Raw genomic sequence first — 72,089 nt, forward strand, 5'->3', positions numbered from 1 at the left:
GCAAAGCAAGATTGTGAAGCATACAGCAGGCCACGATGATATGGCACACCTTCTTTGGTGAGTACATTAGGGATCCCCCTGTCATATGCAGGCACCTAAACCTGGCCTTCAGGACCCCGAAGGTCCTTTCTATGATCCTCCTAGTTTGCCCATGGGCCTCATTGTACCGTTCCTATCTGCCCTGGTCCGGGGATTCCTCACTGGGGTCAGTAGCCACGACAGGTTGGGGTAACCAGAGTCACCAATTAGCCACACACGTTGTCTCTGTAGCTGTTCCATCACATAAGGGATGCTGCTATTTCGCATGACATACGCGTCATGCACTGACCCAGGGAACTTGGCATTTACATGGGAGATGTACTGGTCAGCCAAACAGACCACCTGGACATTCATGGAATGATAACTTTTTCTGTTTCTGTACACCTGCTCACTTTCTTTGGGGGGAACCAAAGCCACATGGGCCCCATCAATGGCACCAATGATGTTGGGGATATGTCCAAGGGCATAGAAATTACCCTTCACTGTAGCCAATTCGCCCACCTCAGGGAAAATAATGTAGCTCCGCATGTATTTCATCAGGGCAGACAACACTCTGGACAAAACCTTAGAAAACATAGGCTGAGACATCCCAGATGATATGGCCACTGTTGTCTGAAAAGACCCACTTGCCAAAAAATGGAGTACTGACAGAACCTGCACCAGAGGGGGAATCCCTGTGGGTTGGCGGATGGGGGACATCAGGTCTGGCTCCAGCTGGGCACATAGTTCATGTATAGTTGCTCTGTCAAGCCTGTATGTAAGTATGATATGTCGTTCTACCATTGTCGACAGGTCCACCAGCGGTCGGTACACGGGAGGATTCATCCTTCTCCTCGCAAGTCCCAGTGGACGGTGCCTAGGAAGGACAACATGGAGCACAGAGTCAAGCAACCCACAGGTTCGTTCACACAGCTTGCACAGTACACGAATCGCTATGCATTGAAAGGCTTGTATGAGTGGCAATGCAAGGCCTAGGCCTGTGTGACGCAGTAGAAATCATGCCATGTGGGCCCTTGAAATGGCGGCTGCCTGACCTGTGAAGTGTGACAGTGGGATGTGAGGTCACTGCGCTGGCGTGGCACACCGTGGCGGTAGGCGGTCGAAGACCGCGGCGCAAAGCAGCATTGGTTAACATTGAACCCTATGGGTCTCAGGAGCCAATGACGATGTGCGCCGGCGGTCGCGGTACGCACCGCCCCGGGCGTGACCGCCATTTTCTATCTGATTAATCACTCGAGACCTGATCATCCACAGGAGAGGACCTATACTGCAAGTGCTGCTGTGACCTCGGTCTGGGAGATACAATGGCTGCTGCGACTGGGGAAAGGGCCCCTGCCTTCACTTCCGAAGAATTGGAGAGACTTGTTGATGGCGTCCTCCCCCAGTATGCGCTACTCTACGGTCCTCCAGACCAACAGGTTAGTACACAGGGTGCACGTTGAATGGGCTATGCCTGTGTTGAGTGGGGTGTATGTAAGATGGTGGGGAGGGGAGCAAATGAGGAGTGCAACGCACGAAAGATGAGAGCATGTGCCACATGGCAAGGTTGGGGAGGGGGGGCCACTCACATTGACCAGGCAGAAAACTGATGCGATTTCCTTTACCACCCTGTACATGTCACATAGGTCAGCGCCCATCAGAAGATCGACATTTGGCGTGCCATCGCCAAGGACGTCCGGGCTCTGGGGGTCCACAACAGACGGGGCACCCACTGCCGAAAGAGGTGGGAGGACATCCGCCGCGGGACCAGAAAGACCGCTGAGTCTCTGCTGGGGATGGCCTCCCAACGTAGGAGGGGTTCCAGCCGCCAATTGACCCCACTGATGTCCCGGATCCTGGCGGTGGCCTACCCCGATTTGGATGGGCGCGTGAGGACATCACAGCAGACACAAGGGGGTGAGTATCAGCACATTCTGCTATCTTTGCGCGCAGTAAAGGTGTCTGGGTGGGGGAGGAGGGCTGTGGCTATCTCCAGGCCAGGGCCCATTCTGTAGGCTAGGCCCCTCCGTTAGACACGGCCCTGTGCCCCCGCCCCTCACCTCTGTAGGGTGCCAAGTACATCTATCCATGGTCCGGCCTCACCCATGTGTGCATTTGTCGTCCATAGACCTGTAGGCCTAGTCACAATAACTGAGTAGTGTACCCCGATTGCGCGGCCTAGTTCAGGGGGCTTCTGTGTCTGTCCTCTCCAACAACGGTGTTGCCAATGCATGCACTCAACCCGTCTTCATTTCTCCCCCCCCATTTTCTTTGTCTTCCTGTTCATGTGTGCATTAGCATCATCAGGCGGAGGAGAAGTGGCATCGGCGCACGAGGGAGCTGCATCTCACATGGCCCCGGAGGGCCATACAACAGACTCCGAGTACACCAGTGAGACGGAGGGCGAGTGGAGATCCACAACGGGGACCCGTGGAGACGTCAGCGACACCGACACGTCCTCGGAAGGGAGCTCCCTAGCGGTGGCGGCAACATCCGTGCCCACCGCCACAACAGGTACAGCCGCCACCCAGCGCACCAGCCCCGCCCTCCCAGCAGCCCCTCAGCCTTCTCTCCGTGCCCGCTCGCCCAGGAAGGCGGGCATCTCCTTTGCCCCAGGCACCTCAGGCCCTGCCCCAGTTACCCCTGCTGCCCTCAGTGAGGAGGTCAGTGACCTCCTCAGGACACTCATTGTTGGGCAGTCTACCCTTTTGAATGCCATCCAGGGTGTAGAAAGGGAGGTGCATCGGAGCAATGCATACCTGGAGGGCATTCATTCGGGTCAGGCTGCCCATCAGCGATCGTTCAACGCTCTGGCCTCTGCACTGACGGCAGCCATTGTCCCTGTCTCCAGCCTCCCTCTTCTGACTCCCTCCACCCAGTCCCAGTCTCCTGTTCCTCTGCCTATCCCATCCACACCATCAGACCAGCCTGCACACACCTCTACACCCAAGGGCAGCTCATCCAGACATAAGCACCACAGATCCCACAAGCATTCACCCAAGCAACATCCAGATGCAGACATGCCAACAGTCACTACCACCTCTGTGTCCCCCACCTCCTCATCTCCCTCCTCCCTCCCTGTGACGTCTCCACTCACACCTGCATGCACACCACCATCAGTCAGTACTTCTATCACCAGCACACCCTCCATTACAGTCCGCACACGTGCAGTCACCACCCCCACTGCCATTTACACGTCCCCTGTGTCCTCTCCCAGTGTGTCTGTCACCCCCTCTTCCAAAGCACACAAACGCAGGCAGCCACCCACCCAACAGCCATCCACCTCACGACAGCCTCCGTCACAAGCACCTGCACCCAAAGACAGCACACTTGACTCTCCTACAACCACATCCTCTTCCTCCACTCCCATACCCACTACACCTACCCGTTACCTGTCCTTCCCAAGTCGATTTCCTTTCCAACCTTGAGCTCGTTCCAATCACTGACCCACCCCCTCCATCTGGTAAGAGTAAAAAAAGCACCTCAGCCACCACCAGCCCTGCATCTACTGTGACCATAGTGCAGGGCTATTGGAGTCCACCAGCTCCTAGGGCAGGAACATCGGCCAGCACTAAGGGGACAGCCAGCCCACCCCCTGGGATGAGGACAAAAAAAAAAAAGGCCCGGCGCGACAAGACTGAGACGGCTGCCACCAAGGACAGTAGCCTTGCCCCGTCACCTGCCACATCATCCAAGGGAGGCAAGGGCCACAGAGCTTCAGCGAAGGAGGGCAAGGGCAGCAGGGCGGAGAAGTCAGGCAGCAGGCGAGCTGCCCAGGAGGGCCCCACCAGCCCCATTCTGGTTGAGACGGACGACACCCACGGGCCCAGGACTCCATCACAAGAGGGCTCCGCGACCGCAAGGTCGGATGCCGACTGAGCGGGAAGTCTTGCCCAGGTCTGGCTCCCTAGACACACAGGACAAGCACCACTGAACAGGGCCCCCCCGGGAGGAGCACCGCTGAACAGGGGCCCGCCGGGAGGAGCACCGCTGAACAGGGCCCCGCCGAGAGGAGCACCGCTGAACAGGGCCCCGCCGGGAGGAGCACCGCTGAACAGGGGCCCGCCGGGACAAGAACCACTGAACAGGGGCCCGCCGGGACAAGAACCGCTGAACAGGGGCCCGCCGGGACAAGAACCGCTGAACAGGGGCCCTTCATCTCAAGCACCGCTCCGCTGGGCCCTTCCTGTCAAGCACCGCTCCGCTGGGCCCCGCCGTCTCAAGCACCGCTCCGCTGGGCCCCGCCGTCTCAAGCACCGCTCCGCTGGGCCCTTCCTATCAAGCACCGCTCTGCTGGGCCCCGCCGTCTCTGCACCACTCCGCTGGGCCCCGCCGTCTCAAGCACCGCTCCGCTGGGCCCTTCCTGTCAAGCACCGCTCCGCGGGGGCCCGCCGTCTCAAGCACCGCTCCGCTGGGCCCTTCCTGTCAAGCACCGCTCCGCTGGGCCCCGCCGTCTCAAGCACCGCTCCGCTGGGCCCTTCCTGTCAAGCACCGCTCTGCTGGGCCCCGCAGTCTCAAGCACCGCTCCGCTGGGCCCTTCCTATCAAGCACCGCTCCGCTGGGCCCCGCCATCTCTGCACCGCTCCGCTGGGCCCCACCGTCTCAAGCACCGCTCCGCTGGGCCCTTCCTGTCAAGCACCGCTCCGCTGGGCCCCGCCGTCTCAAGCACCGCTCCGCTGGGCCCTTCCTGTCAATCACCGCTCCGCTGGGCCCTTCCTGTCAAGCACAGCTCCGCTGGGCCCCGCCGTCTCAAGCACCGCTCCGCTGGGCCCTTCCTGTCAAGCACCGCTCCGCTGGGCCCCGCCGTCTCAAGCACCGCTCCTCTGGGCCCTTCCTGTCAAGCACCGCTCCGCTGGGCCCTTCCTGTCAAGTACCGCTCCGCTGGGCCCTTCCTGTCAAGCACCGCTCCGCTGGGCCCTTCCTGTCAAGCACCGCTCCGCTGGGCCCTTCCTGTCAAGCACCGCTCCGCCCCGCCATCTCAAGCACCGTTCCGCTGGGCCCTTCCTGTCAAGCACCGCTCTGCTGGGCCCCGCCGTCTCAAGCACCGCTCCGCTGGGCCCTTCCTGTCAAGCACCGCTCCGCTGGGCCCCGCCGTCTCTGCACCGCTCCGCTGGGCCCTTCCTGTCAAGCACCGCTCCGCTGGGCCCTTCCTGTCAAGCACCGCTCCGCTGGGCCCCGCCATCTCAAGCACCGCTCCGCTGGGCCCTTCCTGTCAAGCACCGCTCCGCTGGGCCCCGCCGTCTCTGCTCCGCTCCGCTGGGCCCTTCATCTCAAGCACCGCTCCGCTGGGGGCTTCATCTCAAGCACCGCTGGCCCATTGACAGTGCCGGTTCTGTGTCGAGCAGGGCTTCATGAAGCACTCTGAGCACCATGCCCCCTCCATTAACAGTGGAGTCGCTAATCCATCTGATGGACTGTGGCTTGGCACTTCCCAGGATGGCACAGTGGGCAAGCCACCCACTGTAGAGACTTGTGAGACTGTGGCTTTGCACTCCCCAGGATGTAACAGTGGGCAAGCCACCCACTGTAGAGACTTGTGAGACTGTGGCTTTGCACTCCCCAGGATGGGACAGTGGGCATTGAGGCCCCTCGTGGATCTGGCGTCAAGGACTCATGTGGCTGAGGTGCCCCCCCTTCACTTCCCCCTGAGGTGCCTGTAGTTTTATCATCTGATGCCCCAGCAGTGTTCTCTCCAATGGTATCTGGTCTCCTGTGTGGGCTTTGCCCATGTGTTTGTGCACATTGGCCCACGGACTATGGAACCTTGACGGAATGTGCAGGACTTATTGCCGATGTATGTATTGTTGACTATGTTCATTCCTTATTTTTGTATCTTTCATATAGCATATTTCCCATACCTTTAATGGAGCTATTTATACATATATTTTATAGATTATTTTAATTGTGTCTTTGCATTATTCCGGTGGGTTTGGGGGGTGTCACTCTGACTTGTTGCTCGGCATTGGGGTGTAGGTATTTGTGGTGGGGGGGTGCGTGTATGGCGCATGTGTGTGCCCGTAAGCTTTCCTCCTCCCCCCTCCCATGTGTCATAGGTGCAGTACTCACCGTTGTCGTCTGCGCCGGCGTTCGTACTCCTGGTAGATGAGCAGGTAGACAATAGCTGGTAGGATGTTTAATTCGGGTTCCATGCTGTCCTCCTTCCTCGTGGAGTGTGTATAGGTGAGCGTTTTCCCGTTCGTAGTCTGTTTCCGCCGTGTTTTTATCGGCGGGGCTCCCGCCCCGGAAAAGGTGGCGGATTGGTGAGTTGTGATAGGGTGGGCGGTACATTGTCTGCCGCCTGCCTGTTGGCGGTGACCGCTGCGCTGTTTGTCTGTCCCGCCGTGGCGGTCGGAGTGTTAAAGTAGCGGGCTGTGTTGGCGGTTCCCGCCAGGGTCAGAATTCCTTTTTTTGGACCGCCTGCCTGTTGGCGGGTTGGCCGCCGCTTTATCACCGCCCGCCAGGGTTGGAATGACCCCCATAGACTGCAAAAGCCAGTAATAAAGTTATATCATCATTTTGAAATACAATCTACATTTCATCATATTCTTTAATGGGGCAACTATAACTTACCTGACATCTTTTCACATGTCAAAAAAGCAGAATAATCAGCTATAAGAAGTCAGAACATTTATATTTTTAAAAACAAGTGCGAAAGTGAGGGAAACGTCCTTTTTCACAAAGTCTTTATCACGCAAACCCTTTAAAACAAAACCTGCGGATGTCAGATTTAGGGCTCAGGGGTGAGAAATGGACAGTTTTAGGGCTAAGGGCATACGGGGGTGTTGCTTTCTGATGTAGGACTTAGGACTCCGAGTAGTGTAGTGACCTGCTGGACCCATTCTAGTGTTTCCACCTGCCACTCTGCTGAGGGCTGGCTTCCACACTCACCCCACACTCATCGATCACAGGTGTCACCAGCAGTCGAGGTTCGCTGCTCTCTGAAGGGGCGGGGTGGGTGTGGCGCATGGGGTGGGACTTTTTTTAGTTTTTTTAAAAGGACCTCTTTTTTTGCCGCCACTCCTCTGTCCCTCGTCGCTCCAGGCTGTAGGCACTGGTTCTCAGCTTGCCTACGCCCAATCGTGACGCTGCTCAAAGCAGTGTTAGGATTGTCTGGGACTGCCCAGTCAGGGCGCTCCCAGGCAGACTAGGAGCCTGTGCAGGCTCTCTCCAGCCCAGCAACTGTGGTGCTGGGCTGGAGAGAGCCTACTGCTCATTCATGTTTGGCCAGCCTGAGACGGCCAACAAAACATACACGCACCCTGAGGGGAGTGCTCTGTGCACTCTCCTCATTGCTCGTCATCCCCAATTCCCCACCCCTCTAGAACAAAACAATAATAAGCACAGTTTATTATTGTTTTCTTGTAAAGGTTTTGCAACTGCTGCTGCTGGAGGGGAGTGCAATGCTCCTCCGCCCTAATGGAGGAGCCACCCCTGGTCACCAGTCCGGTGACCCTGCAAATAAAAGAGGCCAGTTATTTGAACCCTAACTATGTGTCTGGGTCATTAATATTAGTAGCATGAGGGCCTCAAACACTATAAGCAGGGGAAGGGACAGTTTTAGGGCCAGGGGTGTGGAGGGGGGGTTGTGTCCAGATATCAGATTTGACGTTCAAGGCTGGAGAAGGGACAGTTTTAGGGCTAAGGGTGTGGGTGGGGGTTTCACCTGGATGTCACATTTAGGGCTCGGAGATTGAGAAGGGGCAGCTTTAGGGCTTAGGGTGGGGAGGTTGTGCCCACATTTGGGGTTTAGATCCATTTTCAGTAAACGTTCACCTACTAGCACCTGCCTGAGGTAGTGCCACAACAGCCTCATGGGACCCAGTCAGAGTGCAGAAAGGGAGGTGCTGGTGTCCCCTCCTCTTTCAAAGGGCTACATAGCCAGGATTTGTCAGTGAAGGCTAGATACACCAGTCCTGTTGTAAAAGCGGACACCACAGTCCATGCACCGTGGAGTAACAGCAGCACAGCCACCGATTACAGCGCAACGCCGGACACAGCTGTCAGCTGTTGGTAGGAAAGAGAAGACAGCACCGTGTCAGAACCGGACATCAGGCACATTTATTTAAAGCTTTCCATTAGTGGCATAATAACATTGCCATTTTGGATTAGGGAATGTTGTAAATGATGAGTAAACAGTAAAGTAGGACTACACGTCCATTACCTCACTGCATTTGGGAACTGGCCAGAAACAAACCAGTACCATTGAAGAACTGTGCAATGCATTTCTGCAAAGCGGCTACGTAATTTGGCACATTACAAAAGATTTCCAAATGTGCAAAAGTAAGTGGAATGTTTTATTGCTAAATTATACGTTGTAAGTGGCCACGTGATTAAGGAATTCATTGTTTTGGTCTGTTTAATAGCACTTTACGTGCCGATCTGTTACAGTTCGTTCTATAAATTAGAGTTACAATGCCAGCTTCTTTCTAACACTTTATTGCAGTCGTTGTAGAGTCATACATCCAGAAAGTGAAGCAGTTAATTCATGAAAATGAGTTCTGCCAAAAACATTTAGATTTCTTGGACATTTGCAAGTAAGACTATTTTCTTTGAAGAAGCTTTTACTCGCTATGAAAAGAATAAATAGGGCATTACATGTGTTAATAAAAAGTGTGCATTGTTACTGGAAGTAGATGCGATAACTGTGCATACTTTTGATAAGGAGGTGTGTGAAAAAATATGGGTTGGGTTTTTGGGTCTGGGTAGATTTAAGGAGTTTGGTTATGGTTCATTTTGGGAATTGATAGGGCAGGGGCATTATGGGGACTAATAATCTGACGCTTCATTCTGCTTCAATTTGAGTAGGGCAGGGGGTGTTCTCTTGAAAGAAGGTGTCCTGTGATGTGGAAATGAACACAGCATAAAAGCTAAGCTTGGCCGTTCAATAAGTACTGGAAAGAAAATGTGCTAAGGAGAGTCTTGCGTGGGCTGTGAGAGGGCTGTCACGTGGTTGTGATGGGAAAGATTATTTGTCATCTCTTTTCATACAAAGGTTTACGTTTACATGTGTTTCTAAGCTCAATAGAATTATTTTGTAACGAGATCTTGTGGCTCAGCAAATTAAGTATTTACTAGTGATATCTGGTGTGGTTTGCAAACCACAATTTGAATCTCCACAGCGCCAACTAATCATTTTATTCTTCAGAAATAGATGCTGCCATGCACAGTCTTGTGATAAATTATGTCATTCCAGATATTGCATTGATAACATCAATGATGTCATAGAAAATGCCATGAGTGTTGCAACAAGTGGGTTAGTTAGTAATGCATGGTGAGGGCTCAAGTTATGGTTATTTGGGGCATGAGTTACAGTAACATGAGAGAACCAAAACTGGTGAATTTCAGTGGTTTTGTTAAGTTAAAATAGTATGTTTCAGATGACATTTGCATCTAACTATATATTTTTCAGGGGTGTCAGGGTATTCCTGCCTTGCCCCATATATTTTTGTTACTTATTACCAGGATAAAGGACTGAGGGGGTCTTTATGACCCTGGCGGAAGGCAGAGAAGCTGCGGTAAGACTGCCAACAGGCTGGCTGTCTTTTTTTTGGAATTATGACCATGGCGGTTTCCCCCATGGTCATCCGCCGGATCTCTGTTCCGCCCGCCAGGGTGGAGACGACCGCCGGGCTGGAGACCTGGGTCTCCAGCCCGGCGGCTGTCACTATACCGCCGGCGGTATTTGGACCCGGCTGACCGCCATGAATTTCATGCGGTTTGGAACCGCATGAAATCCATGGCGGTAAGCACTATCAGTGCCAGGGAATTCCTTCCCTGGAACTGATAGGGGTCTCCCCCACCCCGACTCCCTCCCCTACCCCCCCCACCACCCCTGCCACCCCCCAAAGGTGGCAGGACCCCCCCTCCCCACCCTGACCCCCAACATCAGACATCACTCACTCACACACGACACGCACGCAGGCACCACCAACACACATACACACACACACCGATATACATGCCAACATCCACACACACAGTCAGACACGCACACCCACATTCAAACATACATGCACACATCCATACAGACATTCCCCCCCATACACGCACTCATTCCCAAACACACAACACCCCGCAAGCATACTCACACTCACCCACCCCTTCTACATACACACACGCACACCCCCATGCATGCACACAACACACAACACCCCCCCCACCCCCCTCCCCTAACGGACGATCGACTTACCTGGTCCATCGATCCTCCGGGAGGGGGCGGGATCCATGGGGGCTGCTCTGCCGACACCACACCGCCAACAGAACACCGCCACGCCGAATCACAGGACGTGATTCAGTGGGCGGTGTTCTGTTGGCGTGGCGGTGGAGGTGAAGCAACCTCCACTTCCCCGCCGCCCGCCAGTATGGCTGTTGGCGGCTCTCCGTCCGAAAAAAGACGGAGAGCTGCCAACAGTCATGATACTCCGAGCGGAAAACCGCCACCACTGGCTGTCTTCAGCACGGCGGTCCCTCAGCGGTCTTTCAAACAGACCGCCGAGGTCAAAATGGCCCCCATAGTCTCCAATTCCTAAAATAGCTTCTGCTACATCTTTGGTGATGTTTTAGCAGTCAATCAACTCTTATCTTTAGTTCTCTTTGAAACACGAAGGATCTTTTTCCAGTATATGCATACATTTTTAACCTTAATTTCTCAAATACTACTGCATGGATTTGAAGCACATCACAAAAAAAGCACACTTTCTGGACTAAGATCCAGCTTTCTGCCAAATTTGGTGTTATTATTTTCAACCTTTTCTGCGATCCCCATTTCTCGGCACCCCTTGACAGATCACCCTGAAACTTTCCATGAAGAAGCTTAAATGGATGACATTTTGGGAGATTTGTCAAACAGAAAAAATCCAGTTACTATTACTTGCAGCCTAAGGTACCTATAACTCGTTCCCTCACCATGCACTGTTCATTATCCCACATATTGCAACACTCATGACATCTTTGATAACATCATTGATAACATCACTGAAATATTTGCAGTAAAATTGTTGAGGAAAAACTGTCCATGGCTGGGGAGCGAGTTATAGTTATCCTAGGCCACAAGTTATAGTTACTTGAAATAACTATAACTATAACTGCTGAATTTGGCAGGTTTTGTGCGAGTAAATTCAGAAAATAACTATAATGACCCTGTAACCTGTGATTTTTAAGTGAATTTCTATGAGTTTTTTTAAATTCTATTTCCTAACTAAAACGTCTCTGTAACCTTTTTTTTTAGTAAATACATATATTTAGATAGATAGATAGATAGATAGATAGATAGATAGATAGATAGATAGATAGATAGATAGATAGATATTACCTACTGGCAGTCACCAGTAGGTAGTTATAGTTAGGACCTAATTTCCCTAGACACAGCATTTTTTGTTTTGCTAATAACTTTGGCCCCGTTAGAAGAATCTTAAAAATTAGTGTACTGCTCGCTTCAGCTGCTGTCTGGAAATTTCATGGTGATTTGTCAAGCGGGGGCTGAGAAAAATAAGGGGTGCCCCAAATCACATTTTCCCTATGCAATTTCCCATAGGGATTTTAGTCACAACTACAACCCGAACTGCTGGACAGAATTACACAAAATTTAGCAGAAAGGAAAATCTTGGTCCAAAAAGAGCCATTTTTAGGTTGAGCATAGCAACGTGTAAGTGCTGCTATTCTGACGTCTTGGTATCCATGTGAGATTTAAACCCCACCCACCTCACGGCCATCACTTTCACTCGTTTGTGGACTTGCCTTTCAAAAGTCCTTTGTTATCACTGGTAAATGCTTCACGTTTGTTCCTCCTTGGGGCAGTTTTGTTTGCCGCCTTGGGTACCGACCCGTTACATGGATAATTGCACGTTTGCCGATATGTTTGACTATGAGTGAACTTCATTTTCCTTTTATGCCTCTCCTTTGTGCTCATGCTCATGGCTGCCAAGGCGCTGTGAATCTGCTTGCTTATGTCAACTGTTTTACTTTACATTTTTCCTTTTGTGTGTCTCTTTCTCGCTCACACTCATGGCAGCCGTGGTGCTGTGAATGGGCTGTTTTGTCATAACACACCCTTCTAAACGCTAGGTGGAATAGGTCTTTGTGTGTGTAACTAACACACAAGATGAGGCTTCATAGTGTCATTCCATACTTTCTTAATCTGTGCATCAGAAATACAACCCTTCTTTCCTCTGTTTCATTGTTTTTCAACAGTTATTAATGTTTACACGTAAATGTCACTTAGTTGTAAGTTTGTATCGGAACTGCATTTTTTGCATGAGCAATGCTTCGGCATTTTGAATGTTTACATATTTCACTTTCCTGTACCTCACTTTCTTTCAATTGCACGGATTAGTAAAGCAGTATGTGTGACTGCATGCATTTGTTTTCCTGGCAATTTTCATCTCAGCGTGTTTGTCAGATCTTCATTTTGTTCGATGTCACATTCTTGCATGGCCTGGACTATTTAAGCGGTTACAATGTAATCTTTTCAAAATGCTTTAAATCAGCAGCCAGCTGACACTATCGGTGGGATCGGAAAAAATTTTGTTTAACTTGTGTTCCTCTTTTACTGGCCCTATATTTGTGCCTCTGGGAACATTTTTGGGCCAAGAATGTTTAGCAACACTTTGTAGTGATCCAAATTTTTCACATCGCCATTGCTTTTCACATCTACATTGTATCACCATTTAGATTAATGCTTACACATACATTTCACATAGTTGTAAGTTTGTTTTGGATCGGCGATTTTTAGCATCGTCATTGCTGCGCCATTTCAAATCTTTCCATATTTCACTTTGTTGTACCTTAGTTTCTTTCAATTGCACGGATTAGGGAAGCAGCTTGTGTGACTGCATGCATTTGTTTTTTAGCTTTCTTCTTCTCAGCTTTTTTTTCAGAACACCATTTTGCTCTATGCGACTTTTTTAGGGTCAAGCCTGCGTCACATGCGCTTGCGCATGCATTTAGCTAGGGAGGCGCTTTAGGAATTAAAAAGGGCTCGGAGCCCCGTCCAAGTCACGTCAGTGTCTTTCATTGGTTCGTGGGCTTGCCTGTTAGAATCTGCTTGATTTCATTAGTGGAAGGCACACATATGTCATGCCTTTTCCAGTGGTTAGCCCTCCTCGAGCGCATCGACCAAGTGCAGAAAACATACGAGGCTCGCTGTTTTCCGTCCGTTTCCTGGACTACTTTTTCTCTATTTTCACAACGCGATCTCGCTTGGCTGAAGTCGAGCGCTTTGCATTTTTAAGATATCATCCATTTCGAAAAATGCCGAACGACAGTGATTACTCATACAAAAAGCAGAACTAAAGCTTGAGAACATGCCTCTCAAATCACAAAGTTCCCAGCATTAAAAAAAATGCAGATTGCATGACGTACGTGACTCTGTGAAGGAAAACCATGACTCATGTATACGTTGCTGAGGTTGACTTTTTCATAAACATCTCAACCCACTTTTTATCAATGTGCACATTGTACCGAGCAGAAGCTAAGGAAACAGATGAAGTGCAGAGTGTGCCTAATTCTGAAGAACCACTTCTTTAAGTCTTTATTTAGATATGTTAATATTGGAATTATTCTGAATCTTTCTTGTCTTTTTCAACAAATTACCAAATTTTAAAGATAATTTCAGTCAATTAAAATTAACTAAGCCCATTCTTTTAATTAGGTAGCTGTTCCCGAGGTCTCTTGCATCTTTACAAACAAAAACAACTATTATGATATTGTTACTGAATGCAATCATTAATTTTTTATTATGCGCCAGCAGGCCTCGGAAATCTGCATTGCACATTACATTCATGGACTAAAAAGCACACATTTAGAATTTTTGCATGTTGCATGGGCAACCAAATGACCTCACCATATCCCGGCTTGTAAGGAAGTGTACAAATGGTGTGCGACCCTCATCTGGTAGCAAAGCATGACATGGCCACTAAACTGCTAAGACCGGCTGGTTGGTAACAGTTCACAAAGTGTAACCTGTTAATTTTTGACAGTGTATATACTCTTAGGGTATGCAGGCTGCCGGCTTCAGGATAAGCAAACAGTGTCTACGAGTGCCCTCTTTTCTATCTTCCTGTCTCTTTTTTTCCCTCGTTCTCATTTATAACATCTCCTCTCTCCCATGTACTCTCTCCTGCATATTTTCATGTTCCATCCTACTTTCTCCTGCACTTACCCATGCATTCTATTCTTTCTCGCTCTTCTCATCGTTTCACCTTTTACCCTGTCTTGCCATCTTCATTCTTTTTCATTCTTTTACACTCTTGATCATTTCCTCCCACCTTCTTCCTCATCACCTACTCCAGCCCACTTCTGCCTTTTTCACTTGCTGTCACCATTCTCTCACTCTGTTTTCCTCCTCTCTCCTTTCCATCTCACTCCATGTTTCTCCTCTCTCCTTCCTTCTTATTCCTTACCTCGTTTTCTTTTTCGTGTCCCTTTTACACTGTTCTGTCTTATACCTCCTCTCATTTTTCTCTCACTTTCATCGTCTTATTCTCCATCAAATTCCTCTGTCTGTTATTTTTCTACTCTCTGCTGTCTGCTAAGTATTGTATTTTCCTCATTGCTGTGGTCTCTCAGTGGGCAGCTCCAGCTCTCTCTCAGACAGCATTCTAAGCAATACTCCATGGAGTTAGCCCTTGCTCAGCCGGAGTGCCTTGGCGTCTGTTTGGGGATTTGTCTCCTTCCACTGCTGACAAAATGGAACTACTTGCTTAAGCTTTTTTGTTGTTTAATTTAATTTTTGCACTCCATGACAGTCTTGCCTCTTTTCATTGTTCTTCATTTACTCTTCATGTGTCTTCTTACCCCCTCCTTCTTTTGTCATTCTCTATCCTCACCTCCCTGTTCACGTCTCCTCTCCTCTCTTCACTTTAGCTCTGCTCATTGCCCACGACTCAATGCTCACCCTCTCTCCATGCCTGCTCCCATGATTCAGTCACCTTACCTATGCTTGCTGATGTAAGTTTCCAGAAAACAGCACCTTTCAGTGAGTCTTCCGCTTGAAACAACGCAGGCGGTCGAGGCAGAGGCTGGGGGATGGGTAATGTTAGTTGGCCTAGTTCTATTCTCCGCTCCTTTACAATTCTGAGACTGGTAGGGCGTCTCAGTGAGATGAACAATGGTCTCTAAGTATGCAGCAGTTGCTCAATCGACCTCTTTGCCACTTACGTCTTACCATTCCCTCTACCCGTTAATTTAAAGGAAGTGAAATAGGGCACTATTGTCTTTTGTTGGCATCTGGATATGGCTCGGTAATTTGAATATTAGTTACTTGATTGTGAGTCCTAAAAAGGCTGGCTCAACCATTCATTTTCCTGGATATCCTTAGCGTGAGTGACACAACTTGGCTAAAAATACCTGTTCAATGATTCATTGAAGAGTTAACAAGGATCAACAAATATTTCAAATGTATCCTTGTGGAGATGATTGTGTATTGACACTTAACGTGTATTCATGGAAGTTCATGGATGTAAGTTCACCAATTGCCAGGGATAGTGACATCATTTTTAGGGTCGAGCTAGAGTGGCAAGCTCTTGCGCATGCGTGTCGCTTGCGAGACGCTGTAGTAGTTAGAAAAGGGCTCGGAGTCCCACCCATGTCACGTCAGTGTCTTTCATTGGTTTGTGTGCTTGCCTTTTAAAATCTGCTTACTTTCATTAGTGGAAGTCATGCATACGTCATGCCTTTTCCGGTGGTTAGCCCTCCTCGAGCTCAGTGACCAAGTACTGATAACATACGAGGTTTGCTATTTTCCGTCTGGTTTGTGGACTGCTTTTTCTCTTTTTTCGCAGCGCAATCTCGCTTGTTTAGCAGCGCGATTACGCTCAATTTTTTTCCATTTAATGAGGCAAGAAAAGTCCGGTTGGGAGTTTACAACTGCTAATAGCTCTAACTCGGAGAAATGCAAGACCCGTTGCATTGCAAATGCTTGGTTTACATTGCAAAGACTAATCAAATAGTTGCAACGTAGTCCATGCAAAGATCTTTAAAGCAGGAGCCAGTTGACACTATTTTCAGATCGGCAAAATGCTGTTCAGTGCTGTTTGGATTCAAATGCTCCTGTAGTGAAAAAAACACACTTGCAGTTCATTGTAAACTGCTTTCAGATGTACTCTTCCTCTGTGGCAATGCAATCCATGAAAAGCCTTTAAATCAGCATCCCAATGACAGTACCACTGCTACATATGCAATATATATATATATTTATTTTTATTAGACAAGGGTCATTTCAAGCGGCTTCTAGGTGCCTGGTGGCTTTCATAAAACTAATCCTCCATGCACGGTGCACTTTACTAACAGAATTAAAAACTGACTTCCATAAGTACTTTACAATAAATGTTGTCTTCATTACAATATGGTACATTTAAATCTACATGAATATTTAAAACATAATTATTTGCTACACTCCTAATCCATCCTTACATATGAGTTATAAACTTAATTAAGAAAAATAAAAACTATAATATTAGACAAGCAGGCCTTTCACCCCAATTGCCTCATGGGTAAAACAAAATTGCACTTGTGCAACTAGAAAAAAATCAAGTACATTTCAATCAATTAATCAATCAATGAAGGATTTGTAAAGTGCGGCTAATCACCCATAGGGTCTCAAGGCGCTTAGAGTTAAGGTTGCCATTAAAGGCAGACCCTTCATGACGCAGTCTCTGTGGCACATTACATTAACATATTTTCACACTACAGAACCATTCGCCCATTAACACTATTAACAAGTGAAACCACGTACTTTTAGGACCTGTGTTTTGATATGGAACCATCATTCTAACACATTCACACATATGTAGCAAATAACCAATTTAAAGTTATTTTAAAAGCTAGCAAGACTCCACTGTGTTTACCACTTTAATTCTTAGTCCATCTGTTTTTCTATGCAAAAGCAGTCCAGTTACATGCTTCAGGCCAGGCCTCAACTATTAAAGCACTTTATATAACTGGATATCTTTGTAGGCTGCATTTTTTTAAAGCTGATAAGTTGACTGACAGATAACTGGCTTGAAGTTAGTGGGGAGTCATTGTCCCTGGATTTTGAAAAAAAGCTATTAATCTCCATGTTCTTCGAAATCATATCATTATAATTAATGTAATAAAATATACTGATTATGGTCACTACATTTCTCTTTTTACACAAAGTTCTTTTGAAAATGCTGACCAGTGCTGTCTGGATAAAAATGCTCCTGTAGTGACTAAAATTCAATCGCTGTTCATTTTAGAGTGCTTTCAGATTGACTCTGCCTCTGTAAGATTATAATTCATGGGAAGCTCTTTAAATGCACCATCCAATTCCCAGCAGAAACATATTTACTTTTGTAAGGAGGCTCCAGTCACACAGTTACAAGCTATATAGTGCACTTTAATGAGGCAATAAACTACAGAGATTATTTATTGCTACATTGTAAAAGATGATTTATAGCACAGTCAGTAGATCACATAGCATGTGGTGATATTGTACTCCGAGTAGTGCCGTCTGGAAGAAAATCCTGCTAATCTACAGCCCAAAACTGGTTGCTGTTTCTCCTGCATTGCTTTCATATGCACTCTATTACAATATGATCCATGGAAACTGCTTGAAAGCAACATCCACGTTACAGCACCACTGCTGCGTACCAAGCATACTGACATCTGTAAAGAGGTTTGACTAACATGGATAATAACTGCCTGGTCCACTTTAATAAAGCTAATTTCACTAGCACGGCACACTTTAAAAAGACTCTGGCCCTCATTATGAACATGGCGGTCTGTTCCGCACCGCCGGCGGTGGCGGTAGAAACCGCCAACAGAGGAGCTGCCCAGACTGCCAAATAATGAACCAAACGAAACACACGTGCACCACCCACCGCCAGGAAAGGAGTCCCGCTGATGACGGCCGAGTACACCCACAGGCCGTCGGAAAGGCCCAACCCGCCCATCAAATTATGAACCACCATTCCGCCGCCAGCTCCGGGGCGGGAACCACCACCAAACGAAGCCAGGCGGAAAAGAAACAAAAAGAAGGAAACACTCACCGGAGGTCAACAAAAAGTGCAGCGGCAGCCATGGACAGAGAGCTGCATATCATGCCAGCCTTGCTCCTTGCCATATATCTACATGACCAAAACCGCCGACGAAGATGACAATGGTAAGGACGGCAACCTACGAAACAAGGGAGGAAAGGGCAAAGTTACATACCCACCCACTCCACCCACCCCGCAACACCCCCCCAACCCTTCCCAGCAGCACAAGTCAGACACCCCACACCAAGAGGGACGTACCCGACCGAAGGCCACTGCAACTTGGCCATAGTATATACAATAGCCCCATACCCATAAATAATTTAAATAAACACCAGGGTAGAACTGCGTGCAGCCCAAACACAGGCCACACCAAAACTTTATTATGTAGCTCAGTGAGTAAAATGGTGCCAACAGGGCCAGTGGCCAGTCCTTCAAAAGTCATTTGTCCTTGGCCACAACTGGCCACACCTGACTCCCACAAGTGCTGGGTACTCCACTGACCGGGGCACCATATGGGGATCCAGGCACTTCACAGAAGGGGGACAGGGGATATGGGGATTTACGGCGGGGGTGGGACTTTGACTTGCGTGAGGAGTTTGGGGGGGTGGGCTTCTCCTTTAAAGGGGGTGGGGGGTGCTTGGCTCGGGTGGAGCTGGATGGCTTAGGCTCTGAGCGGGCCTTCTTCTTCACCGGAGAAGGGGCACTGGAATGGGAAGGCTGGACCGGGGTGGGATGCGATGTGGAAGGAGCGGAAAGGGCAAAGAGGTGGGCACGTTTCGGGACAAGACGGGGTGGGCCAGTGGGTGCAAACAGGTCTGCACAGGATAGGAACAGTTTTTTTGGAGCAATTGGGGTGGGAGTGGAGGCAGAGGGAGTTGAAGTATGGGGTGTAGGTGTGTATGTAGTGGGTGCAGGTGACTGCTCAGTATGCTGTGGTGTGGTGGATGTCTGATGGGTGTGTTTCTTGGTGCGTTTGAACGTTTTGGGAGGTGGGTGGTGGACACAGTGGGAGAAGACAGACAGTCAGTGTGGATGTATGTTGGGTGGGTGTCTGCAAGTCGGGTGAGTGTGCTGCATGTGTCAACTACATTGGAGGTGGTGAGTGCAGGTGTGGTGTATGGGGTGCATGTATGGCTGTCTGCTATTGTGGTGAGTTCAGGAAGAGGAGCAATAACAGTGAGTGAAGGTGCAGTGCATGAGGGTGTGCATGTAGAGGGGACAGACAGGGAGGCGGAAGAGGCGGGCACACTGGGGGAAGTGGACGTTGTTGTGTGTGCAGGTGTCTGTTGGCTGTGTAAATGCTTGTGGTGGGAGGTGTGGTGCTTGTGTTTGGAAGTGTGCTTCTTGTGTGTTGATGTGCCTGTAAGCGGGTCTGATTGTGTGCTTTGGACGGGTGAAGGGAGTGGGGTGCTGGAAGGGGTAGAGGAAGTTGGTGGGGGGACAGAATGGCCAGGGAAACTGGCTGCCGTCCAAGAGGAGGCCAGAGCCTGAAAAGATCTCTGTAGGGCAGACACGGCACCGTGAATGCCATCCAGATAGGCATTGGTCTGCTGCACCTTGGAAGCCAGACCCTGGATGGAATTTACGATGGTTGTCTGCCCTACAGAGATGGTTCTTAGGAGGTCAATAGCCTCCTCTGTGAGGGCAGCAGGGCTGACTGGGGCAGGGGAGGAGGTGCCTGGGGCAAAAAAGATGCCCACCTTCCGGGGTGGGCGGGCACGGGCAACTCGGTGGGGAGCAGAAGGGAGGGCGCTGATGGTATGGGGGATGGCAGAAGATCTCACGGTTGTGGTTTGTCCACTAGTGTCTGCCACCGCCGGAGGACCCCCATCGGAGGAGGTCTCAGAGTCACTACCTCCTGTCGTAGTAGCCTCCCCCGTGGAAGTCCCCTCACCCTCCCACCCACTGGTCCCCTGGGCGTCCGTTGTCTCTGCCTCGGAGGATCCGTGGGCTGCTGCCTCCCCACTTGCCGGTGCCTCAGCTCCCTCGCCTGTTGATGCTGTACCAGACAAACACAAGAGAACAGGGATGGGGAGACAAAACAGGAGAGACACTTGTAAGTAGCTGAATGCTGATACACAATGGCCAGACATACACCTACCCAGCAGACACACCCAACAGGCAGCACCGTGCACTAGGCCCATGGCCATGGCCCTGACTTCTGAGCAGTATACTGACCTGCACCCATATCCTGAAATTGTATTGGAGCTGAGGTAGGTGAAACCTGACAGGGACACCCCTACACCATTTGGGGAGCAGACAGTAAAAATCCCTGATCTAAGCACCATGGGCCCTATCGCACACACACTTATCCTTCCAGGCTGAAGTATGGGCTGTGGGTACTCACCCCTTTGTGACTGCTGTGCAGCCTTAAAGCGCCCATCCAGGTCTGGGTACGCCACCGCCAGGATCCTTTGCATGAGGGGGGTCAGTGCCTGACGGGCACCCCTTCCACATTGGGAGGACTTCCCCAGCTGGGCCTCAGTGATCTTCCACGCCCAGCGCCGCAGGTCCTCGCACCTCTTTCGACAGTGGGTGCTCTGCCGGTTGTAGACCCCCAAGGTCCATACCTCCTTGGCGATGGCATGCCAATGTGCCCTCTTCTGGTGGGCGCTGACCTAGTAGGGTGACACAGAAATGGAACACAGAGGTCAGGCAACTACACAATGGCAACAGCTGGCAGATTGTCAGACATATATTACAGACAGTGCTCCCAGACATGCAGGACAGTGGAACGCAGCATTCCATGCACCAAGCCCCATCCTGGCTCACAGGAGTACACATCTGTGCAATCCACTCCATTCATCACTCACACAGTGCCCCCAAAACCCGGACTCACCTGTACCTCTGGCCATCCGTAGAGTCTTCCGTACAGGGGCAGGACCCCTTCCACCAGTTTCTCCAGTTCTTCCTGGGTGAAGGCCAGGGCCCTTTCCCCTGCACCACGTGGAACATCGATAGCCCGAGGCAGGCCACAGCAGTACACAGAGTGGAGTACTTGTCCGCACAGGATCAGGGAGTCAAGTGATCAAACAATGACAAACGCGTGTACGTTCGGCGGCGGTATGCACCGTCACCGCCAGTGGCGATCATGATACGCCAGGATTCCCCATTGGCATCTATGTTAGCCAATGAGGGTGCGGACAGCGGTCAACACTGCCGTACGCTGTGACATCAACCGCTAGCGGTATTAGGTCACTTCCACAACGAAGGGACAGAACTACAGTGGGCAGACATTTTGCCATCTCCTACGCATCTTGAAATTCATATTACTCACAATGCTGGGCCTACTAGCCATAAGAAGCACCTAGGCCTCTATCCATTGAGTATATAATCACACATGATTTAATATGTTCCCTCCTAGTGATGTACATGTACTTCTGTCAGATTGCAGTTATTGTACAGACACTACTATGAAGAATGCAGTGCATGTATGTAGCAAATATTCCAGTATATGTGTGCGCATCACTCCTTTTTCTTACCCCTCATAGGTACCGACCCTTGTGGCATGGAAGGGCACCATCAGTGTACAGACCACTTGTGGATATGGGGACCATGGTGGAGCATCAGATCATAATCACCTACCGACTCACACGTGCAAATGTTCAGCCAGGTACTGATAAGATTTCTGAATGCATTTGTACAGCATCTGCAATCCTATGTGCGATTCCCCTAAAGTGCTGACCTCCCTGCCATCAAGTCTGACTTCTATGCCTTTGCAAACATTCCCCATGTCATAGGTGCCTTCGATGGCACCCACATAGCTATCATCCCCCCAAGAGTGAGTGAACAGATGTACAGAAACAGGAAGAACTTTCACTCCATGAACATCCAATTGGTATGTACTGCAGACCAGTACATATCCCATGTGAATGCCATGTTTCCAGGTTCTGTCCATGATTTATTTGTTTTGAGGAACAGTAGTGTGCCACAGAAGATGGAACAACTACAAGAGGACAGAGGGTGGATCATAGGTAAGTTTGCCTGTCACTAACTGACACATTGCTGAGAACCAGCCTGTCTGACTAAGGGGCATAACAATGATGACTCTGTATTGCACCATTTCTCTAGGTGATTCTGGCAATCCAAACTTGCGTTGGCTCCTGACACCAGTGAGGAATCCCAGGACGGATGCAGAGAGGAAATACAATGAGGCCCATGGACGTAGGACGAGGGTGATAGAGCGTACTATAGGTCTCCTGAAGGCTAGATTCCGGTGCCTACCTATCTCTGTGGGTTACCTGGCCTATGGGCCTGATAAGGTGTGTAGAATAGTGGTGGCCGGCTACATGCGGCACAACATGGCTGTGAGACATTCAATCCCCCTTTTGGAGGTGTAGGGTGCTATAGGTCCCGATCAGTTACCTCAGAGAGGTGAGGAGAGTGATGGTGAGGATGAGGAAGGGGAAGATGTCAATTCCAGGAACCAACTGATACAACTCTACCTCCAATAACTGTGTGGGACTTAAGCCTGTAAATGTGGTTAGTAACTGATACTGTAAGTGTGCCATGTCATCTAGGGGGGAATTGGTCATGATAGGCGAGACATGGACCTCTTCAGCATGGTACTGACAGACAATATATGTATTCCCTCCTTGCCTAATTTGAAACACAAATTACCACCACCATGCACAAATTGACAATAAAGTTGTTCCCTCCCAGTTGCATCCGTACTCCACTTTGTTTAACATTGAAGACAGGGGACAGTGTTACAGGTGAGATATGTGGTTTATTGGTGGAATACAGTGAAATGTGCTATGTACAGTGATGGAAGTTGTAATGGTTGGGTGTCCTCAAAACTGACTTGGTGGCAGGCCTGTTTGATGTCATAGTTGGGTCCTATTTGTAGTTTAGTACTTTATTTTGCCCTCAGCTAAGTGTAGTTGGTGAATGGGTGGGATGGTTGCTTAGCAGTAGTAGCAGTGGCAATTGTTGGAGTGGGGCTTGTTCTTAGCTGGGTTTCCAGTGCCATATCTTGGCCTGTGACTACGTTTGGGCGCCTGCTGTGGAGCTTCTTGGGGTAGCATGGTTGGGCCTTGTGATTCCTGGGATTGTATTTCCTGTGCTGTTTCAGCTGATTGGGTCATCTGTTGCTGGTTGTCCAGGGCTGTTGTGGGGGCCTCTTGTCCGGTGTGGGTGTCTGATTGTTTGTTGACCAACTGCTGCAGCGGTCCAGCAATGGTGGCCATTGTGTTCTTTCCACTGCACCTTTGGCCTGTTGGTGTTGTTCCAGCTGCATCCTCTGACTTTGCTCCAGGGTGGATACAATCTGTGCCAACCTGTCTTGGGTATGTTGGTAGGCCCCCAATACCTCTGCAATAATGTCCTGGGCTGCTGCATCTATCCGGTGCCCTACCCCCTGACCCACTGGGGCACTTGACCTTGCCCTGGCCCCCTGTGCCTGTGTTCCCTGCGCAGGTCTTGACGTGCCACTTGTACTGGGGCCCTCATCTTCCTGCATGTTGGGGGTGGGAGACTGTGGCCTCTGTAGCTGTGTTCCACCTGTTTGTGCCCTGGGTCCACTGGTGTGGGTACGCCTCCCCTGGCCTGCTGGTCTTGACTGGGTGTTAGGGGGGACAGTGTTTTCCTGAGTGGGGCTGCTGGTAAGCATCCAGGGCTGTGTGAGGGGGCTGCCTGCTCATCAGTGTCCAGGGATCCTTCACCAGTGTTCTGTGATGTCCCTCTGTCTCCCTGGAGTGCTGTGGCACTCCTTGTCCCCTCCATTAGGGTTGCATGGGTGGTGGTGCCTGTTGATGGACATAGAAATGTATGTTACATATGCACTAGGGTTTGAGGTGTACTGAACTGTGCAATTTTGTGCTGGTGTGCCTTTCAGTGGCCTTCCAGGGTGCCTTTGTGAGGTGGTCATTTCATGTAGTGGCAGTGGTGGGGTTACATTGGGGTGGTGGTTATTATTCCATTGTGGGTATGTGCAGGGGTGGGTGGCTGTGCACACCGGGAGTGATGTGGGACTGGTAGTGAGTTGTGGGTGATGCAGGGTGGTGGATGTGGTGGGTAAAGGCTGGGTGTGGTGTGGGTATAGGTGGGTGTGGGTGGGGTGGGGTGGTGCTTGCATTACAGGTCTGGTGTATATGGGGTAATTGTAGATGACTTACCCGAGTCCATTCCTCCAGTGAGTCCAGTGAGTCCCTCTGTGTGTAGGGTGGCAAGTACCTTCTCCTCCCAGTCTGTGTAGTCGGGTGGTGTTGGTGGCGGTCCTCCCCCAGTCTTCTGTACTGCGATGTGGTGCCTGGATGCCATTGCCCGGACCTTCCCCCGCAGGTCGTTCCCTCTCTTGCGGATGTCGTCCCTGGTGCATGGATGGTGTCCTACTGCATTCACCCTGTTCACAATGGTCTGCCACAGCTCCATTTTCCGTGCAATGGGTGTGTGCTGCACCTCGGACCCGCATATTTGTGGTTCCACTTTTAGAATCTCGTCCACCATGGTCCTTAGCTCCCTTTCGGTGAAGCGAGGATTTTTTTTGGGGGGGACATGGTGAGGGTGGTGGATGGCGTCGGACTGGGGATGGGGTTTGGGTGCTCCTGTGTGGGTCGATATGCGTGTCCTGTCTGTTGGCGTTCTCTGTCTGGCTCTGGTGCTCTCTGTCTTCTGGTCCTGGTTTCGTTGCAAGGGATTGTGGGGTGTGTCTGGGGGTGTTTTATGGTGTTCTGGATGTGTATCAGGTGTGTGGGTGCTAGGCCTAGCCAATGTGTGCACTTGTTGCTGTTGGGCCCACTTGCCGCCCATGGCAGTCGCAGCCGCCAATGGTCGTCCGGCCTCTACTGTCCGCCGAGGTGATATGTGCATCATTATTTGGAGGGCGGGATGTGGGTGTGCTTGGCGGTGGCGGGGTGGGGTGGCACGGGATTCCCACCGACAGGGTCCTGGCAGGGAGTGGTGGTCTGGGAATTTTTGGCGAGGTTGGGTTTTTCGATCATTGTATGGCGGGTTTCCATTTGCCGCCGGGATTCTGTTCACCGCCGCCACGGCGGTCGACGGTCTTTCCCGCCATGTTCATAATGACCGTCTCTGTGTCTGTGTCCCTCCTTCCCGCTAATGTTAATGGCGGCCATGGCACTTTGAATTGACTCACTTATCTAAACTGTTTTACTTTTAATTTTCAATTTAAGTGGCAAGAAAAGTCCAGTTAGGAACTTACAGCTCTAATAGCTCTAACTCAAGCAAATGCGAGACCCATTGCTTTGAAAATGCTTGTTGTAATTTGGTGTAAATCTATTCAGTATTTTTGGTTTATTAATGAAAAATGAAATACAGATATCTAGGGACACAAATGCTCAGCAGATGTGACAGATATCCAAATGAGATCTGATTGGCTGTCAACAGGTCAACCAGGGTCCCCGCCATGGCCCCCAAACTTTTTTTAAAAACTTTTTGCTGCTCATTCGCAGAGGATATGTGAATCCATGGCAAAAATGAAACAAAAAAACAAGCACGGTCCCCTGCGCTTGTTAAATTTGCTCCCCATGTTGGCCAGGTCCCAGGGTGTATATTTATAATGAGGAGAGGGAGCGCATGTGGCCCATCTCCCCAGGCTAATTTCAGCCCTGGGCACTTCATCCCCTGGGGCCTGGCTGGGTTAGGAAAGTGGAATGGTACCACGCGGCCCCCCTCCTGGGCAGATTTTGGCCTTGGGTCCCCATAAATGGCCCTGGGGATCCCATCCCCCAGGGATGGGCTCCTGTTGTGTCCAGGGGACTCCCTCTCGTGACATAGTAGTATTCCTGTCTGCGGTAGGGTGGGCAGGAAATTCTCTGTTTGCTGTCCATTGGTGGGAGCAATTTAAAGCTCCCGCTAAGCGAGAGTAAACAGTAAGTCAACTCATACCAGGCGGGAGCAGGAAAAATGCCCCTGCCCTCTGGGAGCAGACTTTTGATCTGTTTCCCTGTCTGCTGTGAAGTGGGCAGTGAAACAGATTAATATATTGGTACTGCACAAAGGGAGCAGTGTTTTTGGTGTTACCTGCGTGCAGGAGCAGTTCTGACTCCCACTGGAGATGGGGCCCGGCTTGGGTAACAGGGGCATTCGGGATCCACATGGCCTCCAAAAAATAGGCAAAGGGTGCCCTGGGTGGGGCCAAGGCACCCACCATTAACTGCCTGGGCCCCGGGTGATGGGGTCCCCAGTGCTAAAATTGGCCAAAGAAGGGGAGCTACATGACCCCCTCCTGCCTTCATTAATTTCAGTCAGGGGTCCTTGGGGCCGAAATCAGCCTGGGGAGAGTGGTCACATGAATCGACTTCCTCTTCACTAATTTTGACTGGGCCCTGGGAGACAGGGTCCCCGGGGCCAAGAGTGGCCCAGAAAAGGGGGCTGTGTGCCACCTCCCACTTAATAATATGGCCAGTCCCCGGGAGATTAGGTCCCCAAGGTTACAATAGGCCCAGAGAGTGGGGGGGTGCTTGGTCCCCCTCCCCAATTAATAATTCTGTAGGCCCTTGGGTAAAGTCCTGGGGCCAATATTTTACCTGGGGATGGACTGCATGGCCCCTCTCCTTCGTAATATGGCAGGGTCCTGGGAGATTGGGTCCCTGGGGCCAGAAATCAGCCGAGGGAGGGGGGCTGCGAGACTCCCACCCCATTCAAAGTATGTCCAGGCCTGGGAGATGGAGTCCCGGGGGTAAAAATCAGCCTGGGGAGGGGGGCTGCATGCCCCCCATGAATTAAGTAACAGGCCCCAGGAATGAGGTCCTCAGGGCCAATTATGGCCCGGAGAAGGAGGCTATGTACCCCCTCCCCTAAAAACATGTGGGACTGTGTTTCCCTTCCCAGTTTGGCTGCATTTGGGGGTTTGGCCTTTGGCTGACCCCCCCCACGAGCACAGCTGAAGACTGTGCAGGGTGCAGGGTTGGGTGCTCTGGGGGATTGTCCACATGCCTTGGCCACAGGCCAGAATCTGCAGCCACCCCTACAAAGCACGTCCAAAGGCCGTGCACGGCATGGGGTTACATGCCTCCAAGGGGTAGGGCACAACCCCTGTATGCTTACGGACAAAGGCCATGCACTGTGGGGCTTGGATTATCATAAGGTAATAAATGTTACTCAATGTTAAAAAGCCCTAGACATTTCCTAAAATAACCAAAGGTTAGAGGAAGGTTAGCATTTTTATTTAAATAAACAAACCCTTACAAATTCACTAAAAGAACAAAGTTTACAGGCACATTATAATTATGTTCACGATTTACACACAAAACCATAGAAATTCAGATGTTATAGTCATCCTTATCTCAAGAAACTATGGGGGTCATTCAGACCTTGGCGGACGGCGGAGGCCGTCCGCCAAGGTACCGCCGACAAATGACCGCACCGCGGTCAAAAGACCGCGGCGGCCATTCAAACATTTCCGCTGGGCCGGCGGGCGCTCTCCAAAAGAGTGCCCGCCGGCCCAGCGGAAATGCCCCTGCAACGAGGACGCCGGCTCAGAATTGAGCCGGCGTAGTTGCAGGGGTGCGACGGGTGCAGTTGCACCCGTCGCGTATTTCAGTGTCTGCAAAGCAGACACTGAAATACTTTGTGGGGCCCTCTTACGGGGGCCCCTGCAGTGCCCATGCCATTGGCATGGGCACTGCAGGGGCCCCCAGGGGCCCCGCGGCACCCCCTACCGCCATCCTGTTCATGGCGGGTTTCCCGCCATGAACAGGATGGCGGTAGGGGGTGTCTGAATCCCCATGGCGGCGGAGCGCGCTCCGCCGCCATGGAGGATTCAATGGGGCAGCGGTAAACCGGCGGGAGACCGCCGGTTTACCCTTTCTGACCGCGGCTGAACCGCCGCGGTCAGAATGCCCTTGGGAGCACCGCGAGCCTGTTGGCGGTGCTCCCGTGGTCGGTGACCCTGGCGGTCACCGGCCGCCAGGGTCAGAATGACCCCCTATAACTTGTGTCCTAAGGTGCCTATAACTCATGCCCTCCCTATGCACTGCTAATTACACCACATATTATATCAGTCATGACATCTACTATGACATAATTAATAATATCACTGCAATATTTGTGGTAAAATTATTGATGAGAAAATTGTGCATTTGCGGGGCGTGAGTTATAGTTACCTTAGGGCACAAGTTATATTTTCATGAGATAAGTATGCTTATAACATCTGAATTTCTATGGTTTAATGTGTACAATCTGAACCTAACTATAACTTCCCTGTTACCTATATATAGGGCACAACTTATAGTTTCATGTGATAAGTATAAATATAACTGGTGAATTTCCATGGGTTTGTGTCTGTAAATTCAGAACCTAACTATAAAGTTCCTGTAGCCTCTCTATATGTGTGTGTGTGTGTGTATATAGATAGACAGATAGATAGATAGATAGATAGATAGATAGATAGATAGATAGATAGATAGATAGATAGATAGATAGAAAGATAGATAGATTACCTTCTGGTAGTCACCTGTAGGTATAGTTAGGACCTAGTTACCTTCCATAGGAAAAGTGTTTTCTGTTTTCCGCTCTTTGACGAACCTTCACAAAGTTTTCAAAACGAATATGACAGTCCATTCAGCTATTGTGTTGAACGTTTTATTGTTATCTGTCTGGCATGATCGAGAAAAAGGAGGGGCAAAACACCTTTTCACCATGCATTTCCTGTTAGGGTCTCTAGACACAACTGCAGAAAGAGAAAACTTGTGTCTCATGATGTTGTGGAAGGTGCTACAGAAGCTAAAATGAAAGCATATTTTTTGTAAGTTCACACTGTCTTTCTTAGCCATATGAGAATGAAGTCTGACATTCTCAGTAAAAATGTACTTCCAACAGGAACAGCATGTCAGTTGTTTCTCTTATGTTCTATTGCAGCCTCCCCGAGTGTTCTAATGAACAACTGGAGCACTAACAGCCTTACTTATAATAAAAGTGTGACACACCTGAAGCCATTTTTATTGAATCAAACTAGAAAGCAATAAGATGAGGAAGTTAATTGTGTCATATGAATTATGGTTAGTGCTGTAGAAAGAAAAATTAGGACATGTTTTAAGCAAGTTTTCAAATATCTTCCTCTTCTATTTCATTAAAAAATTCTGACATGCAAACTGAAACATGCACTTTCAACGACAGCAGCAGACTGCCAGTTAACTCCCTGGTGATCAACAGCTTTACTACAATGTTCTAATAAGCAACAAGAGTACTAATAGTCTGAATTTGTACCAAAAGTGTACTCATCTGAACGCCATCTAGATGGAATCGAAGTTGAAAACTGAAAGCATTTTCTACTGATGTTACTACAGTAAATGAGGAAATTAGAGCTTCATAACAAATTCGTCTCCAAGATGGCCACCAGAGAAAAAAGAGCCCAAATGTAGCACAAATATCACCCAAATGTAGCCCATGTATAACTCAATGACAAAAGTGTGCAAAACACTAAGGCCCGCATTACAACCATGGCGGTCGGTGTTAAAGCGGCGGTAATACCGCCAACAGGCCGACAGTAAACAAAATGGGATCACGGCGACAGCGCCAACACAGACAGCCACTTTAACACGCCGACCACCAGGGTGGTAGTATCAAACACCGCAGCGGTCACTGGCAACAGACAGGCGGAAGACAATGTACCGCCCACCACATCACAACTTGCCAATCCGCCAGCTTTTCCGGGGCGGTACCAAGGCCATCAAAAGCACGGCGGAAACAGAACACAGAAGGGATTCCACTCACCTCTCGACACTCAACGAAGAACCAGGATGCCATGGAGCCCGAGTTACAGTTCCTGCCCATGCTGGTCTACCTCCTCATCTACCAGGAATACGAAAGGCGGCGGTGATGATCACAGTGAGTACTGCACCTAGTACACAGAGGAGGGGGGAGGAAAAAGAGAGTGACACACACACAAAACATGCAACACCCCCACCCTCACCCACAACACCATACACACAAACACATGCAACAACATTACATTTACACCCCGTAACCCCCTGGATGAACGCCAGGACAAAATTAATTGAGTAAAATCAGTGATATATTAGAAATAGGCAGATATACGCAACAAATAGAAAAACAGTATTTACAAAAATATACAATATGTACATAAGGCAGTACATTGTCCTTTCCAAATGTCCATGGGCCAATGGGCCAAAAATCATGGCCAAGCCCACACTTGACTCCTGCCTCAATACGGAGGGAACACTGCAGGGGCATCAGGTCGAAAACACAGGCACCTCATGGGGACAGGGAAGGGGGGGGCACCTCAGCCGGAAGATGGTACAGCGCCACTGCTTCTGGAGGGGGCTCCATGCCCACAGGGATGTCCTGGGGAGTGCAAGGCCACAGTCTCTCAAGTGGGTGCTTTGCCCACTGCTAGCTCCTGGAAGTGCACAGCCACAGTCTCTCAAGTGGGTGGTTTGCCCACTTCTTTGTCCTGGGGAGTACAAAACCACAGTCTCTCAAGTGGGTGGGTGCCCACTACTTGGTCCTGGGGAGTGCAAAGCCATAGTCTCTCTAGTGGGTGGTCTGCCCACTGCTTGGGCCTGGGGAGTGCAAGGCCACGGTCTCTCAAGTGGGTGGTTTGCCCACTGCTTGGTCCTGGGAAGCACAAAGCCACAGACTCTCTAGTGGAAGGCTTCTCCACTGGTTGTGGAGGGGGCCTTCTGCCCAGTGTGCTTCCTCCTGCCAAGGATAAGGTGAGTGGATGCATATCTCCACTGGTTCAGGAGGGGGCCTTGTGCCCAGTCTGCTTCATCCTGCCAAGGAGGGGGTGAGTGGATGCATATCTCCACTGGTTCTGGAGGGGGACTTGCGCCCAGTGTGCTTCATCCTGCCAAGGAGGTGGTGAGTGGATGCATAGCTCCACTGGTTCTAGAGGGGGCTTTGTGCCCAGTGATGCAGCACTTGGGGTGTGGCAGTTCACATTCCCTCACCTGGGTGTCTGAGGCACGAGATTTTCAGGGACCAGGTTTCATGATAGTCCATGGAGGCATGGCTAGATTCCATCCTGCGGCGGCTAAGTCTGCAAACTGATGGTAGTGCCGTGGCTGGTGGGGGTGCTGCCAGTGGTAGTGGGAGGCTCCAGCCCGTTTCCTGCAGCCTCAGACGGCTGCCCACTGGGGCTGCTGCTGCTGGTAGTGGTCCTACTGTCAGCGGTGCAGGTGGCGGTGCAGGTGGCGGTGCTTGCGGCGGTGCTTGCGGTGGGGCTGCTGGCAGTGCTGGCCGTGGTGCAGGTGCTGGTGATGCCAGTGGTGGAGGGAGGCTCCAGCCCTTCTGCTGCAGCCTCAGACTGCCCACTGGGGCTGGTAGTGGTCCTACTGTCAGCGGTGCAGGTGGCGGTGCTTGCGGCGGTGCTGCCTGCGGTGCAGGTGGCGGGGCTGGCAGTTGTGCTGGTGGGCATCAGACCTTCACCTGCAGCCTCCGACGGCTGAAGTGCCTTGCCTTGGGTTTTCTGCCCCTGCCTCACCTTGGCAGATGCTGTTGGGATCTTGGCTCTGGCAGCTGGAGTTTTGGAGGAGGCCTTGCTGGGTGGGTCGTGCTCCTTGCCCTTGCTGCCTGCTGTCCCCTTATTCACCTTGGCAGGTGGCAGAATGGTTTTGTCCTTTGCAGGGGTTGGTGGCACACTGGCTGGGCTGACGGTTGCCCCCTTCGAGCCTCTGTGATTTGCAGTTACCACAGCGGACGCCGACTTGGTGGCTGAGGTGCTGGCCTGGGTTCTGGACACCTTGGCCTGAGGGTAAGGACAGGGGGAGGGGTAGGAAAGAGGTCAATGTTTGCCAGGAAAAGCTTTTTAGACACCCTGGGGTGAGAATAGGGAGAGGGTTTGGGAGTGGAGGAAGAGGGAGTGGTTGTAGGAGGTGTCTGTCTGCTGAGTTTGGGTGAAGGTGCATGGGCTGGATGCTGTTGTGAGGTGGATGGGTGTTGGGTGGGTGGGTGCTTGCGCTTGTGTACTTTGGGAGGAAGGGTCACAGACACTCTGGAAGAGGACACAGGGGACGTGTGCATGGATGAGGGGGTGGTGACTGCCAGTGAGGGGTGAGTAGTGATGGGCGTGCTGGTGATGGAGGTAGTGGATGAGGATGTAGTGCATGCAAGTGTGAGTGGAGACAATACTGGGAGGGAGGTCGACGATGACGAGGAAGGGGACACAGAGGAGGCAGTGGATGTTGGTGTGTCTGCATGGAGATGGTGCTTGTGTGAGTGCCTGTGGGATGATGTGTGTTGCTTGTGTCTGCTTGAGCCACATTTGGGTGTTGATTTGGGTGAATGCTGGTCTGAAGGTGTGCTTGGGATAGGATGGGTTTGAGGGGATTGGGACTGGGCAGAGGAAGTTGGAGGGGAGACTAGAGACAGGGACAATGGCTGCCATCAGTGTGGAGACCAGAGCCTGAAATGCTCTCTGTTGGGCCGCCACAACAGAGCGAATGCCCTCCAGGTATGCATTTGTTTGTTGCAAATGCCCCTTGACACCCTGGATGGCATTCAGAATGGTTGACTGCCAAACAGTGAGGGATCTCAGGAGGTCAATAGCCTCCTCACTGAGGGCAACAGGGCTGACTGGGGCAGGGCCTGAGGTGCCTGGGACGAAGGAGCTGACACCCTCCTGGGTAAGCGGGCACAGGAAACACGTTGAGGGGCTGCTGGGAGGGTGGTGCTGGTAGCAGGGGTGGCAGCTGTACCTGTTGTTGGGGTGGGCACACAGGTGTCTGCCACTGCCAGGGAGCTTTCATCGGAGGAGGAGTCGCTGTCTGTGGTCTCCCCTCCTGTCCCTGTTGTGGTGCTCCCCTCGCCCTCTGTCCCACTGGTGCCCTCACCCTCGGTGGATTCGGCCTCCAGACCCATGTGGGATGCAGCTCTTTCCGGTGCCTCTGATCCTCCGCCAGGTGATGCTAATCCACACAAGGACAGGGTGACAAAACAAAAAGGGGGGAGAGACAGAGGATACACTTGGTCAATGCCAGCAACACCACTACCGTTGGCGTGCACAACATACAGGGAGCAGCCCTATGCACTAGGCCATGCCCAACCATTTACTGAGATGGTCACCAGCCCATGAGGTACAATGCCTAACGCCATTAGCCGCACACCTGAAACCCACAGGACCCTGCCCAGTAGTAGATGGCCACTAACACAATTGGGCTAGGAGTGCTTCAGAGCCTGCCCAACAAGGGACCTACCCTGCCATCTTCGCCCTGGCCTAGGGGCACCCATAGCCCACATCCCCCACCCAGGTACCTCTGAACATACGCAAAGTCAGGATTCAGAATCTGCACTCACCCCCTTGTGGCTGCTGTGATGCCTTGAAGCGCCCATCCAACTCTGGATAGGCCACCGCCAGGATGCAGAACATCAGGGGGGTCATGGTGCGATGGGCACCCCTTCCTCATTGGGAGGTCAGCCCCAGCTGGGCCTCCACCTAATTCTTTGCCCAGCGGCGCAGGCCCTCCCACCTCTTGCGGCAGTGGGTGCTCCGCCTGTCAAAGACCCCCAGGGCCTGCACCTCCTTGGCGATGGCACATAAAATACCCTTTTTCTGGTGGGCGCTGACCTGCATGGAAAAGACAGAAGAAAAAGGAATTAGTCAACAGTCCGGACCATCACCGTAATGGCCCACCATATCCCTCCCATCCCCTGACAATCATACATTGACCACCTTACATCCAGCACTCTGGCCAGGATGCCTATGCCCCCCCTACAAGTGGCTTACATACACAGCACTCCATACATACATGGCCCAAGCATCATGCTCACAGTTTACTCACCTGTTTGTTTGGAGCACCGTAGAGTAATGTGTACTGGTGTGAGACCCCATCCACCAGTTTCTCCAACTCCTCTGCATTGAAGGCAGAGGCCCTTTCCCCAGACACATGAGCCATTGTCGCATCCAGACACAGGTCACAGCAGATCTTGCAGTGTAGGTCCTCTCCTGTTGAAAGACAGGTAGCATGTGAGTGAACAGATATAAAATGGTGGTGATGTCCACGACGGTGCGTACCGTCACCGCCGGCGTACATCGCCATTGGCTCCTGGAACCCATAGGGCCCAATGATAACCAATGCGAAGTTGCGCAGCGGTCTTTGACAGCCTACAGCGACGGCGCACACCGCCAGTGCAAAAACCTAATTTCTACTTGTCCCTCCTCACAGATCAGGCAGCCGCCATTTCAGGGGGGCACAGGGCATGGCACCTAACTGTGTCACAGCAGACATTGGCACAGCAACTGATTGTTGGATTCACATCTTGTTTCTGTAAAGTAAACAAATCATCATTAGTGCAATAGATGTGTGAATATGACCCTCTGCTCACTGTTTTCTTCCATAGGCTTCAACCGCTGAGGCTGAATATGAGATGGCGGCATCCTCCCGTCTACAGACCCCAGGTTGACCTTGCGACAATAGAGGACAGACACATTATCATATCCTACAGACTTGATCGTGTTACAATCACAGACCTGATGTCAGCTATCCACCAGCCCACAGGTATCCCCCCTCTAGTGCAGGTCCTGTCAGTGCTCCATTTCCTGGCTAGTAGTTCCTTCCAAACAACAGTGGCCATGGCATCAGAGATGTCCCAGCAAATGTACTCCAACGTGTTGACCAGAGTGTTGTCAGCCCTGCTGAAACACATGCACAGCTACATCTGGGGAGTATTTGGCCACAGTGAAAGCTGACTTTTATGCCCTGGGACATATCCCCAACCTCATTGGTGCCATTGATGGTACACATGTGGCGTTTGTCCCCCCCTGGAGAAATGAAGACGTTTTCAGGAATAGAAAAAGCTATCACTTTCTGAATGTGCAGATGGCGTGTTTGGCGGACCAGTACATCTCCCATATGAAAGCCTAATATCCTGGCTCTGTGTATGACCCCTTTATCTTTAGGAATAGCAGCATCCCATATGTGATGGGCTAACTCCAGAGGCACCGGGTGTGGCTAATAGGTGAGCCCAAGGTCCACACACACTATGAGTAGGTTTCTGGGCACGGGGTTGTCCCTAAGGGTTAGTGTGTGTCTATCAGTGGTCCCGATATTTGCAGGTGACTCTGGTTACCCCAACCTCTCATGGCTACTAACCCCAGTGAGGAATGCCAGGACAAGGGCAGAGGAACGTTACAATGAGGCACATGGGTGTACAAGGAGGATTATTGAAAGGAACATTGGCCTCCTGAAGGCCAGGTTCCGGTGCCTCCATCTGACAGGTGGCTCCCTGTACTACTCACCCAAGAAGGTGTGCCAGATCATTGTTGCATGTTGCATGTTGCACAACCTGGCCTTGAGACGCCAGGTGCCTTTTCTGCAGGAAGATGTGCCTGGAGATGGTCTTGTGGCAGCGGTGGAGCCTGTGGACAGTGAGGAAGAGGAGGCAGAGGAAGAAGATGTTGACAACAGAAGCAATATACTTCAGCAGTACTTCCAGTGACACACAGGTAAGACAATGTAAGTTCACTTTACATTTCATTTTTCTGTTGGACATTGTACATGGCAGCCTGTTTCCCTATGTCTATGGCCACTGACTGCACCCTTTGGCATCTCTAATTTCAGATCTCTGTGCCCCACTCTGGCTCCTGCTATGTGTACTGCTGCCCACCAAAGGTCATTCCAAAGCATATTTCACTGTACATTTGAGTTGCAATGCTTTGATAATGTTGTACTAATACATATGCCAATCATTTGACAAATTGCAGATTAGTATTTGTTCCAAGGGTGTTTATTTAAGTGCTCATAAGGAGAGGGGGATGTGCAATGGGCTGGGCTGATGGTGGAGGAAAGTCCATGGTAGAGTCCAGTCTCTTGGTATCACAGGTGCATTGTCCAATGGGGCATAGGAAGGGGAGTAATGTCAGTTGAAGGTGGACAGGGTGACAGAGTGGGACAGAAGGGTGACAATCAGAAGAGTCTCATTTCCTGGTGGGGTCTTGGCAAAGTTCTCTGGCTTCTGCCTGGATCGCTGGGACCATTTGTGGGCTGGTTCTCCTTCTGCAGGTTGGTGAGGTGCTGGTGGCCTGTTATTCCTGTGGCGGGGCTTCCTGTCCACTAGCGCCGGCGGAGGTAGAAGGCTGTTAATCGGTTTGCTAGTGTCAGGGGCCCGTTGTTGTGCCACTGCCTCCCTCATGGTCTTGCCCATGTCAGCCAGCACCCCTGCAATGGTGACCAGGATGGTGTAGATGTTTTTTAGGTCATCCCGAATCCCAAGGTACTGTCCCTCTTGCAGCCGCTGGGTCTCCTGCAGTTTGGCCAATATCTGGCCCATCGTCTCCTCGGAATGGTGGTATGCTCCCAGGATGTTGGAGAGTGCCTCATGGAGAGTGAGCTCCCGGGCCTGTCCTCCCCCTGTCGCACAGCAGTCCTCCCAGCTTCCCTGTTGTCCTATGACTATGTCCCCTGAACCATGTGCCCACTGCCACTGACCCCAGGTCCCTGATCGTCCTGAGTTTGTGGGGTTGCCTGGGGTCCCTGTAGTGGTGGACACACTGCTGATTGACATGTCCTGGGGACAGTGGCATGTGCCCGCTGGGTGGGTGCTGTGCTGGTGTTTCCTCAGGGGGGATGCTCTGTGGTGGGTTGGGACTGTGGTAGGGGAACTGGTTGTCCAGAGGTCCCGGATGGGCCATGTTGGTCATCCTGATCCAGGCGTACAGAGCTGCTGTTGTCACTGTGGGCCTCTTCTGGGGGGGACTGGATGCAGCTGGCATCTCCTCTCCAGTGACGTTGAGTATGTGTCCTGTGGGGATGCAAAAGCAGTGTTATTGTATCTGCGTGTGCCATCTTGTGCATGGGTATGTTTCCCTGTATGATTGTGATTTCCCTGTCAGCTTGGCCTTGCGTGAGTGGTGATTTTGTGGGCTGGGTGAGTCTCTCTACTGGGCATGCTGTGGTGATTGGTGTCCATGCATGTCTGTGTTGGATGTCCATGCATTAGTGTTACATGCAGGGCTTGGTACTGGGATGGGTGGGTTGTGATGGTGGGGTATGTGTGAGGTGGTGGAGTGATGGGATAAGGGTAGGGGTATGAGTTTGTGATGGCATGCAGGTAGGGTGGGGGGATAAAGTAGTAAAGATTTGACTTACCAGAGTCCAGTCCTCCTGCTACTCCTGCGAGGCCCTCAGGATGCATTATTGCCAAGACTTGTTCCTCCCATGTTGTTAGTTGTGGGGGAGCAGGTGGGGGTCCACCGCCAGTCCTCTGTACTGCTACCTGGTGTCTTGCAACCATGGAACCCACCTTCCCCCATAGGTCGTTCCACCTCTTCCTGATGTCATCCCTTGTTCTGGGGTGCTATCCCACGGTGTTGACCCTGTCCATGATTCTCCGCCATAACTCCATCTTCCTAGCAATGGACGTCTGCTGCACTTGTGATCCGAATAGCTGTGGCTCTACCCGGATGATTTCCTCCACCATGACCCTTAGCTCCTCCTCTGAAAACCTGGGGTGTCTTTGGGGTGCCATGGATGTGGTGTGAGTGATATGTGTGATGATGTGTGGGGTGATGTGTTGGGCTGTATGCTGTGATGTGCGTGGATGGTGTATGGGTGATGGTGTTCTGTGCCTCTGACTGAGTGGGTGTTCCTGGCTTGTGTCTCTCTGGGTTAGCAATCTTGTTTTTCATTGAAAGGATTGTGGGTAATGTGGGTGTGTGTTTTATAGTGGTGTGAGTGTGTGGGTGTGGTGTGTGTACATGTGTCAGGTGTGTGTAGTTTGAATTGTCCAATGTGGTGATGTTTTCTAAATGTGTGTGTATTTTGAATCGTAGGTCTTGATACTGTGGGAGTATTCCTATTGGCGTAACGGTGTGGGTTTGCTATTGCCAGTTTATCACTGACCTTTGGGCTGGTGGACTTGTGTGGGTGTCTGTATAGTGGCGGAATTCTCAGTGTGAGTCATAATACCCGTAGCGGAATACTGCCGCGGTCATGGTATGTTGGCGGCTGTCAGCACGGCGGTAGGCGGCATTTACCGCCAGGGTTGTAATGAGGGCCTAAATATTTTGTCTTTTTGTAGTTTTCTATAGCGCAGGCTTGAACCAAAGGTATTGGAGTGCTTTACATGAGCAAAAGGCCTGGACATAGAAATCAGCTCTGCTGGCAGAGTTTTTGGAATTCGGGCACTTTGTGTTATGTGGAGTAGTATGGAGTTCCTGAATCCCACAATCCGGTGTGGAGCAGAGTTAATTTGTATACGCAAGTTTGGGTTTTAGTACAATCTTTTGAGCACCACGATACCCCCAGGCCGCTAGCGAGCACTTTCTAGACTTTGAGTTTGATCATGCTGTTTCCGGACTGCGAGACTTCATGTTTACTTGCACTCTGTCTGGCCACCATGGCAGCCAAAACAGTCCCGCTTGTGAGCACGAATGCTCCTGGATTAGATTTCTACTCCAGATACATCTAAATCTAGTCAAAAAGTGTTTTTTGAGTAGATTTTCTTCTCCAATTGACCCTTCAAAATGATTTTTATATTGAGAAGCCTTTTTTTTTTCAAATAGGAAGGAAGTTTCCCAGAGACTCCAGCTTCCTGTCCCTGTCCAGCAGGCTCCTCCCAGTGCTTTCTCCATCTCCTGGTCACTTTTCACTTTGATTTCGAGGTGGTAGGATCACTCTTCAGTATCTACTTTTGAATTTAAAGACTTTGTTTTTCTGACATCATACAAGTAAGATAAAAAACTATTGAATAAGGGTGTTGTTTGTTTGCATGCACCAGTATTTCTTTGTACTTTAATATGATTTTGCAATTTTTTATAGTGGTGGATGGCCTGGAATTTAAGTATGGGCATAGTTATTTATTTTGCATATCATTGATTTTTCACCTTTTGTAAAGGAAAATTGTTGCGCAACCCAGTACTGTCCTTTTGTACATGTTTTACTACGTGGCCTAGATTTCCAAAGGGCCATTTAGCCAGTAGGCCTAGTGCTATTAGTCACCAGTGCATGAAATAAATATGTCAGTGGTATACGTTTTTAAAACTTAATTTAGGGGCAGGGATTGCATTGAATTCAATAAAAAATGTTGGCTATTTTTTGCATTTTTTGTTGTTGCAAAAAGTATATATGTTGTGTTGTAATATTTGATGGCATAGGAGTATTTGGATACTGTTGTTGTGAAAGTTTTATAGCACAGTTAATTTTTGTGCTTTGCATTGCTGAATTAATGTTAATGTTTTCTTCAGTGTTACAACCATGACTCTTTTTGGCCATTGTGTGTGTGCTTGTGTGTGTTTGTCATCATCCACCATTTGTCTTTGTTCTCCATGTTGTGTGGCCAGGGACTTTTTTGTAGTCTGTGTCCATAGGCTTGCATGTATCCTTTGTTCTCCATCCCTCCTTGTTCACAGTTGTTGTTTAAACATGTGGCTAGTGGCCATTTTCTGCATCCAGCCAGTATATCTTTGCCAAAGGCTTGCATGTGTTCTTTGTTCTCCTTGCTTCATGTTGTACTTGTTTGACCATGTGGCTGGCAGCCATCTTGTGCATGCAGTCAGTGTACCTTTGCCATAGGCTGGCATGTGTTCTTTCTTTGTTCCCCATGCCTCCTTGTTCTTTTTTTTACCATTTGGCTGGCATCCATTTTCTGCATGCAACCAGTGTTCCTTTGCCATAGGCCTGCATGTGTTCTTTCTTTGTTTGCCATGCCTCCTTACCACCATGTTGTTGTTTTTTTGACCATGTGGCTGGCGGCCATTGTGTCCATCCAGCCAGTGTTCCTTTGCCATAGGCTTGCATGTATTCTTTGTTTGCCACATCTCTTTGCTCCTTGTTTGTGTTTGACCATGTGGCTGGCAGCTATTTTGTGCATACAGCCAGTGTTTCTTTGCCATTGGCTTGCTTTGTTCCTTGTTTCCCATGCCTCCTTGTTGTTTGACCATGTGGCTGGTGTCATTTTAGGTTACCTTTGGCTTGATTATTTTCTGTGTTTGCCATGGCTCCTTGCTCCTTGTTGTTTTTGTTTGACCATGTGGCTGGCAGCCATTTTGTCCATCCAACCAGTTTACCTTGCCATAGGCTTGCATGTGTTCTTTGTTTGCCATGCCCCTTTGCTCCTTGTTTTTGTTGTTTGACCATGTGGCTGGCTGGCAGCCATTTTGTCCATCCAGCCAGTGTCCCTTGCCATAGGCTTGCATGTGTTCTTTGTTCTCTAAGGCTCCTCCTTTCTCCTTGTTGTTGTTATTTGTCCATGTGGATGGCTGCCCGTCATTTGTGTGTGCAGCCAGTGTGTGTCTTTGGCATAGGCTTACATTGTTATTTATTGATCATTTGTTTTTTTAAGTTTCAATTTTTTTCTATTTTAAGTTTTGATTTTCATTTTCAATTTAAATTTTTATGCCATTTTTATTCATTTTTTTAATTTCATTTTTTATTTTTTATACTTTAGTTTTATTTGTATACATTTTTATGTTTACTTTTTTATTTTTTATGTTGATTTATTATTTAAAAAATTTAGAATTTCTTTTTTTGTTTTTTATATTTAATTTGTTTTAAATTTTTTACTACTTTTTATTCTTATTTTAATTTTCATTTAATTCTACATTATGCCTTGATCCATTCATCCACATCCATCTGATCCATTTCTCCATCAATCCATCAATCCATCCATCCACCAGCGATGCACACCTGTACTACAGCATTCAATTTCTTTAGGTGTAACTCCCTTTTCTCCAGTACACCCTCTCTGCAAAGCACAGCAGACAAATCAACAGCATAATTCATTTTGTTAATGATTATTCCATTTCTCCTGGACCACCTTGACTCCAAAAATTATTTAAAGTATTATTCCATTCACCCCTACACCTCTCTCTAACTACCCCATACATTTCCTTTAACACACATGGAGATAAAGCATAGAGCTAGATCTGCCTGTTGTGCTGTCTGATTTGAAATTTATTTTTGTATGCTGTGGTGGTGTGGTTTACCTTTACAATGACTGATTAAATGGGTATATTACATAAGTAACCAACTGCACTAAGACTGCATTTCTCTGTACTATTTGAACCTGCAACAATGCCACGTTTTTCTTGCTTGGCTGTGTTCAAGTGCACAAGAGAAGAGACCCTACTTCACCCGCATTACTGCCAAAGAGAAGGCCTTACAGTTATTTCAATTCACAGGCACCAAAATCTTTCTCTTGTGCATCTTAGTGCCACTGCCAACCTAGAGCCTAAGATGGCTCCAAAAAAAGTTGCTCCCAAGAAAGCAGTCAGTGAGAAGAAGCAGCTTTCTGCGAGTGGTGTGCCAACTGCAACGTTTTTCGGGAGACATGTGCCTGCCACACCGGCCTCAGGGGAGTATCCTTGGATCAGCACTCCTGCATCAACAGTACCACCCCAAACTCAAGCCCAAGACCAGGTCTGTCAGTGAGGCAGCCACTGCAATCATGATGACACCGATGAACAGTGATGTTGAATTGGATTTTTACCTTTCATAAAGTAGTACCCAATCATATGAGGAAACAGAGCAAAGTGGACAGCAGCCAGATCTTCCAGAAGTTGGAGAAGAACACAAGGTTGAGCTTCCGGCAAAGCCCAAACCTCTTCTTTTAGAATCAATGGCTCACAGATCTCCAGCAAGAAGTAGGAAGGGTAATAAACCACCATCTTCCACAAGCACCATTTCTGATGACGATGATAGGGACATGGAGTGAACGCTGGCAGAGTCTGGGAGACGCCTGGAAAGGCAAGGGAAAAGAAAATTCCAAAAAGCCTTAGAATCATGGAAGGGGATGATGATGAGGATGATGATGATGACAAGCCAGTCACTGTGAAAGCTGGCACAGAGGAGTCTGTCATTACTATACAACCTGCTCCGAGGGATGTGACACAGGCAGCACCGCCAGCTCCATATTTGTAAGGGCCCAGCAGAGCCCTGCACCAATCCATACCTCAGTAGAAGTATGCACTGTAGAGAGGCAATCGACACAGCCACCTACTTCTAGTTCTTCTTCAGGCATTGGCATGGCCCACTAACAAAGTACTCCTCCCCAGTTTGGGAATTTCTTACGATTAGCAAACAGGAGGAGAACATTGTCATATGCTCCATTTGCCATGCAAGTGTTTGTTGAGGTAAGCCAAGGTCACATTATGGTACTAGAGACCAGACGACCCATATGAAAAAAACATCACGCAATCCAGTGAAAAGAGCATCTTTATATAAATTCTCAATGTGGTTGCGGTGGTGAAGGTGAGGAAAGGCAGGAAACATCAGGTACAACTGGTGAAATCATGGTGGAAGGTGAGGAAGAAGAGGGTTACAGCTTCATGCAAAGCAGCCCTCTCCCCAGCAGTGCACTAGAATCATGTGTCTTAGCAACCTCACAATGGCACAAGAAGAGTCAGATGGAGACACCACAGCATATGGTGATTGCACCACAACGTGCATTGACTCTACCACCACCTACATCTCAAATGTCGCTGTATCGCCTGTGTCACCTGTGTCAGTGGCCCCACGAAAGACGAAACTTCAGGCTACCATTACTGGTATGTTTAGGTAGTAGGGGCCCTATGACTGCAACCACCCAATGGCAAAATTACCCCCTTTAATTATTTGCAAATAGAAATCCCTCCCTCTCTACCCACAACAGTCCCACCCTCTCCCTAGACAAATAACCCTGTCCCCAGATATTCCAGCAAAAAGTCCAAAGTCTATCCCAAATCCCTCCCCACCCTCTCCATCTACAACAAGTCCCTCCCTCCAAAACAAAAAAATTTAAAAAGGGCTTAATAGAGGGCATTGTCAATATGGGTCCGGAGCTGGTCCAGGCTCTGATCAATGCTGGCGAGCCGGTTCTCCATCCGGTCCATCCGCTGCAGGATACATCTGAGCAATTCCCTTATGCAGTGGAAGGGTGCAGCAGCAGGTGCAGCTAGGGTCCTGACTGCTGGTGGCAGCGATGGCGATGTACTCGCCGGGAGGCTTGTGGCTGGCATGCTGCTCTGCTGGGTCCTAGACAGCTGTTTCAGCCTCTTCCTTCTCCAGGATCACCAGCTGCTGATATTCAGAACAGTGTTCCCCAGCCTCTGCTGCTGCAGATGGGCCGCAAACTCCTGGCTGGTTGGTGGTCGTCAAGCAGGAGTAGCTATATTGAGAAAGAAATGAATAAAAAAGACAAATTGTAAACAATTCTCTGAACAAACACTTCTTCAAATGATAAGTAGTGGGTGGCACAGTAGCACTACATTGTTGGTCCCTGAGGGATGTTAAAAGTTAATGTTATTATAATTAGGAGAGTCACAGGGCCAATATTTTATTTCTTTAGACACACATGCCTCACATAAAAAGCACTGACCATCTGGTAGAAAAGAATTAAGGCAGAATAGGACCAGATTACAAAAACAGTGATTTCATGTTTTTTTCATCTAAAGGCTTTTCTACTAACTAAACAGACACATTTTGTGGAAAAATAAAAACACATTACCTCTCATTTATGATGAGTAAGGTATTATGCACTATGGAGTACAAGTTGTTGTGCCAAATAATTGGAGGCATACGAGCCAGCACTTCAAGTACTTTGCTACTGTTTGCAGCGTGGGCAGCTGTAGCTGACAATTATCTATCTTTAATTCCAATGGCCCTTCTCTTCCCCACATGACTTTCACTTAGTTTAGTTTTTACCCTGATTCCAAACAGGCAGATAAATAAATAAGATACATCACACATGTCATGTATAATATGTGAATATATTTATCCTGTCTGCTGGACAAATGGAAAATGGAAAATGATGCACTGCACTACAGGAAAATAATGGGTTATATAGATTGTATTTGGCATGTTTGTCACAGAGTATCCCCCATGCCAAACTGGAAATCAAATTGTGCACTTACTAGTTCGACTTTACACACTTGTCTCACCCACAATTACAAATTATTTCCAAGAAATTGATGTGCTGGGCAGTAAGGAAAGCAAAGAAACTTGACTCACTCGCCTGCAGAGCAAGGCAGATGAATTAGGCACGTAGGTAGAGCTTTTACTACAGAAGAACAGAGGGGCATCACTGATCTCGCTACTGAAGAAGAGCTCCCTTGTTTATTCATCAAAGCAATTATTCAATCATCCTTTCATTCTTCAACTATATTATTCGCCCATAGCCACCATGATTTAAGCTTTACTTTCTCTCTTCCAGTCTTCACAATCCATTATCCATCCTTTCGTTAGCTACTTTCCACCCTTTCTTTCAATCGTCCTTCCACCCATCCATCCATTTATCCAAAACTCACCCATGCAACCTCTACTCACCCACACATCCTTTCCTTTTGCTCATTTCATCCATCCTTTCTTTTAACCTTCTGTTCTTTCCCGTTTCCATCAAGACATCGTTTTTAGCGTACATTATATGTGCTTTTGCTGAGTTGCAGATAGAAGAGGCCATAAGTAACCCAACCTCTATTGTAGCTGTAATGCGGAGGCTCACAATCACAAGAACGCCCTTGTAGCTTGTGATTAACTCACACTATCTACCCCTTCTTTCACTCATCCCTTCACCAATCCATCCATTTACCCAATCCGAATACTCACACAAGCATCCTTTTTCATGTTTCCACCATGCCATCATTTTTTGCATAATTATGTGTGCTTTTGCTGAGGTTATAAGTAACTCCACTACTGCTGTACCTGTAATGCAGAGGGTTCATGAATCTGATAACAAAAATGCCCTTGTAGCTAGGAAGTCAGAGTAATTGTCAATAAGCAAGCAATGTGACTTACCATTACCCATCCCTGCCACCGCTGTTGAGAAAAATATATATTCACATATATGTACCTATAGATGTGATACTTTAGTTCCAATTCTCTCCTCCATTATCTGAATCCCAGTAAGACTTCCCTGCTGACATCTCTGACACCTATGCCAGCTGTGAAAACAAACCTCTCCAAACCACGTTGTTAAGTTTAGTCCAGTCTCACACTTTAAGTTCAGCCAGTCAGCAACCCAGACCCCTTTTTCTTACAGTCCCCCAGTTGTCTGTTCACTTGTCTCTGGTCACACTGTGATATGTATAATCTTACTCTGTAGTCTTGAAGTGTTGTATATGCAGCATTACTTTTTGTATATGCTTGCCCATGTTTGGACTGTATCCCCTTCCGAGGTTTTGCAGTGACAGAACTTATTATCATATATAACCTCCTGACTTATATGCTTCAGAGCAGAATATGCCAGCTTGTAAGACGTAACAACTGTGTCTCCCCCTGCTCCATTTGCTCCTGCAGCGGTAGAACGTGAGCCAGCTCCACTGGTTAGTGTGGCTATAAAAAAAACAGTATACAGTTTTTAGATGCCCGGGCACACTTCTCACTCTTAATTTTTTTAATTAAAGAAAATGCAACTGTAATACATCGTTACAGTTCAGTTAACACTGCAGTATCTTCAGTCAAAAATATTACTCTGGCCTTTTTGTTGGAATGTTAAAAAAGCCAGGTAGTCAAGCTAACCAAAAAGCTTTGCATAATAGAGGGGCAGAGCTTTGGCCTATGATTGACGATGACTCAGAATCATTGAGGAGCAATGAAGGGGTGGAATACAAAATGGTCAATGAAAGACAGATATAAAAGATATCGCAGGAATAACAGGAATTTAACAAAAATTGGATAGGGGAATTTAAAAAAAATGAGACAGCATAAAAAAGTAAAGAAGGCAAAATAAAAAGTAGTGTAACAGTGGGCAGAGTTAAAAGTTATGGAAATAATAATACTTTAAAAAATAGGACATACTGGGATGAGCAGAGCCCACACCATTGGCACTGGTGGTCGGCGCTTTCCCTGACGGTTTTGCCCCTCTTCTTTCCGTCATATGCTGATGTAAGAAATAAAGAAGATAAAAACATAGATTTTGGTACTGTTAATCTACACGAAATTATTAAAACAGTCAAACGCAGTAACATTGTACTTATCTAAATCAAATCTCCTATGGTACTAGTATGATAAACTATCTTTGAGTTGACTCTACTCCTAAAACCCCTATTCCAAATTTCCTTAACAAAAACTACCTTTGGAACTAATGCTCTTGAACTTTGAATCTATTCTCATTTCTCAACCCCCTTGATGGACCAACTCAGTGTCACTTTTTTGCAATACATAGGTGCATATGAGTACTAACATCAAGGTGAAATTGCCTGGGACTGTACAGTCAGAGAGAACGCCAACTCACTGATATCACTAATTCACTATGGTGACCGGGGGACAGAGGAGTATGCATTGCAATGCCTGCTTAAATAATAAACCAAAGCAAGCGCCAACAAGTATAATTAGGTAGCGCCGAGAACCTGCCTAGCTCAAACTGGATCACATAATAATATTCTTAAAGTAAACGAAACGTAATTTACCTCTGAGTGGGAGCAGGATGCTGTTTGGTAAAAAAGGTTAGCGCTGTAGAACACAAACACACCAATAGTAAAATTAATACTAACTAAGTCCCGGAATCTCAAAGCCTAGCAGGTCCTGGTCACAGTCTATGATATATGATATCTGCCCAGTGGTGCGTCAGCTGCTGGGTGGTGCGCTGGACCTGGTTGGTACGTCAGACACACCAGCGCACCCCAGCCCAATGCATCTGATGCTGCCGCAGGGAGTAACTGCTACCAGACCTGCTGCCAGCATGGAGGAGAGGTGGCACTGCATGTTCAAAAACAGTGCTGCCACCTCCTCCTCACTAAAGATGGGCTGAGGCTCCACCATTTAGTGGTGCCGCAAGCCACAATGTCGGTGGCTGGTGCTAGCTGTGTGGTGCGCCTGGCGCTGCCACTTCCCTGTTCATCAGTGCCATCCTGCTCTGCCATGGTGCTTGGTGGTGGAGTGAAGAAGAAAAGAAACAGGAGAAGGAAGGAAGATAATGGAAAAATAAACAAAAATTCAAAAGGTCACAAAAAGCACAGAAAAATGAAAAAAAACATAAATGGTCAGATACAAAAAGACACACTAATACAATAAGTAAAAATGAGGGGTAGATTAATTAGAAAAGTGGACAATTGAAAAGATTCACGAGGGATGAAAAAACAGGCCCATCACCATAAACAGTGTAAAAAAACAAGATGGCTGGACACATGCACACCATGTGATGCAGTTCGCACATGATCGTGAACGCGAGAACATACTTTGAGTTGTATTTGACTTAAAACACAATGCAAATTTGCACAATGGGGTACTCTGCCCGCCCTCGGAACTCCTTGTAGCACGGTGGAATTCTTTTGCTACTTCACGGAGTTCCGCGTCGCTCAACTCCACGCACTCCGCCCACCCCTAATGAGCATCAGTTACATTACACAAGGACACATTCATTTTGGTTTTAGGCATGGGGAGATTAAGTGATTTGCCAGAATCACAGAATGTTGAGCTGACACTGAACCTCAAACCTGGTTCTCCAGTTGCAAAGTCTTCAGCTCTGGCCATTGCACCACATCCTCTCCCATAAGTGTAACGTATAATCAAATGATCAACTAGCAAATCATTTAGAAATTATTTGTAGCTGTTTGAAAACTCAGAAAATATGTCCTCATTTTAGTTTGTTTAGAGCACTAAATATAATTTCAATGGGAATAAGACCCTCTCATTTTTATAATTTTTAAAGGAAATACTTTAGGTATTACAGTTTTAAATACATCAGGCGTACAACACTTTTGTAACAAATATAGAATGTTAACAATCTAGTTGTTCATTCGATTATTGTGAGGACAGAGAGGTCAAGGGCACAGATTTGAATAATTGAGGGCATGGACTAGGGTGCAGAGGCAACAGGTTGAACACACTGGGCAGGCAGGAGGGGTAGTTGCAGCACAAACTGACAATGGAGGGATGAGGAAAGGGGGGCAGGGACAACAAACCATCCATGCAGGATAGGCAAGAGTGGCTGTGGCAATATAACAGGCCATTGAGGGCAGATGAAAGAGGTAGTGACAGTACAACCATGGATGCCAATAGACCCGATTCAGGCAGAAGACTCTCAATGTTTCTAATCCCAAAATGGGCTTTATTTTATCTCTCTCCTTCCTACAATATGCCCTTTTTCAATGTAAATCAATGGGGAAAATCAATTCTCTAGGTTTTATTTTTCAAAACTTCCCTCTTACCAAGTTCAAAATATTGGTAAATATGGTACATTGGATCACGGAGTGCAGGAGGAATGGGACCTGGACTCTTTTAAAAGAGGTCAGAGGGAGAGTCACCAAACTGACATTAGAGGGCAGGTTCCAGGGTTGCAGCACCACAATGCACTACACAGGGCAAGCAGGACGGCAGCACAACAGACCATGGAAAGCAATAAGGAGAGGACAGGGCCATGCACATGGACAACAGAGAGCAGAGAGGAAAGAGGCAAGGGCAGCAAGCTGACTATACCGGACACACAGGAGGAACAGTTGCACTATAACGGACCATGAAGGACAGAGGTAGGGTGCAGGGGCACGACAATGGAACAGACATGGCAGGAGGGAGAGGTTAGGGGCCTGCTCATGGAAAATGAAGTGTAGGGGGCAAGGGACAGAGCAGGAGCAGCAAGCGGACCATGGAGAGCAGGTGGGATGGGCACTGGAAGCACAACACGCAAGAAGGACAACAATGAGACTCTAATGGCATTTACATAGACAATATAGGTAAGCTGGGAGGGGGTCAGGGGCTGAATGCTGACCACACAGTGCAGATGGGATGGGCTGTGGCAGCAAAGAAGACCATACATGACAAGCAGGAAGGTTAGTGGCAGAGCAAGGCCATGGTGGGCAAGAGAGAGGGGCGGCAGGGACATGTGCAAAGGACCATGGAGGACAGAAGGGAGAGGTAGGGGCTACACATAGATAAGGGAGGGCAGGGGAAAGGGCTTCACAACAGACCATGCAGGACAGGCAGGAGTAGCAGTTGCAGCACAACAGACATCGGAAGGCAGAAGGAAGTGACAGCTAAATAGACCATCAAGGACAGTAAGGAGGGGATTAGGGCAAGGTGCCCGGATGAGCAGTGTGAAGGTGGCAGGGACAGGCAGCAGCCATCTGACCATGCCAGACAGAAGGGAGGGGCAGTGGCAGCTCAACAGAACATGCAGAGTAGATAAGAGGTGCTTTGGTAGGGTCTTGGAACAAGGTGGGCAAAAAGAAGGGAGCAGGGGCATGCACATAGACATCGAAAGGCAGAGAGAAGGAGAGTAGGGGCAGCAAGTACATAGGCTAGGTAGGAGGGCAATGATGGGGCATAGAATTAGGCAATGGAGGGAGGGCAGGAGGAGTGGGCAGGGATATCAAGTGAAATGGATGGCTATGGCAGCCCATCGTACCATGCGGACAACAGAGAGAAGTGAGGAGGTCAATGAGGCAGTAAGCTAACTGTTAAGGGCAGGTGGGAAGAGCAGTGGCAAACAATGGCCACACAAGGCTGTAATGAGGGAGCAGTGGCATAGACTTAGACAATGGATGGCAAGGGGGAGGAGAAACAGGAGCTGTAATCTTGGGGGGGCAACACAGTGCCACGCCAGCCCCTGCATTCAACCCACTCCCCACAGTGCATTGTGATGGAAATCTTACTTAACGTTTAAAAAAATCAAGAAATTCACAAAAAAAACAAAGCTAAGAGGGAGGTTATAATTAGGAAACTAGAACTCGCTCCCTCGCCTGCTACTTACCCCATATATTACAGCAGTTGTGACATCACCTATGACATCTTTGATAGTATCACTGTAACATTTGCAGTAAAATTATTGATGAGAAAATTGCACATTGCGGGTGCACGAGTTATAGTTACATAAGGCACAAGTTATAATTTCATGAGATAAGTATAACTGCAACAGGTGAATTTCTATGGTTTTGTGCTTGTAAAATATGAACCTTAGTATAACATCCCTGTAACCTTTGTTTTTTTATATATATAAAAGTTACAGGGATGTTATAGTAAGGCTAAGATTTCACTTGTACAAAGCCATTGAAATTCAGCAGTTAGAGTTAGGTCAAGTAACTATAAATCATGCTCTAAGGTAACAATAACTTGTGCCCACATCATGCACATTTTTCTCATTAATAATTTTACAGCAAATGCTGCAGTGATACTATCAGGGATGTCATAGAAGATGTCATGACTGATGTAATATGTGGGGTAGTTAGCAGTGCATGGTGAGAGCATGAGTTATATTTACCTTAAGGCACGAGTTATAAAGTCCTGGTAACCTTTGTTTTTTTCAGTGAATTTCTAAGGTTTTTTTAAATGTTATTTCCTAGCTATAACGTCCCTGTAACCTTTGTTTTTTTCAATTAATTTCTATGTTTTTAATGCTATTTTCTAACTATAACGTCCCTGCAAACTGGGTGTGTGTGATTGGATGTGTGAGTGGCTGTGTGGGTGTGTGAGTAGGTGTGTAGATCTGTGAGTGAGTGCATGATTTTTTAATTGGGGCCTGGATCCCCGAATCCTCCCCAAATCCACCCAAATACATGAGGATCCAGGAAGGATTCAGGAAGGATCTGGGGAGGATCCAAAGCACCTCACATGGTAAAAAATATATTTTTGGATAATTTCTTGCCCATGAGTGCTCCCTCACAGACCCCTCCATTAGTCCCATGGGGTCAGGGTACCTTTACCCTGAACCCTTCTATCACCTTTAGGGGCATATTTATACTCCGTTTGCGACGAATTTGCGTAGTTTTTTTCTACGCAAATTCGGCGCAAAACTAACGCCATATTTATACTTTGGCGTTAGACGCGTCTAGCGCCAAAGTATGAGGAATGAGCGTCATTTTTTTGCGTGAACGCCTTCCTTGCGTTAATGAGATGCAAGGTAGGCGTTCCCGTCTAAAAAAATGATTGAGGTGCAAATGCGTCGTATTTATACTCCCGGGCAAAAATCACGCCAGAGAGTGGGCGGGGCAAAAAACCCCGCATTTGCGCCTCTTTTTAACGCCTGGGTCAGGGCAGGCGTTAAGGGACCTGTGGGCTCAAAATGAGCCCACAGCTGCCCTCCCATGCCCCCAGGGACCCCCCCTGCCACCCTTGCCCACCCCAGGAGGACACCCAAGGATGGAGGGACCCATCCCAGGGACATTCAGGTAAGTTCAGGTAAGTATAATTGTTATTTTTTTTTATTTATTTTTTTGGCATAGGGGGGCCTGATTTGTGCCCACCTACATGCCACAATGCCCAATGACCATGCCCAGGGGACATAAGTCCCCTGGGCATGGCCATTGGGCAAGGGGGCATGACTCCTGTCTTTACTAAGACAGGAGTCATGTAAATGGCGTCTGGGCGTCGTTAAAAATGGCGCAAATCGGGTGGAGGCGATTTTTTTGCCTCAACCTGACTTGCCCCATTTTAAGACGCCCTAACGCCATTTTCCCCAACGCCGGCGCTGCCTGGTGTACGTGGTTTTTTTCCACGCACACCAGGCAGCGCCGGTCTGCTAGCGCCGGCTAACGCCATTCAATAAATACGGCGCCCGCATGGCGCTTCAGAATGGCGTTAGCCGGCGCTAAACTTTTTGACGCTAAACTGCGTTAGCGCAGTTTAGCGTCAAAAAGTATAAATACGGGCCTTAATCTTTATTTTCCGTGCTGGGAACCAAGGGCCAGATGTATCATCTGATTTTGCACTCGCAAACAGCGAAATCGGCCATTTGCGAGTGCAAAATCTGGGTCTGCAATGCATCAAACGCATTCGCAGACCAAAAACCAAATTGCGATTTTCTGCGTTGCGACCTGGATTTTGCGAATCGCAATTTGCGATTCGCAAAATCCAGGTCGCAATGCAATTCTGCAAAAAATCGCAAATTGCGATTTTTCACAGAATGGTATTTTGCAAGTGCAAAATACCATGACCTGCAACCAGGTGGTAACCTGGTCTAAAATTTTAAAATGCAGTAAAACTGCATTTTTAAATTTGATATGTAAAGCACACATGCCCTTTTGGCATGTGTGTACTTTACATGTGGTAAAAAAAATAATGGGGTGCAGGAGAGGGGGCCTTAGGCCCCCAGCACCCTGGCCCTTTGCTTTTCCCAAATTGTGATTTCTGTTTCAGAAATCGCAATTTGCAAAAATGCAAAAAATTGCGAATGGGGCCTGTATCGCAATTTGCGATTCGGTAATTGCATTTGCGATTTTTAAGAAATCGCAATTACCGAATTGCAAATGTGATACATGGCCCTTTGCGATTCGGTAATTGCGATTTCTTACATCTGGCCCCAAGTCCCAATGAACAAAATGATGGCAGCAACTTTCCTCTCAGGGTGCGGCCAGCAAATAATGGCATTGCTGTTAACTCCTGGATTCGCGAATCCGTGAAAGATCCGCATCCCTATATTTACAACTTTGATTTTCATTTAATAACTAAAAATCTACTGAATGGATTACACTGAATATCAAAAGGGGTTGTTTCTGGAGCAAAAGCTACCTTTCTGCCAAATTTGGTGTAATTCCATCCGGTGGTTAGGGCTGTAGTCGTGTTAAAAAACCCTATAGGAATTAACATAGAGAAAACACGTTTTGGGACCCTCCCTCTTTTTCTCAGCCCCTGCTTGATTGATCACCCCCAAAACTCTCCAGACGGCAGCTAAAGTGGGCATTACTTTTTTGGGGAAAACAACATGAAAATGTATCAACCGGTGGCAAAGATATAGGTAAGTCAAAAAACGCTTTTCCTATGGAAACTAGGTCCTAACTATAACTGGCGACCCACACCAGGTAATATATAAATATATATGAAAAAACACAATCCATGCAAATTCTACAGTATAATAAATGAGACACCATGCTTTGTAATGAAAGGTCATCTACTGCCAAAGCCATATAACAAACAATACTACTTGACTTTGCTTCAACTATATATCACAACACAGAGAAAAATATGTCCAAGAAATGAATAGGTATAAAATGCCCCTGTCGGGCAATAAACAAGCTAGGAACATATATGTAGTTGAATAACCAAAGGCACCAATCAAGACTAGAATACAAGCGACTGAGGTAGGAATTGTTTCAAGTAATTAAATAGTATCGCTTGAGTTCATAAAAACGAAATAAAAGTGCGATTGTATTTACGAATTAGTGTATTCACTGGAAATTACACACGCTATAAATGTACCTTACAGATGTGAGAATAACTAATGACGCACTAATGGCAGTGTAGCAGCCAGAGATTTGCAGGGCATGGTGTCCCTAATAATATGCTGTAATCTTTTTAAAAACTGAAGTATAGTGACAAGATGTGGACGACGTAAGCCCGTATTATGTAAATTTTAGGGAAATATCTTTGTAATGCTGAAGTTAGGACTGTGCATTGTTAACTCCATGGCCAGTATAATTTTAGGACATGGTGCTATACAGCATACGTACTGGCTGAAATTGCAGACCTTTCCCATCAAATTGAGTCATATCAAACATAATGGAATCATAAAAACCCTACAAAATTATGGCTTGCCTAAAATATTGTGTTAAGAACTCCCGGACGAAAAGTGCAATTGAAGAAATATAATTTTCAGCAGAACATATTTCAGACCAATAATCCGTCTCATGCGACATACTTATTAAATTAAGTAAATGTCTTCAAAGAAAAAAAAATCGGCCGGGGATACATTACATGAATTAGATTTGGTTTGTGGTGGTGCCTGCCTCCCTTTGATCACCCCCAGCGCAGACTTAGTGGGTGTGGAGTGGAGTCACCGTGTTTACAACCCCTGCATTTCATTAACATTTAATGTTGGTTATAATGCTGTCCTCTATGTTATTTGCCATCAGATACAGATTTGTAAAATTGCTGTCATTCAAAATGGTGGCGCTCTATAATAGGTGGTACAACATTTGGCTCAGATACTATATATGCTACGTTTAAAAATGTTTCAAGATTCATTAATAAACTCACTTTCAATCACATACTGATTCCATAAAATAGGATGACATCATAGTGGAAAAATCGGAATCAAATGAAGGCGAATGCTTAAAAAATACCGCTATGACGGGCTTCCTAAAACAACATTTAAGTTGCCACGGATGGGGAGCGAAATTGAAAGGAGGAGGTAGAAAACTGAGCCGTGAGTGGGGAAGAGAATGAGGAATAGAAGAGCAATGAAGATGGAAGTAACTATGAGGATATCCCGAGGGAGAAAGTGAGAGAGAAAGAAAGCAAGAGTGAGCATTAGTGAAGAGACCAGGGCGAGAGAGAAAGATACTGAAAGAGAAGGATAGAGAAGGAAAAGATAAATAAATGCAGGAAAGAGAAAATTTAATAAAGAAAGGGACAAACAAAATGTAATAAATCAAAAAGAATTGAAATATAGAGGGAGAGGTAACAGTTGAGACATATGGGATAAAGAACCCCGTAGAGAATGTCATTATTATGTTATAAGTCACCGAGCTTTTTTATGACCTGAGGGAGGAAAGGGACCTGTATTAAGTCACAGAATGCCAAGCCCTCTTAAAATCCTGGATCTACAGTTTAGAGCCATTTTTTAATGCCTGGATCAGGGCAGGCATTAAGGGATCTGTGGGCTCATTTCCATGATCACTGACCATGGAAGCAGTCCACAAGTGCCCTTTCCTTCCCCCAGGGACACCCCCTGCCACCCTCACCCACCCCTGGAGGACACCCGTGGATGGAGGGTCCTATCTACAGTCAGTAGAGGTAAGTAGATTTTTTTATGTAGAAGTGGCATGGGGGGCCTAACTTGGACCCCCCTACATTCCACTGTACCAATGGCCATGCCCAGGGGACAGAAGTCCCCTGGGCATGGCCATTGGGCAGTGGGGCATAAAATTTCCATAGGGGCTGTACGTCAAAAAACAATGCTAGTCAGGTTAGAGCCAATATTTTTGACTCTAACCTGACTTGCACCATTCTTTGGTGCACAACCCCCAGTCTTCCCTTTGCCTCCGCTGACCGGTTACCATAATTTATTTTGACGCTAACCAGTTTGCAGCCCGGCTACAGTCATTCCATAAATAAGGCACCCGGCTGGTGCTTTGGAATGGCGGTAGCACGCATTAAACTTTTTGACGCAAATGTGCACTCGTGCAGATTTGCGCCAAAAATTATAAATGTGGGCTTAAGAGTGCAAACAAATCATCCTGCCATAAATGTCTCCTTAATGCCAAATGACTGTGAATTTTCAGGGAAAATGCTTCTGAATAAAACTAGCTGAAACTCAAGGTAGAACACTGGAATAATGGAAGCACCAATGAAGAGACGTTATGAAGATCCAAGATTCTAAAGTTAGTCTTTTAGTTCATCACTGTTTAATTTAGGAGATGGTGCCCTTAAAGCGGCCCTGACCTTCTCTTATTAGAGGGAAGAGACAAGTACAGCAAAGCTTGGGGCGGCACAACTGCTATTCAGTAAAGTGTCCAAACTTTCTATATAAGAAAATAAGGTATGAAAGTGAAATAGTCTAAAATGAGAGCAGTACAAACAAGGGCTTAGCATAGGCCCCAGCAGCCCTTGCGTTGTAGGCATCATCACCCTCCTGAGGGTGTGGTATGTGAGCTTCAGGGACCACTCACCACTTTCTGCAGGGAGGCCTGCAATTTTACTTTATGTCACTGTGTCAAGAGGATAAAGCGTCTGCAGATGGTGAGAGGCTCTTAGGTTATCAAAATGTTCCTCCATTTTTGTGAATGAGCACAAGACTTGCTAGCGCAGGTGTTTTAATAAAAAAATATTAATGAGTATTCATGTATTCTGAATAATGGATTTGCGAAAAAAATGTAATAACATAGAAAAACAATGCATGCATTTGAAAATGTGATCACGATGAGTGGCCGCCAGTGTTCACGAAGTTTACTTATTAATGGCTTATTAATATGAAATGTTGAGCATTTGTTTGATTAATAGTAAAATGTCATAATAAGGGTTATTCATTATGTATTAGCTTTATTAACTGTAGGCCTTAACTTACCAGAGGTCTTGGCCTAATTGCACGGCCTCATGTCCACTGTACTGTCTAAATGTGCTCGTAGCTAAAAAGTTTTCTCATGAGAACCGACTGCTAGAAGATGCTGTTCTTGCTACATGTAACATTATGAATGTAATGTGTGTAAGACTGACTTTTTCAGGAGGAGAACAATGGAGACACTGACTGGAGTACAAGCTGCAACAATATTGTTACCTGATGAGCCGGATGATGAGGACATTACAAGAGAAGCCAATCAGCGACATGTGAACGGAGTAGTGGTCGAATCCATAGATTTGAAGTTTTGGTTTTATTGGACAATGTATGAACATGTGATCCCTTGACCAATAGGGACTTGGGAAGTAGTTTTAGGGAATCTAACTAAGCCGGACTGCACCGAGGGAAGAGACTCCAATTGCCCATTTTCTTTCTGGCTGAAAGGTCATTATTTTCTGGACAAGAGATGTTCTTAACTTTACTGCTTAAAGACTTTGCTTTGATTAAATTGTGTTTCTTTTGTCGCTTTGGACAGCCAGTGTTGTTTCTGTATGTGTATCATTTGATTTTGAGATTAATTTACATGACTTTAGCATTGTTAATATAGGGAAATAAATATTCTAACTATTACTAAAGGTGTAGTTATTCATGACTGAAAGGTAATGGTATGTGACAATCACTGACTCCATTGATTACTAATGCTAATGATTATCACTGATCATTGAGGTTATTGATTGATTATTGATCTGCATGTACTGGAGTTATGGTGCGGTCATCTTAATTCAGAGTCAAAAGGTTCATCGACCTATTCGCGTCCCCTTGTAAGTTTACTTATTAAGGTCTGACACGTCAACAGAGATGGTAGCAGAGACAAATGGTTTGCCTCCTAAAGAGCCCTTTATAGACATCCAGTACAAAATAACAGATATTTACAGAGATAGTGACAGCTTGATGGTTTGTCTCCTTAATAAGCTATTATGGGGGTCCCAGAGTCGGTAGCAGAAAGACATAGGTGGTCATTCTGACCCTGGCGGTCTTTGACCGCCAGGGCGGAGGACCGCGGGAGCACCGCCGACAGGCCGGCGGTGCTCCAATGGGGATTCCGACCGCGGCGGTAAAGCCGCGGTCGGACCGGCACCACTGGCGGGGTCCCGCCAGTGTACCGCCGCCCCATTGAATCCTCCGCGGCGGCGCAGCTTGCTGCACCGCCGCGGGGATTCCGACCCCCCCTACCGCCATCCAGATCCCGGCGGTCGGACCGCCGAGATCCGGATGGCGGTAGGGGGGGTCGCGGGGCCCCTGGGGGCCCCTGCAGTGCCCATGCCACTGGCATGGGCATTGCAGGGGCCCCCGTAAGAGGGCCCCTACATGTATTTCACTGTCTGCTGCGCAGACAGTGAAATACGCGACGGGTGCAACTGCACCCGTCGCACAGCTTCCACTCCGCCGGCTCGATTCCGAGCCGGCTTCATCGTGGAAGCCTCTTTCCCGCTGGGCTGGCTGGCGGTCTGAAGGCGACCGCCCGCCAGCCCAGCGGGAAAGTCAGAATTACCGCCGCGGTCTTTCGACCGCGGAACGGTAACCTGACGGCGGGACTTTGGCGGGCGGCCTCCGCCGCCCGCCAAGGTCAGAATGAGGGCCATAGACATTAACAGAGATTGTAGTAGCTTGATGATTTGGTTCTTTTGAAAGTTCATTATTACTGAGATTTGGATTTATTTTTCAACAATGTTAATTGGAGAGAAAATGTTTCCCTAAGTTCTGAAATGACTTTCATAGAATCTTGGAGCCTGCTAATGGTTGTTTGAGGATGTTCTCGGCTTTCTAGTGACAGGGTGAATGAAGTAGGTTTTGTGGTTACACAGCTTATGCAAATTGTAGGTGAATTGTGATGTTTGTGAGAGTTTAGGAGTTTGCTTACTCCAAATGAAGTTGTAGAAGGAGTGTGCATAGTCCGAAGTGTGAGAGTAGGGAAGTCGTCGAACTTCACATGTGTGTGGTGCTTTGTGCTCAAAAATTGCCCACGTGGTTGTTGATGTATGGATCCTGTGTGGTCTAAGACTCTGGAGTATATTGAAAAGTGTATGAGACACTTGGATTTTTGTTGTAATTTGTCTGGTTTAGTAGGTCGATCAGGCGTGGTCGACAAGTCAGAGTGTGAGTCAAAGTGAGTGAAATAATTTTTCGACTGAGATCTGGCGAGTCCTATGTGCACCAGGTCAGACCTATTGATCAGTTGAGAGTAAAATTTGTGGGTTGAATTTAGCTTGTGAATCAGGGAGCCTGAGAAAGAAGGAGTAACTATAAGTGCGGGAAGAGCCGTCAGTGAAAAATCTGAAGCGATTGCGTTAACTTTCCTGTAGTAAACCAGCAGATTTGGTTTTTGATTTTGGGGTTAGTGCTTGCAATTTTTGCATTTGTTTTGTGTGAACTGAAGTTTGGGAGGACAAGCCGCAGTATGTGTCAGTGTGACATCATTGGAGCCGCGTTGGGATAGGTTGGTAAGTGAGAAGGGTCACACACGGATTGGCAACCGTAGTAGGGAGGCTAGAAAGTCTCCAACAGTGGAGGAAGAATCAGATGATGATGAGTTTCTTTTACAGTTATTGAGAAATTGCACACAACCATATGCAAAACATGAGAGTGATCCGAGCACCAGTGTTGATCCTTCAGCTCTGACAAAGGTTAATGGGACAGTGAGTCCGGTGCAGGTTAATACTAGCCTGACACAGAATACGATGCAGGGTAGTCTTAAAGTGCCTACTACTCCTGTAGTACAAAATCTGGTGCAACCTCCACAGGTTCAGAGAATTTACCCTGATGTACCCGTTATTGAAACAGCTATGAACTTAATGGTGCCTACGGAACAGATTTTCCTGAGGCTGATGTTGGTTCAGACTGAGCCAACTCCGCTTTTACTGCCCCCAAGGGCAGCCACAAGTTATGTGCGGAGATTCACTCCGGTACAGGGTTACAGTCAGATATGTCTTCAATGATGAATCGGAAAATGGGAGTTACTCTCCAACAGATCTTAAGTACAAGACAAACCCCAGATGCTATACCTTTAATTATTACTATTGGTCCAGCCGTACCCTTATTTGCACAGAAGAAACCTAGGGCCAGATGTAGGAAAGGATTTGCAACTCGCAAACGGCAAAAACTGGACCGACTCGCAAAATGCATTTCAGAATCGCAAATAGGAAGGGGTGTTCCCTTCCTATTTGCGATTCCTAGTGGTATGCAATACCATTTGCGATCACATATGCGGTCGCAAATGGTGTTGCAGTTACCATCCACTTGAAGTGGATGGTAACCCATTCGCAAATTGGAAGGGGTCCCCATGAGACCCCTTCCAGTTTGTGACTGGACCCAAAAACATTTTTTCAGGGCAGGGAGTGGTCCAAGGGACCACTCCCTGCCCTGAAAAAATACCAAAACTAAAGGTTTCGTTTTTTTTTTTAAGTGCAGCTCGTTTTCCTTTAAGGAAAACGGGCTACACTTAAAAAAAAAAAACTGCTTTATTTAAAGCAGTCACGAACACAGAGGTCTGCTGACGACAGCAGGCCTCCATGTTTGCGAGTGCCTAGACTCGCTATGGGGCCGCAATTTGCGACCCACCTCATGAATATTCATGAGGTGGGTCATTGCGACCCCATAGCGAGTCGCAGTCGGTGTCTGAGACACCGTACTGCATGACATTTTGCGAGTTGCAAATAGCGAGTCGCTATGACTCGCTATTTACAACTCGCAAAATGTTTCTTTGCTACATCTGGCCCTTAGTGTATGTGAACAGTGTGTCATGTCACAGAACATGATGGGGTGAGGACATAACAAAAATACTCAAGTGGTTTCTCCTGTGAGACAGACTTTCCATTTGGAGCACTTCCAGATACTATGATAGAGTCAAACATTAGCCAGAGCTTGAAATTGACACCACAGAATCCGAATGCAGTTGCACAGCAGGTGACACCTGTCCAAGCCAGTAACATTTTGTTGCAAGGTTTAATAGCTCACAGTTGACTCAACGGTTAGACAAGCTGAATACCCATTAGAGTGCTCCTAAGGGAGAAGAGTGTTTGAATTATGCTAGGGTAAGCATGAAAGCAGGTGAGCTCATTGAGGGAACAATGGGTGTGAACAGGTTAGAATCATACACAGAAGCAGAGCTGAGATATTTGTGCCCGAAGATTGCAAGTGAGCAATGTGTATCGAAAGCTAGCACACCTGACAGAGAAGTACGGCATAGAAATAGAGAAAATGAAGCATTTTAAAAGTAGTTACAGACTTAAGATTTTGAACACATGAGATCTGCCAGAATGAAGGCACACCTTAGGGAATTGCTTCAAAGTGCCAAGACCTGGGGAGCATTAGAAAAGTGGGAAGCCAGATGGGTAAAGAAAAGAGACAGAAGGAAAAGGGATTCTGTGGTGCTGACTGCAAATGTGCAGCAAGGTCAAGATCCAGTGAAGATTTTACCAATGGGAGAGGTTCCAGGAGGGAATTTTATTTGTGTCCCTTGGAGCAGAAGTGATATTCTATCATTTACAAATGCTTATCCAAAATTGAGGGAAAAGCCAGTAGAGAGGTACCAGCAGACAGACAGGTTTGTGAAACTTGCAAAGTGCCTGTGTGAAGACTTGAACACATTACTAGAGATAGTAGTCCCAGCTGATCTGTGGATAGAATGCAAGAGAAGTGTAGATTGGCCAACAAGCGAACCAGAGAGAGGGGAAAATACAGGTGCACCATCTCCCGAGGTAATAAAATATTACTATAAGGTGATTGAATTTTTGAAAACAAGAATTTTGTCCAAGAATATTGATTGGCAGAGGATTGACAGGACAGCTCAGGAAGCAAAGGAGTCAATACATGCGTATTATGAGAGGTTGTTACTGGTGTTCAAGCATTACAGTGATACAGAGACAATTAAGGAGAAGGACATGATTAATTTTGTGTTCAGATTTGTGGAAGTATTGAGACCTGAAATTAGCCAGATGATTAAGAGTCATTTGATTTGCTGGCAAGCAAAGCCAATTGATGAGGTGTTGAAGGATGCAAAGTACTGTAGTGATGAGATAAAGTTGAAGCAGAGAAAGCTGAAAGAAAAGGCGATGGTGATGCAGACTAAAGCTGCTCAGACAGGCATGAAAGGAAATTTTCCACAACAGCTACTGCAAAAGCAGTAGGGAAACATGGGCGGTCATTACAACCCTGGTGGACGGTGTTAAAGCTGCGGTAATAGCGCAAACAGGCCGGCGGACAAAAAAATGGAATTATGACCCTGGCGGAAACCGCCAACAAAGACAGTCACTTTAACACATCGCCCGCCACAGCGGTACAGACAAACAGCGCGGCGGTCACCGCCAACAGACAGGCGGAAGACAATGTACCGGCCACACCATCACAACACACCAATCCGCCACCTTTTCCGGGGCGGATTCACCGTGGATAAAAACACGGCGGAAACAGCTTTTGCTATGGGAAAACGCTCACCTCAACACATCCCACGAGGAACTAGGACTCCATGGACCCGGAACTATAAATCTTACCTGCCCTTGCATTCCTGCTCATCTACGACCAACAGCGACGTGGGCGCAGAACATACCGGTGAGTACTGCACCTACGACACGGGGGAGGGGGGGAGGCAAAAGTTACGGGGACACCCACAAAACACCCCCACCTCCACCCTCGCATATTACAACATACACACCAATGCAGTCACAAAAATCACAGTAACAACCCACAACCCCCCCGGAAGAATGCAATGACAAAGCGAATAGCGCCCAAACTTTGTATTGTGCCAATACTGTATACTACTCATTAAAAAATATACGGATATATATCACGAAATCTGTCAAAAATAAATGTACCAAACAAGAATTAGTGCAGATATGTACACAACAATGTCCGTGCACCAACAGTCCAAAAATGCCGGGGCATCAGATAGAAACACTACAGGCACCTCAGGGGATTATATGACGGAACACCGAATTAAAAACAACTACTAACCTTAACAACGAGGTCGGAACACCGACCTCGTCCTTACTACTAATGATTTTACCACGAATGCCTTAACAACGATATTTCGTTGTAAAGGCATTCCCGATAAAATCATTAGCAATAGGCACCATTCACCCTACATCCCTCACCCCACCCCCCCAACCCCACCCCAAAACCTAAAACCCCCTGACCCCCCACCCACTCCCCAAAACCAAAAACGCCCCACCCCCCAACCCCACCCTAAAACCTAAAACCCCCTGACCCCCCACCCACTCCCCAAAACCAAAAACGCCCCACCCCCCAACCCCACCCCAAAACCTAAAACCCCCTGACCCCCCACCCCCTCCCCAAAACCAAAAATGCCCCACACCTCAACCCCACCCCAAAACCTAAAACGCCCCACCCCTGACCCCCCACCCACTCCCCAAAACCAAAAATGCCCCACCCCCCCAACCCCACCCTAAAACCTAAAACCCCCTGACCCCCCACCCACTCCCCAAAACCAAAAACTCCCCACCCCCCAACCCCACCCTAAAACCTAAAACCCCCTGACCCCCCACCCACTCCCCAAAACCAAAAACGCCCCAACCCCCCCCCAAAACCTAAAACCCCCTGACCCCCCACCCCTCCCCAAAACCAAAAACGCCCCACACCCCAACCCCACCCCAAAACCTAAAACCCCCTAACCCCCACCCCCTCCCCAAAAACAAAAACACCCCACCCCCCCAACCCCACCCCAAAACCTAAACCCACCACTTACCTTCGCCAACTCCCTTCTTTGTACCTTAACCACGCATGTTCGTTGTTCAGAACATACGTAGTTAAGGCACAAAAATACGAAGTCGTGGTTAAAAAAAGCTTTGTTACGCTTTCGTTAACCACGACTTTCGTAATAAAAAAGTCGTAAAAAAGGATATTTCCCACCTCAGGGGGAAGGGAAGGGGGGGCACCTCAGCCACATGAATGCGAAGCCAGATCCACGACGGGGCTCCATGCCCATTGATGTATCCTGGGGAGTGCAAAGCCACAGTCTCTCAAGTCTCTACAGTGGGTGGGTTGCCCACTGTGCCATCCTGGGGAGTGCAAAGCCACAGTCTCTCAAGTCTCTACAGTGGGTGGATTGCCCACTGCCATATCCTGGGGAGTGCAAAGCCACAGTCTCTCAGGTAGATGCAGGTCTCCACTGGTCCTGGAGGGGGACTGGTGCCCAGACTGGATGAGTCTCCCTGTGAAAGTACCTGTCCTGTCACTGTCCCAGCTGCACATGGGAGAACGATGCCTGATGTGCCGGACTATTCATACCCACACGGTCTTTGCCCTGTTCAGCGGTCTTCACCATGGCGGTCTTGGCCTTGTTCAGCGGTGATTTGCCATGGCTGCCTATGGACTGTTCAGCGGTGCTTTGCCATGGCGGCCTTTGCCCTGTTCAGCGGTCTTCACCATGGCGGTCTTGGCCTTGTTCAGCGGTGCTTTGCCATGGCTGCCTATGGACTGTTCAGCGGTGCTTTGCCATGGCTGCCTATGGACTGTTTAGCCGTGTTTTGCCATGGCTGCCTATGGACTGTGCAGCGGTAGCCTAAGATGGCGGTTCAGATACTGACATTGGTGTGTGGCATGACGATCTCCACACTGGACATTGGTGTGTGGCATGACGAACTCCACACTGGACATTGGTGTGTGGCATGACGATCTCCACACTGGACATTGGTGTGTGGCATGACGAACTCCACACTGGACATTGGTGTGTGGCATGACGATCTCCACACTGGACATTGGTGTGTGGCATGACGTTCCATCATTGCCCAGCGGGGCTGTGAGATTCTGGACCCTCCTGGGCTGTGACTCCGGCGGTTGCGGTGGTCTCCTGACCAGTAACGATACTTGAGCCCTCCTGGGCTATGACTCAGGCAGTGGTCTCTGGACCAGTAACAATACTTGAGCCCTCCTGGGCTATGACTCTGGCGGTGGTCTCCTGACCAGTGACGATACTTGAGCCCTCCTGGGCTATGACTCTGGCGGTGGTCTCCTGACCAGTGACGATACTTGAGCCCTCCTGGGCTATGACTCTGGCGGTGGTCTCCGGACCAGTGACGATACTTGGTCCCTCCTGGGCTATGACTCTGGCGGTGGTCTCCGGACCAGTGACGATACTTGGTCCCTCCTGGGCTATGACTCTGGCGGTGGTCTCCGGACCAGTAACGATACTTGAGCCCTCCTGGGCGATACTTGAGCCCTCCTGTGCTATGACTCTGACGGTGGTTTCTGGACCAGTGACGATACTTGGGCCCTCCTGGGCTGTGATTCTGGCGGTGGTCTCCGGACCAGTAACGAGGGTGCTGGCGGTTGTGTCTGGACCGCCGGAAATGATGGCGCACTTCTCCGCCGTGACACTCACAACAGGTTGGGGAGACTTCCTCGGGACCTTCCCCACCTTCTTTTGAGTTACAGATGACTCACCAATCGCCTTGGATCCCATTTCACTGTTTGTACCACCAGGAGTCTTGACACGCTCCCGTCGTCCAATCTCCAATTTCGGAGCCTTCACAGGGGGTGGGCTGACAGTGCCTTGGCTCCGGGTCCTACTGCCTGCCCTGGTGGACGGGGCACTCCAAAAACCTGGAATACGCACCACTGGTACTGGAGGCATTTTGGCTGAGGCGCTACGACGGGACTGATTAATTGGAGGAGGGGGTGGGGGCAAAAAGGTCAATTTGACATAGGGACAGTTTCTGACGTACACTGGGATGGGTAGTTGGAGGGGCTCTGGGAGTGGAGGAAGAGGAGGTGGTTGTAGGAGGTGTCACTTTAGGTGTTTTGGGTGCAGATGCAGGTACTGGAGGCTGTCGTGAGGTGGATGGATGTTGGGTGAGTGATTGCCGGCGTTTGTGTACTTTGGGAGGGGGCGTCACAGACACACTGGGAGAGGACACAGGGGACGTGTATATGGCAGTGGAGGTGGTGAGTGCAGGTGAGTGGCTTGTGGTGCTGGGTGTCCTGGTGCGAGTCCTAGTGCCTGTAGATGTGGTGCATGCAGGTGTGTGTGTAGACAACACTGGGAGGGAGGAGGGAGAAAAGGAGGAGGGGGACACAGTGGAGACAGTGGATGTTGCTGTGTCTGTATGGGTCTGATGCTTGTGTGAGTGCTTGTGGTGAGTGTGGTGCCTATGTTTGCTTGAGCTACTTTTGGGTGTTGACTTGTCTGCATGCTGGTCTGTAGGTGTGCTTGGGATGGGCTGGGGTACAGGTGAATCGGTCTGGGTGTAGGACGTGGGAGGGGGAGGCTGGACACAGGGACAATGGCTGCCATCAGTGCTGAGGCCAGAGATTGCAGGGTTCGCTGAAGGACAGCCTGACCAGAATGAATGCCTTCCAGGAATACATTACGTGAAGCTCCCCTCGCCCTCCGTCCCACTGGTGAAATCAGAGTCTGTGGTGTGGCCCTCCATGGCCATGTGGGATGCAGCTCCCTCGTGCTCCGGTGCCACTGTACCTCCACCTGATTATGCTGATGTACCGAAGGACAGGGAGAGCAGAAAAAGGGTGGAGACAGAAGAAAGAGAGTTTTAGTGCATGGCATACCGCTACTGTTGGCGGACAAGACAAACGCAGCAGCCCCCTGCATTACGCCTTGCTCCTGCCCTCTGCACATGCAATTCCTGGGAAATGGCCTACATGGCAATGGTAGACATCTGCCCACATGGATGGGAAAGGGGCTACTATACATCAATTTGCCATTTTTTTTAGCTGGGGTAGAGTGCCACATGGCCTACATAACGGAGGGGCCTTGCCTACCTAACTCGCCCTGGCCTAGGGACACCCACAGCCCACCACCCCCACCCAGACAGCTCCACAGCACGCAAAGTCCATTGCATGAGGTTGAACTCACCCCCTTGTGTCTGCTGTGATGTCCTTAAGCGCCCATCCAGCTCCGGGTAGGCCACCGCCAGTATCCGGAATATCAGGGTGGTCATGGTGCGACGGGCACCCCTCCCATGTTGGGAGGCCATCCCCAGCTGGGCCTCCACCATCTTCTTGCTGCAGCGGCGAATGTCCTCCCATCTCTTCCAGCAGTGGGTGCCCCGTCTATGGTGGGCCCCCAGGGTCCGGACCTCCTTGGCGATGGCACGTCAAATGTCCCTCTTCTGGTGGGCGCTGACCTACATGACATGCACAAGGAAAGAGGAACAGTCATTACCTACTGCACCGTCATTGTAATTGGCCCCCTCCCAACTCTATCCCTGGGGCCCATTCATCCCCATGCATGACTGTTCTATGTACTCTGCCCCCTTCCCTCATCCACCCAGCCCTCTCCACCCAGGCCTAGCCCATACAACGTGCTCCCTGTGTACTGACCTGTTGGTCTGGAGGACCGTAGAGTAGCGTATACTGGGGGAGGACCCCATCCACAAGTTTCTCCAACTCCTGAGCAGTGAAGGCAGGGGCCCTTTCCCCAGACGCAGCAGCCATCGTCGCTTCCAGACTGAGGTCACAGCAGCAACAGCAGTGTAGGTCCTCTCCTGTTGAAGGTCAGGTATCTAGTGATTGAACAGATAGAAAATGGTGGTGACCTCCGCAGCGGTGACGTCCGCGGCGGTGCGCATCATCACCGCCAGCGCACCTGTTCATTGGCTCCTGGGACCCATAGGGTCCAATGTTAACCAATGCAGCATTGCGCCGTGCTCTACGACTGCCTACCGCGACGGTGTGCAACGCCAGCGCTGTTACCCCACAATTCCATTGTCCCATTTTAGAGGTCAGGCAGCCGCCATTTCAGGGTCCCACATGGCTTCATTTACTACTGCGTCACACATACCGAGGCCTACACTCAAAACCTTTCCCGGATGGGTTAATTGTCTGGTGTAGTCTTGTGTATGACTGTGGATACATACCTGGAGGAATGCTGTCAGTTTTTTCGCTGTTGTCTTTCTTAGGCACCGTCAGTTGGGACATATTGGAAGATGGCGGAATCCGCCGGTGTACCGACTGCTGGTGGACCTGTTGACAATGGAAGAGCGACATGTCATTGTGACCTACCGGTTTGACCGTGCCACAATCCGGGAACTATGTACCCAGTTGGAGCCTGACCTGATGTCACCAATCCGCCATCCGACTGGAATACCCCCTGACGTGCAGGTGCTGTCAGTGCTCCATTTCTTAGCAAGTGGGTCTTTTCAGACAACTGTGGCCATGGCATCAGGGATGTCCCAGCCTATGTTTTCCAACGTCTTGTCCAGAGTGTTGGCTGCCCTGCTGAAACACGTAAGGAGATACATCATTTTCCCTGAGGTGGCGGATTTGCCTACAGTGAAAGGTGACTTCTATGCCCTGGGACATATCCCCAACGTCATAGGTGCCATTGATGGGACCCATGTAGCTCTGGTCCCCCCCCGCAGGAATGAACAGGTGTACAGGAACCGGAAGAGTTGTCATTCGATGAATGTCCAGATGGTCTGTTTGGCAGACCAGTACATCTAGCAGGTAAATGCAATGTTCCCTGGCTCAGTGCATGACGCCTACATCCTGCAGAATAGCAGCATCCCTGATATGATGGGTGAACTCCAGAGGCACCTTGTATGGCTATTGGGGGACTCTGGTTACCTCAACCTGTCCTGGCTACTGACCCCAGTGTGGAATCCCAGGACCAGGGCAGAGGAACGCTACAATGAGGCCCATGGGCGGACTAGGGGGGTAATCGAGCAGACCTTCGGCCTCCTGAAGGCCAGGTTCAGGTGCCTCCATATGACAGGTGGGTCCCTATTCTACTCACCGAAGAAGGTGTGCGACATCATCATCGCCTGCTCCATGCTCCATAACTTGGCATTGCGACGCCAGGGGCCTTTTCTGCAGGAGGATGATCCAGATGACGGTGTTGTTGCAGCGGGGGAGCCTGGGGAGCCTGTGGACAGTGATGAGGAGGAAGCTGATGAAGATGAAAACGACAACAGGGAGTCAGTCATACAGCAATATTTTCAATGAGACACAGGTGAGTACAATTTCATGTTTCACATTATATTACATTTCATACGTCTACCTCTATCCTGTACCTACATTTCACTCTCTATTTGTTAACTGAGTTTTCCCCTTCCATTTCAGTTTCACTAATGGGTTGACCTACGTGTCAACAGCTTGCACCCTTAAAAGGCTTGTGATGTGTGACATTGGTATGTTGACCTTCCAATGGCTAACCTTTTTTAACACTGTAATTGACAATACAAAGTTCACAATCATTGACTGACTCCAATATTATTGAGGTTTCAAGGGTGTTTATTGAAGTGCATAAAAATGTAGGGGGGTTGTGAAATGGGGAGAGGACATGGTGGAATAATGTCCATGGCAGAGTCCAGTCTATTAGTCTCACAGGTACATTGCACATCTGGCCATTGGAAGTGGAGCTGGGCCAGTTTCAATCTGGACAGGGTAACAATGTGGGACAGTGGGGGGACAATCAAGGTAGTCTTATTTCCTGGCGGGGGTCTTGCCATCTTGCTCTGTCCTGTTCCTGGATCTCAGGGCCCGCTTGCGTGGTGGTTGTCCGTCTGTAGGGGGTGGGGTGCTGGTGTGTTGGTCCTGTGGCAGGGCGTCCTGTCCACTAGCGCCGGCGGAGGTGGTGGGCAGTTCGTCATCCTGGCTAGTGTCAGGGGCCCCTTGGAGTGCCACGGTGTCCCTCAAGGTCTTTTGAATGTCCGTCAGCACCCCTATGATGGTGCCCAGGGCGGAGCCGATGGTCCTGAGCTCCTCCCTGAACCCCAAATACTGCTCCTCCTGCAGGCGCAGGGTCTCCTGTAACTTGTCCAGGACCGTTGCCATCGTCTCCTGGGAGTGGTGGTATGCTCCCATGATGGAGGAGAGGGCCTCGTTGAGAGTGGGTTCCCTTGGCCTGTCCTCCCTCTGTCGCACAGCAGCCCTCCCAGTTCCCCTGTGTTCCTGTGCCTCCGTCCCCTGGACCGTGTGCCCACTACCACTGCTCCCAGGTCCCTGTTGTTGTTGGGGTGGTGGGTTAGCCTGGGTGCCCTGTAGTGGTGGACACACCGCTGATTGACCTGTCCTGGGTAGTGAGGTATGGGACCGCTGGGTGGGTGCTGTGCTGGTGTTCCCAGAGGGTTGCAGTTCGGTGTTGGGCTGTGGCTGGGCAAGGGGAACCGACTGTCCTGAGGCCCACGATGGTCTGGGCTGGTCATCAAGATCCAGTAGGGCAGAGCTGCTGTCGTCACTGTGGGCCTCTTCTGGGGGTTGAGTGGTGTTGCCTGGACCCTCTGGTGTGGTGACGGTCCTTCGGGTTCCTGCAGGGGTATGAGAACCTGATTATTGCATGTGTGTGTTTCATGGTGTGCAATGGACGGGTGTGCGTGAACCCCAGTGCAGGCATTCCTGTGTGGGGGCTTGTGTGGTGATGGTTGTGGGGTGTTGTGGGTCTGTGCAGTGGGCATGCTTTAGTGATGGGTGTCCATGCTTAGTTGTGCCATGCAGGTCTTGGGGTTGGGATGGGTGGTTGGTGTTATGGGTAGATTAGTGAGGAGTTAGGATGATAGGGGAGGGTGTGAGCGTGGGGGTGTGTGATAGCAGGCAGGTAGGGTAGGGGATATGATAGTGAAGATTAGACTTACCAGTGTCCGTTCCTCCGACGACTCCTCCGAGGCCCTCAGGATGCAAGATGGACAAGACTTGCTCCTCCCATGTTGTTAGTTGTGGGGGAGGAGGTGGGGGTCCTCCGCCAGTCCGCTGTACCGCGATGTGGTGCCTGGATACCGTTGAACGCACCTTCCCCCGTAGGTCGTTCCACCTCTTCCTGATGTCCTCCCTATTTGTTGGGTGCTGTCCCACAGCGTTGACCCTGTCGACTATTCTTTGCCATAGCTCCATCTTCCTGGCTATGGATGTGTACTGTACCTGTGCGCCAAATAGCTGTGGCTCTACCCTGATGATTTCCTCCACCATGACCCTGAGCTCCTCCTCGTAGAAGCGGGGGTGTCTTTGGCGTGACATGGGGTGGTGTGTGTGATGTGTGGGGTGATGTATGTGTTGATGAGTGTGGTGAATGTAGTGGTATGTGGTGTTTTGTGCGTGGATGTTGTGTGGGTGATGGTGTAGTGTGCCTCTGTGTGATGGTGTTATCTATTCTGTGCTGTCTCTCTCTGGCCTTCGTCTCTAATTTGTGGTCGTAGGGGTTTGTGGGTGATGTGAGTGTGTGTTTTATATTGTATTGGATGTGTGGGAGTGGTGTTTGTATGTGTATCAGGTGTGTGTATTTTGAATTGTCCTATGTGGCGGTGTTTTGGAGAGGTGTGTGTATTTTGAGCGCAGCGGTGTGTACCGCCAATGGAATACCGCGGTTGAAAGAGCGCCGCGTGGATTCGTGGGTCATAATAGCATGGGCGTGTTTCTGTTGGCGTGGAGGATTTGTTTCCGCATGTTTATCGCTGACCTTTGGTGTGGCGGTATTGTGTGGGTGTCTGAATTTCGGCAGATTCCGTGATGTGTGTCATAATAGCTGTGGCGGTCTACCGTGGCCGCGGCGATGTATTGGCGGTCTTCTGCACGGCGATAAGCACCTTATACCGCCAGGGTCGTAATTACCCCCATGGTGTTTTAGCCGCAGATGGGAGGTAGAGGTCGCAGAGGTAATATGAATCACGGTTCAGACTTAGGTGCTGTATTGGTTCAGAACGATGTGCAGGGAATGAAGAAATTGTTGCCTTGACACGTTTGCGGAGCCGTCGGTCTTTGGAAATGAGAGTGTCCAATGTTGGTGCAGGAAGGTGTTGTTCAGCAAACTAATGATGTCAATTCATCCCAGAACATAAGGGGACTAAGAATGAGAGGTCCTAACCCACATTTTTAAAATGATGTGAATCAAGTGCAGAGTTTTTAAACCCATGAAGCATGTGCAAATGCCATGTGTACAAATGACACAGTTGCAGCCGATGCAACAGCAGGATCTCATGGTGCTAAGACTGCAAATTCAAATACCTCAAGCCCCAAAGGAACAGCAGCAAATGATGCTTTCTCAACAGGTCACAGGTCAGAATCTTAATCAAAGTAATAACACAGTGCACCAATTCCTGTTACACAGTGAGAATGGAATAAACAATGATTGGGTGAGCGAGAGTTCAGATGAGGAGCCATGTATGCTTGCAACCTCCTTAGAAGTAGATCAGAGAGGTCCCTATGTGAAGGGAAAAGTCATGGGTCACAGAGTTTCATTCTTGGTTGACACAGGAGCTACATGCACTACAGTGAGACGTGCAGAAGTTCCAAAATTGCCCCTTTCAAGTAAAACAGTTCAGATGTAGGAGTAGCAAATCAGTACTTGACTAACCCAATTACATATCTAGTTCAGGTTTAAATTGGCAACTTCCAGGGAATTGCACAAATTCATAGTCTGTGATTCAAGTCCAGTATCCCTACTGGGAAGAGACTTGCTGTGTAAAACTAAATGCTTGATTACTTGTTCAAATGATGGAGCTGAGATTCAGACAAATAGTGATGATGAAGATTACTAAGCCCCAGAAATAGAATGTGAGACAATAAATGAGGAATACCCTCTGATTGATTTTTTCCCAATGTTTATGGTGAAGGAGCTTCATCCTGATTTACAGGGAATGGTTGAGAAGAAGATGTGGGACCTGACAGGAAAAGAGATAGGTCTGATAAAGGAAGTTGAGCCAGTTAAAGTTACTGTAAAGCCAAATGCAGTTTCTCCTCAAATTCTCCAGTACCACATGCCACAAGATGTTCTTATGAAGGTCACCCAAATAATTGCAGACTTTGTGAAACAAGGGGTTCTGAAGGAAATGTTGAGCAGCCCATGTAATTCACTGATAATGGGTTTGCAAAAGCCCTGTGGGAAAGTTCGAAATGTCTAGTATTTGGGAAAGATAAATGACAATGTGGTCAAATGTTGTCCTGTGGTACCAAATCCAGCTGTGATAATGTTTCAGATTCCATGTGATGCTGAGTGGTTCACTATCACTGATTTGTTGCCATCTTTCTTTTCTGTGCCTCTTCGTGAGGACAGACAATTTCTCTTTTGTTTCACATTTTTGGCTCGAGTTTACTTTTGGTGGAGAATTCCTTAAGAGTTTTCAGAGTCAACTTCCATATTCAATCAGATCTTGAAAAATAATTTGGCGTCATTGGAATTACCTTTCCAATCGACCTTGGTACAGTACATTGATGACTTGCTGATTGCATCCAAAACAAGGGACGAGTACAAGTATGACAAGATTGCTTTGCTGAACCATTTGGTAAAGAATGGTCATAAAGTGTCCCCGCTTGAATTGCAATACTGTCAGAAAGAAGTGAAATACTTGAGTCTCC

Source organism: Pleurodeles waltl, chromosome 8 (genome assembly GCF_031143425.1).
Source record: "Pleurodeles waltl isolate 20211129_DDA chromosome 8, aPleWal1.hap1.20221129, whole genome shotgun sequence".
NCBI lineage: Eukaryota > Metazoa > Chordata > Amphibia > Caudata > Salamandridae > Pleurodeles > Pleurodeles waltl.